The 72,089-nt window shown below is 39.8% G+C and overlaps 1 protein-coding gene and 1 pseudogene across 5 annotated transcripts; one reads left to right on the top strand and one right to left on the bottom strand.

Moving 5' to 3' along the window:
* Positions 1–11,287: 11,287 nt before the first annotated feature.
* Positions 11,288–11,575, bottom strand: LOC118839359 (annotated as a pseudogene).
* A 26,129-nt stretch (positions 11,576–37,704) lies between these two features.
* On the top strand, positions 37,705–71,124 carry MIER3 (MIER family member 3). Of its 5 annotated transcripts, none has more exons than XM_036735380.1 (13): positions 37,705–37,963; positions 39,992–40,270; positions 43,192–43,337; positions 51,446–51,580; positions 53,171–53,291; positions 54,188–54,273; positions 54,458–54,530; positions 58,051–58,202; positions 59,135–59,216; positions 61,324–61,418; positions 66,526–66,653; positions 66,821–66,963; positions 67,080–71,124. In XM_036735380.1, exons 3-13 carry the CDS (start codon positions 43,239–43,241, stop codon positions 67,535–67,537), a joined length of 1,572 nt encoding a protein of 523 aa, XP_036591275.1. In that variant the 5' UTR covers positions 37,705–37,963; positions 39,992–40,270; positions 43,192–43,238; the 3' UTR covers positions 67,538–71,124. The 5 variants fall into 5 exon arrangements, with proteins under 5 accessions (XP_036591275.1, XP_036591295.1, XP_036591264.1 ...); XM_036735400.1 differs by having other exon boundaries at positions 37,838–37,963; positions 39,992–40,016; positions 67,080–67,835; XM_036735369.1 differs by lacking the exon at positions 37,705–37,963 and adding an exon at positions 38,193–38,238.
* Positions 71,125–72,089: the final 965 nt, after the last annotated feature.

Below are 72,089 nucleotides of genomic sequence, written 5' to 3'. Positions count from 1 at the left end.
GATTTATTGAAGGAACTGGGAATACTTAGTGTGGAGAAGAAAGGAGTAAGGAGCACATGATAAACATTCTTTTTTTTTTCAGTTTAATTTATTTAATATATTTAGTTTTCAGCATTGATTTTCACAAAAGTTTGAATTACAAATTTTCTCCCCATTTCTACCCTTCCCCCCACTCCAAGATGGCGTATATTCTGGTTGCCCTGTTTCCCACTCAGCCCTCCCTTCTGTCACCCCGCTCCCCTCCCATCCCCTTTTCCCATCCTTTCTTGTAGGGCAAGATAAATTTCTACGCCCCATTGCCTGTGTATCTTATTTTCTAGTTGCATGCAAAAACTTTATTTTTTTTTTTTGTTTTTGAACATCTGTTTTTAAAACTTTGAGTTCCAAATTCTCTCCCCTCTTCCCTTCCCACCCACCCTCCCCAAGAAGTAAAGCAATTCCACATAGGCCACATGCGTATCATTATGTAAAACCCTTCCACAATACTCATGTTGTGAAAGACTAACTATATTTTGCTCCTTCCCAGCCTATCCCCCTTTATCCAGTTTTCTCCCCTGACCCTGTCCCTTTTCAAAAGTGTTTGTTTTTGATCACCTCCTCCCCCATTTGCCCTCTCTTCTATCATCCACCTTTTTTTATCTTCTTCCTCCTTCTTTCCTGTGGGGTAAGATACCCAATTGAGTGTGTATGGTATTCCCTCCTCAGGTCAAATCTGATGAGAGCAAGATTCACTCATTCCCCCTCACCTGCCTTCTCTTCCCTTCCTACAGAACTGCTTTTTCTTGCCACTTTTATGCGAGATAATTTACCCCATTCTATCTCTCCCTTTCTCCCGCTCTCAACACATTCCTCTCTCATCCCTTAATTTGATTTTATTTCTTTTAGATATCATCCCTTCATATTCAACTCACCCTGTACCCTCTCTCTCTCTCTATATATATATTCTCTCTATATATATACACACACACATATATATACATACATACACATGCACATATATGTATATGTATATATGTGTATGTATATATATGTGTATGTATATATATGTATATGTATATATGTGTGTATATGTATATGTGTATATGTATATGTATATATGTATATGTATATGTATATGCATATTCCCTTCAGCTACCCTAATACTGAGGTCTCATGAATCATATACATCATCTTTCCATGTAGGAATGTAAACAAAACAGTTCAACTTTAGTAAGTCCCTTGCAATTTCTTTTTCTTGTTCTTTTTCTTGATTACCTTTTCATGCTTCTCTTGATTGTTGTGTTTGAAAGTCAAATTTTCTATTCAGCTCTGGTCTTTTCCCTGACAAAGCTTGAAAGTCCTCTATTTTATTGAAAATCCATATTTTGCCTTGGAGCATGATACTCAGTTTTGCTGGGTAGGTGATTCTTGGTTTTAATCCTAGCTCCACTGATCTCTGGAATATCGTATTTCAAGCCCTTCAATCCCTTAATGTAGAAGCTGCTAGATCTTGGATGATTCTAATTATGTTTCCACAATACTCAAATTGTTTCTTTCTGGCTGCTTTCAGTATTTTCTCCTTGATCTGGGAGCTCTGAAATTTGGCGATAATATTCCTAGGAGATTTCTTTTTTTTTTTTTAATTTAAATTTATTTGTTTAACATATTTGGTTTTCAGCATTGATTTTCACAACAGTTTGAATTACAAATTTTCTCCCCATTTCTACCCTCCCCCCCACTCCAAGATGGCTTATATTCTGGTTGCCCTGTTCCCCAGTCAGCCCTCCCCTCTATCACCCCCCTCCCCTCTCATCCCCTTTTCCCTTCCTTTCTTGTAGGGCAAGATAAATTTCTACGCCCCATTGCGTGTCTATCTTATTTTTTAGTTGCATACAAAAACTTTTTTTGTTTTTGAACATCTGATTTTAAAACTTTGAGTTTCAAATTCTCTTCCCTCTTCCCTTCCCACCCACCCTCCCTAAGAAGCCGAGCAATTCAATCTAGGCCACACATGTATTATTATGTATAACCCTTCCACAATACTTATGTTGTGAAAGGCTAACTACATTTTGCTCCTTCCCAACCCATCCCGCTTTATTGAATTTTCTCCCTTGACCCTGTCCCCTTTCCAAAGTGTTTGTTTTGATTACCTCCACCCCCATCTGCCCTCCCCTCCATCATACCCCCCCCCCGCCTTTTATTTTTTTTTTATCTTCCTCCCTCTTCTTTCCTGTGGGGTAAGATACCCAACTGAGTATGTATGGTATTCCCCCTCAGGCCAAATCTGATGAGAGCAAGGTTCACTCATTCCTCCCTCACCTGCCCTCTCCCCTCCTCCCATAGAACTGCTTCCTCTTGCCACCTTTATGCAAGATAATCCACCCCATTCTATCTCTCCCTATCTCCCTCTCTCACTATGTTGCTCTCTCATCCCTTAATTTCATTTTATTTCTTTTAGATATCTTCCCTTCATCTTCAACTCACCCTGTGTCTGCTCTCTCTCTTTTACATGTATATATATAAACACACACATGTATATACACATACATACACATACACATAGATATATACATATATACACATTCACTTATATATATATACATAAACATATATATATATATATATATATATATGCATATTCCCTTCAACTACCCTAATACTGAGGTCTCATGAATCATACTCATCATCTTTCCATGTAGGAATGTAAACAAAACAGTTCAACTTTAGTAAGTCCCTTGCAATTTCCGTTTCTTGATTACCTTTTCATGCTTCTCTTGATTCTTGTGTTTGAAAGTCAAATTTTCTATTCAGTTCTGGTCTTTTCACTGAGAAAGCTTGAAAGTCCTCTATTTTATTGAAACTCCATATTTTGCCTTGGAACATGATACTGAGTTTTGCTGGGTAGGTGATTCTAGGTTTTAATCCTAGATCCATTGACCTCCGGAATATCGTATTTCAAGCCCTTCAATCCCTTAATGTAGAAGCTGCTAGATCTTGGATGATTCTAATTATGTTTCCACAATACTCAAATTGTTTCTTTCTGGCTGCTTGCAGTATTTTCTCCTTGACCTGGGAGCTCTGGAATTTGGCGACAATGTTCCTAGGAGTTTTCTTTTTGGGATCTATTTGAGGAGGCGATCTGTGGATTCTTTCAATTTCTATTTTGCCCTGTGGCTCTAGAATATCAGGGCAGTTTTCCTTGATAATTTCTTGAAAGATGATATCTAGGCTCTTTTTTTCATCATGGCTTTCAGGTAGTCCAATAATTTTTAAATTATCTTTCCTGGATCTATTTTCCAGGTCAGTGGTTTTTCCAACGAGATATTTGACATTGTCTTCCACTTTTTCATTCCTTTGGTTCTGTTTTATAATATCTTGATTTCTCATAAAGTCACTAGCTTCCACTTGCTCCAATCTAATTTTTAATGTAGTATTTTCTTCAGTGGTCTTTTGGACCTCCTTTTCCATTTGGCTAATTGTGCCTCTCCTCATTGGCTTTTTGGAGCTCTTTTGCCATTTGAGTTAGTCTATTTTTTAAGGTGTTGTTTTCTTTAGTATTTTTTTCTGGGGGGGTGGTCTCCTTTAGCAAGTCATTGACTTGTTTTTCATGGTTTTTTCGCATCCTTCTCATTTCTCTTCCCAATTTTTCCTCTACTTCTCTAACTTGCTTTTCCAACTCCTTTTTGAGCTCTTCCATGGCCTGAGACCAGTTCATGTTTTTCTTGGAGGCTTTTGATGTAGGCTCTTTGACTTTGTTGACTTCTTCTGGCTGTATGTTTTGGTCTTCTTTGTCACTAAAGAAAGATTCCAAAGTCTGAGACTGAATCTGGGTGCGTTTTCGCTGCCTGGCCATGTTCCCAGCCAACTTACTTGACCCTTGAGTTTTTCAGTGGGGTATGACTGCTTGTAGAGTAAAGAGTACTTTGTTCCAAGCTTGAGGGGATGCACTGTTGTTTTCAGAGCTATTTCTATAGCTCTGCCACACCAGCACTCCTCCTTCCCCAAGAACCCCCAACACAGACTGGACTCAGATCTTCAGCAGGCTCTGCACTCCTACTCTGATCTGCCGCTTAATTCCTCCCACCAGGTGGGCCTGGGGCCGGAAGCAACTGCAGCTGTACTTCTGTAGCTGCCCCACCTCCGCTGCTCCCAGCGGGGGGCGGAGGTGGGGGATGGGAGGGGTGGTGGCTAAACTGTGAACTCTATCACCCTGTCCCCAGCAGCTTTTCCCACTAACCTTCTCTGTTGTCTTTGGTGTTTGTGGGTTGAGAAGTCTGGTAACTGCTGCAGCTCACTGATTCAGGGCTCTAGGGCCTGCTCCAACCAGCTCCTGGTCTGGTTGGTCCATGCGGCCCATGCTGGGCTCTGCTCCACTCTGCTCCCAGCTCCGTGCCTGATAGACTTCACCCTGCAACTATCCAGGCTGTCCTGGGCTGGAGCCCTGCTTCCCTCTGCTATTTTGTGGGTTCTGCAGTTCTAGAATTGGTTCAGAGCCATTTTTTATGGGTTTTTGGAGGGACTTGGGGAGTTCATGCTAGTCCCTGCTTTCCAGCCACCATCTTGGCTCCGCCCCCAATAAACATTCTTTCCACGCATTTGAATAACTGCATTGGCAAGAATGATTAGTCTTGTTCTGACTCTGTCCACTGGGCAGATTAAAAGCCATTGGTAGAAATTGCAAAGAAGCAAATTTATCCTTGTTTTAAGTCAAGTAAAGGCAATTCAACTTAAGCATTTATTAAGTGCCTACTGTGTATCAGGCACTGTGCTAAGCTGGGGATACAAATAAAGACAAAAACCAGTACCTGCTCTCTAGGAGCTCAGCAAGGGAGAGACAACATGCAGCTAATATGTAGAAAACAAGTTATATACAGGATAAAACAGAGACAATTTTAGTGGGACGGCACTGGCGTTAAGCACGACAAGGAAAGGCTTCTTGAAGAAGGGGGGATTTGAGCTGGGACTTGAAGGAAGCCAGGAGATGAAGATAAGGAGGGAGAGAATTCCAGCGGTGAAGGAAAAGTGAAAAACACAAAAGATGTCCAAAGATGGAGTGTTTTGTGCAACGAACAGCAAGGAGGCCAATGACACAGAATCAGTGTGTGAAGGGAAGTAAGGTATAGGGAGACCGTGGAAAAGTAGAAAGGGGTCAAGTTATGAAGAGCTTTAAGAACCAAACAAAGGATTTTGTATTTGATCCTGGATGTAGTAGGGAGCCATTGGAATTTTTTGAAATAGGGAGGTGGCGTGGTCAGACTAGTCAGCTGTAGGAAGATCATTTTGACAGATCTATGGAGGATGGACTGAAATGGAGAAACACCTGGGAGGGAGATTAACCAAAAGGCTACTACAGTAGTCCAAGTGTAAGGTGATAGGTATTATGTGGGTAGCATTGATAGGACTCAGCAACTGATTGAATGGGATTGGGAGAGGGTACACAGGGAGGAAGGTAAGTAAAAATTGCCTAAACATTCTAGCAGAATGTTCCAGGAGGAAGTCAGTTCCCTTTCATTGGAGGTCATCAAGCAAATCTGGATATCATAGTATATGTTATGGGGTAATTCTCATTCCAAGTATCATAGATTTTGGAGTTGAAAGGAAGCTTCAAAGTCGTCTTGTCCAATTCCTTTATTTCATATATGAAGAATTTGAGGCTTAGAGAGGTGGTTTGATTTGCCCAACATTACACAGGTCATAATAGCTGACTGGCATTTATATAGAAGAGAGACTATGTGGTGTAATGAATAGAGAGCTAACCTCAGAACCAGGAAGATCTAGGTTCAAGCCCTGCCTCATACTACTTGTGTGATCCTGGACAAGTCACTGAATCAGGGTTACTGACTTACTGTTCTAAGAATATAAGTTTCAGATAAGGTGCTGACCTACATCAGTAAAAGGGAGTTTCCCCACCCAGGAGGGAATCGCAAAACCATGTTTACTGGGTCCACTAAAAATTTGTGTAGCATGATCTCATTTGGGCCCTCAGTGAAGCAAGGCAATTCTTTTACACTTCCCTAATTAATTCATTGTCCCTCCACCACGGAGGCTTTTCATATATCCACAAAGCTTTCAAGGCTTCCTACTTCCCTCAGCTGAGAACCTTGCTTCCTATTCTGTTGTTCACCAAGAGCACCCTCTTCTCCCCTCCTCATTTTGCATCACTCAGATGCCTTTTCCCACTATTTCCTCCTTCACCCCATCTCACATAAGAAGTGTTCATTCTCCTTGCCAAGGCAAACCCCTTTACATATTCGAGTAACCCCATTCCATTGCATCTTCCCTAGCAGATTGTTCCCTCTATCATCCCTTCTCTCTCATTAATCTTGTCTTCCCAGCTACTAGCTGCTTTCCTACTGACTACAAACACTCATGTGTCTCCCATCCTCAAGAAAACCCTCACTTGAACTATCCATCCCTGCCAGCCATCATGTGTTATCTCTCCCCTAGTTTGTGGCTAAACTCAAGAAAGTCATGTATATTCAGTGTCTCCACTTTTGCTCTCATTCTCTTCTTAACTCTCTGCAATCTGCCTTCTGACCTCATTATTCAATGGAAACTGCTCTCTCCAAAGTTACCAATAATCCCTTAGCAGCTAGATCTAATGGCCTTTTCTCCATCATCAGCCTCCTTGACCTCTCCGCAGCCTTTAATAGCGTTGACCATCCTCTTCTCCTTGATACTCTCTTCTCTCTGAGTTTCCTCCATGCCTAGACATTTGTGACAACTTTGACTCTTGCTTCTCCCCCTGCCTGTCTGCCTACTTCTCAGTCCCCTCTGCTAGATTTTCTTGCTGGTCACTGCTGCTGGTTGTGAGTTTCTTCCAAGGCTCTCTTGGGCCCTTTTCTCTCTCCATACCATCCCATTTGGTGATCTCATTAATTCAAGTATCACCTCTCTACATATAATTCTCAAATCTACTTATCTAGCCCTGCCTTTGATCCTGACCTTCAGTTTTACATCTCCAACTGCCTATTGGATATCTTGAACTAGTTGTCCCGTATGTATCTTAAACTCAATACATCCCAAACTGAGCTCATCTTTCCTCACCAAGCTTTCTCCTTTCTCTAACTTTTTTATTATTGTCAAGGGTACCACTATCCTCCCAGACACCCAGGCTCCTAAGCTAGGTGTTATCTTTGACTCTTCACTCTTACTCTCAATATCCAGCCAGTTGCCAAATCTACTTTCATAACATCTGTTATATGCCCCCTTCTCTTCTCTGGCACTGCCACTACCCTGGTGGAGGCTCAGGTCTAGACTATTGTAATATCCTGATGGTGGGTCTGCCTGACACAAGTCTCTCCCCACTCTAATCCATCCTCCACTCAGCTCTCAAAATAATCTTCCGGAAAAGCAAATCTGACTACATCACTGTTTTATTCAAAAAATTCCAGTGGCTCCCTACTTACCTCTGGGATCAAATGTAAAATCCTTTGTTTGACTCTTAATGCCTTCCATAACCTGCTTCCTTCCTACCTTTCCAGCCTTGTTATACCTTGTACCCCTTCATTTACTCTACGATTCTGTGACACTGGCCTCCTTGTTGTTCCTTGCATTTTCACTGGCTGTCCCCCATGGCTGAAATGCTCTCCCTTCTCATCTTCATCTCCTGGCTTCTTTCAAGTCCCAGCTCAAATTCTGCCTTCTGCAAGAACCTTTTCCTGGTCCTGCTTAATGCTAATGCCTTCCTTCTCGTGATTATTTCCAATTTATCCTGTACATACATTGATTATGCATAGTTGTCTGCATGTTTTTTGCCTCAATAGATTGTGAGCTCCTTCAGGACAGAGACTGTTCGTTGGTTTTATTGGTTTTTGACTCTCTTTGTATCCCCAGTTTAACACAATACTTGGTACATAGTAAGTGCTTAATAAATTTCTGTTGATTTGACTTGATTTGAATGACATTAGGGACCTAGTTCCTATCCCTATCTATGTATAGCTTTAAAGTTTGTCAAGTACTTTATGTAGATTATCTCATTTGACTATGGCCATGCCTATAGAGGAATGGTCAGATAGAAGGTGGACCAGATGACCTTTGGGATTTCATCCAATTTGGATTCCACAATTCTGAGAGATAAGACATGTATACATGTACATTTGATGCCAATCAAAATATTACAAGTACATATGAAAGGTATAAAATACTTCAAAAGATATGAAGAAGGAGTGACCACTTCTAAAAATAAGAATCAGCGAAAGCTTCATGGAAGAAGTGACACTTGAGCTAGAAAGATTTCTATAGGTATAGATGGAGGACAGGGGATGGAAGCCATTCCAGGTATGAAATCATTGAACCTGGGCTCCTTTCCCAAGTCTACCTGTGGGACAAGCTCTTTGGGTTTTAGTTTCCTCATGTGTAAAATAGGGCACTGGGGGTTAGACCAGATAACCTTCAATCTACGGCCATATGATAGCTCAAGGAGGTATCAAGGCCAAGGGTCAGTTGTTTTGCTTTTCTTTTAGGACAGGAAATCATGTTCATAGTAGAGAAAGAGCGAACAGGGGGTAAGGAGGGTAGATATTGAAGATGCATCAAAGTGGTAGAGGGTTTCAGAGGAGATGAATCAAAAGTATACACAGAGCATTTTTAAAAAAAGTATTTTTTTCCCAATTTTTAGCTTTCATTTTTACAAGATTTTCAGTTTCCCCCCCTTCCTAAAATGGTAGGCAATTTGATACATATTTAAAATATATTCCATATTAGTCATAGTTGTGAAAGAAGAAACAGATCAAAAGGAAAAAAACACAAAAAAGAATAAAGTAAGTGAAAAAAGTATGCTTTGATCTGTATTCAGAGTCCATTAGTTCTTTATCTGGATATGGATAGCATTTTCCTTTGTGAGTCCTTTGTTCTTTCTTGTCTTGGATCATTGTGTTGCTGAGAGAAGCTGAGTCATTCACAGTTGATCATCACACAATGTGGCTGATACTGGGTATTGTATTTTCCTAGTTCTGCTCATTTCATTTTGTATCAGTTTGTCCAAGTCTTTCCAGGTTTTTCTGAAATCTGCATTATTTCTTTTTTTTTAAATTAATTTATTTTTAGTCTTCAACATACACTTTCATAAGATTTGAGTTCTAAATTTTCTTCCTCTCCCCCCCTTTCCCCTCCCCAATATAGCATGCAATCTGATGTAAGCTTTACTTATACATTCATATTAAACATATTTTCACATTAGTCATGTTGTAAAGAAGAATTAGAACCAATGGGAGGAACCACAAGAAAGAAGAAACAATAAAAAGAGAGCAAATCATATGCTTTGATCTGCATTTAGATGCCATAGTTTTGTTTTTTCTGGGTGTGAATAGCATTTTCTATCATGAGTCTTTAGAGTTGTGTTAGATCCTTACATTACTGAGAAGAGCTAAGTCTATCAAAGTTAGTCCTTGCACAATGTTGCTGTTACTGTGTACGATGTTCTCCTGGTTCTGCTCACTTCACTCAGCATCAGTTATAATGCAAGTCTTTCTAGGTTTTTCTGAAATCTGCCTGCTCATCATTTCTTATGGAACAGTAGTATTCCATTACATTCATATACCATAGCTTATTTAGCCATTCCCCAACTGATAGGTATCCCCTTAATTTCCAATATTTTGCCACCACTAAAAGGGCTACTATAAATATTTTTGTACCTGAAGGTCTTTTCCCCTTTTTTATGATCTCTTTGGAATACACACCTAGTAGTTGTGTTGCTGGATCAAAGGGTACAGTTTGGTTGCCCTTTGGGCATAGTTCCAAATTACTCTCTGGAATGGTTGGATCAGTTCACAACTCCACCAACGGTGAATTAGTGTCCTAATTTTCCCACATCTTCTCCAGCATTTATCATTTCCCTTTTCTGTCATATTAGCCAATTTGATAGATGTGAGATGGTAATCAGAGTTGTTATAATTTGCATTTTTCTAATCAAAAATTATTTAGAGCACCTCATTTGTCTGTAGACAGCTTTGATTTCTTCATCTGAAAACTGCCTGTTTGTACCCTTTGACCATTTATCAATTGGGGAATGGGTTGTATTCTTATAAATTTGTCTCAGTTCTCTATATATTTGAGAAATGAGGCCTTTATCAGAGATATTTGCTATAGAGATTGTTTCCCTGCTTTCTGTTCTCTGTTTGTTCAAATGCTCTTTAATTTAATATAGTCAAACTTATCTATTTTATATTTTGTAATACTCCATATCTCTCATTTGCTCATGAAATTGTAACTCAGGTAACTTCTCCTTTAAGAATTTGGATGCTATAACAGTTGTTGCACATATGTTTAGTATAGAGATTACTTCATTGTCTATTGTACTTTTTAGCAAGATGTAGTTTCCTTTTTTCTCTCTTTCAATTAGGTCTATTTTTGCTTTTGCTTTGTCTAAGGTCAGGATTGCTACCCCTGCTTTTTTAACTTCAGCTGAAACATAATAGATTCTGCACCAGCCACTTACCTTTACTTTGTGTGTCTCTCTGCTTCAAGCGTGTTTCTTGTGAACAACATATTGTAGGATTCTGGTTTTTGATCCACTCAGCTGTCTGCTTCTTTTTTATGGAAGAGTTCATCTCATTCACATTCACAGTTATGATTACTATCTCTGTATTTCCCTCCATACTATTTTCCCTCGTATTTGTCCTCTCTCTCCTTTCACCCTTTCCCTCCTCATCAGTATTTTGCTTATGTCTACCACCTCCACCAGTCTGCCCCCTCTTGTGTCAGTTCTCCCCCTTACCCTCTCCCACCCTGGCCCAGCTCTTTAATCTCCTCTCTTCCTACTTTCCTGTTCCATAAGATCAATTTCTATATTCAACTGATTGTGTATATTATTCCTTCTTTGAGACAATACTAGTAAGAGTAAAGTTTAAGCCATGCCCATTGCCCACCCTTCCATCTTCCTCTCCACTGTAAAAGATCTTTCATGCCACTTCATGTGAAATCATTTACCCCATTCTACCTTTCTCTTCCTTCTGTACCCAGTGTACTCCTCTTTCTTATCCTTTAATACTTTTTCAAAGTCATTCCTTCAATTTCACCTTATACCTGTACACTCTGTCTATGTATATTCTTTCTAGCTGTACTATTGGAGGTACAATTTTTGGTGGGGAGGAGTCATATTTATCAAATAAATGATGTAATACAATCTGGAATTCCAAAATTCCAAATAAAAAAATTTCATTTTGAACATCTTTTGTTATTTTTTAAATACTACAGGTTTGGCCACAGCCCAAAGTTGATTTGGTCATACAAAGTTTCTTCACCTGTTCACAAAGACCTCTGCTGTGGTATATAAACTGTCCAGTTACAGATATTTTTGTTCTTCCATTCATTTCCCCCACTTAGGGTAAGGATGAGGCTTAACCAACTGGCTCCCTTTCTGCACAATCTGAGTAAGTCGGCTTGTGATGGTAAGAGTGGTATCAATGAATGGGTCCACACAACTGGTAAGGCAGTTTTCAGTTCGAGAATCAAGATGGCTTCCTGGTTTTTCAATACATTTATCCTAGCACAAATCCATGAAGAGGTGTACCTGTGCCGTGAACTGCGCCTTCTGCTGTTTGGCTGCCACCAGACGCTGCAGTTCGGCCTCATCAGCCTCGGCCAACTCTGCCATGACTGCCCCTCCGGTAGAGGTACAATTTTTAAGAATTAGAACTATCATTTTCCCATGTAGGGATATAAACAGTTCAGCTCCATTGAATCCTTTATGTTTTCTTTTCCCTTTTTACCTATTCATGCTTCTTTTGGGCCTTGATATTGGAGATCAAATTTTTTGTTCAATTCTGGTTTCCTCCTTATGAAAACTTGAAATCCTTCCATTTCATTGATTGAATGACCATCTTTTCCCTAGATGTATTATGCTTAATTTCACCAGGTATGTGATTCTTTGTTGTAGTTCTAGCTCCTTTGCCTTCCAGAATAGCATGTTCCATGACCTCTGATCCTTTAATGTTGCTGCTGCCAAGTCCTATGTAATCCTGATTGCGGCTCCCCAATATCTGAATTGCTTTTTCTGACCACTTGCAGCATTTTTTCCTTGACCTGATAGTTCTGTAATTTGGCTATAATGTTGCTTGGAGTTTTTATTTTGGGATCTCTTTCCTGAGGTGATTGGTGAATTCTTTCAACGCCTATTTTGTCTTCTGGTTCCAGGACATCAGGGCAGTTTTGCTTGAAAATTTCTTGAAAGATGCTGTTCAGGTCCACCTTTTGATTATGGCTTTCTGGTAGTCCAGTGATTCTGACATTGTCTCTCCCAGATCTGTTTTCTAGGTCAGTTGTTTTTCCACTGAGGTATTTTACATTTTCTTCTATTTTTTCATTCTTTAGAATTTGTTTGGTTCTTGACATCTCATAGAGTCGTTAGCTTCCACTTGCCCAATTCTAACTTTTAAGGAGTTTTTTCCCCCCAGTTCGCTTTTGTACTTTCTTTTCCATTTGTCCAATTGTACTTTTTAGGAAGTTGTTTTCTTCAGTGGATTTTTATATCTCCTTTTCCATTTGTCAAATTCTATTTTTTAAGCAGTTGTTTTCTTTTTCCAAGCTGTTGACTTTTTTTCATGATTCTTTTGCAACACTCTCATTTCTTTTCCCAATTTTTCTCCTACCTCTCTTATATGATTTAAAAAAAAAAATCCTTTTTGAGCTCTCCCATAAGTTCTTTCTGGACTCGAGGCCACTTCCCATTTTTCTTTGGGGTTTTGCCCATAAGGTGTTTTGACATTGTTGTCGTCTTCTGAGTTTGTATCTTGGTCTTCCCTGTCACTATCATGACTTTAGTTTTATTTTTTGTTGTCTTTTGTTCATCTTTTTTTTTTCTTTACCTTTTTCCTTTCTTTTAAATTTGATCTCTGCTCCCAGGGTGAAAAGGGCACTGTCTCAGGCTTCTGTGCCAGTGGCTGTAGGCTCTGGCTGTTCATTCGATGTTGTGCTGATATTGCCCTATAGCCCCTAGGGAATCCTCATATCTGGTGCTGTGCTGAGGGAGTGGGATGGGGATAGTTGGCACTGCTGGAGGCTATAGGGGTCTGGCAGTTTATCTCATGCTGAGCTGGGATCCTTGTTGTGGTGTCTGGGGTGTGTTGAGGCTGGGGGGGGGGGTGTTTCTGTATTTCCCCAGGGCTATACTGAAGCACATAGAGGTTTTCTCAGCTGGAGTCTGCCAGTTCCCCTGGCTATGCTAAGGCATATGGAGGGTCTCGGTGTTGCCGTTTGTCTGCTTCATCACACTGAGGCTCAGGATCTCCCACTGGTTTGGTGAGGTGGGGCTTGCTGCTGGCTTGCCAGGATGCTTCCTGTCTTGCATTGAGTTCCTCTTTTACCTGAGTGAGACAGACCTTTCTTGCTGATCTTCTAAGTTTCTTGGGCTAAAAGATTGTTTCACTTCATCTTTTTGCTGGTTCTTCTGTTCCAGAATTTGTTTTGGGGTGCTGTTTTATGGGTGTTTAGAGGTGAACATGAATGAGTTACAGCGATTCACTGCTTACTGCACCATCTTGACTCCCAGAAGTCTCTAGAGCATTTATTTTTGACAAAGAGAATGGACCCCTAATGTGAAACCACAAAGATGACTGAGGTCCCAGAGGTTTTTAAGTGTGGAATTCACATGAGCATGTCATATTTACACGGTATTCTCAGGTTTGTGCAGCTAGGTAAGGCAATGGATAGCGTGTCAGGCCCGGAGACAAGAAGATGAATTTTCCTGAGTTCACATCTAGCTTCAGATATTGACTAGCTGGGTGACCCTGGGCAAGTCACTTAACCTTGTTTGCCTCAGTTTCCTCATTTGTCAAATGAGCTGGAGAAGGAAATGGCATCATTCCAGTATCTTTGCCAAGAAAACCCAAACGAGGTCACAAAGAGCCAGACATGATGGAAAACACCCAAATAACAACAAAATTATGAGGTTTACAGAGCAATTCCCTCACATCAACTCTGTGAGGAAAATGATACAAGTGTTATTAACCTCATTTAGAGATGAGGAGGCTGAGGCTCAGAGATATTCGCCCAAGGCCCTAGAGCTGGTTAAGTATCAGAGCTGGGACTGAAACCCAGGTCTCATGAGTCCAAGTCTAGTGTCATTTTCACTTTACCAGCTGCCTCCTATAGAGGGGAATTCAGGTCCTCAGCCCTTCATCTTAATCAAATAAAAGACAAGGTTGCCTCCTGAGGGTGGGGGTTGGGGGTGGGGGTGGGAGTGGGGGGTTGGAAGTAGATTTGGTGACTTGAGGAGGCTATAAAAAGTCTTGGGACAGCTACTGTGGGGAGTGTGATTTTTGGTCAATAAGTGATGAATATTGCTTGCAATTTTATTGCTTGCAATTTCGAAGTCTCTCTCGAAGTTAGAGAGCAAAGATCTATAGCGAATCCAATCATCTCCGTTTCATGGCTCACTCCAGCAGTGTTTAACGTTTTGGGAATAAGAGTTAAGAAAGTAGACGGTGGGGATTGCCCAGACTTGTAGGTTAGGAGAGCAGTCTAGAGTGAAAGGAGATTCAGGGATAGCAGAGAAACATCATTGCAGTGACTGAACATAGGGTGGAGAATAAGTATGGAGAGAAGTAAAACAGAATAGGGAGAGTGGAGGGGGGCAGTGGAGACCAGGAAGGATTTCCCGAGAGGGAGTGATCCAGAGATCTAAGGACTTGATGTAAGCAGGCAATGACAGCTTCAGGGAGAGAGACTATGGGAGAGGGAAGGACAAGAGGTTGTGGTTGGAGACTGAAATTTCATAGTTAAAGTGTCAGAGATGAAGCGATTTTGGATGGTGGTTAGAGGTCTAAGGTATGACCAGTATCATGTCTAGACCTATCTGAAATAACTTGTTCTCTGTCTATGCTACCTATATTCCCAAGTTCATTGTTTTTCCAACCATCCAACACATAATTGGAATGACTACAGACAATTAAAAGAGATTATTCTTCACACCTGTATGTTATGTTAAAAAGTTTCTGATTTCCTGAATGATAATTCCCCTTGACTTGACTTCAGGATTTCCTGGAAAACTGAGTCATCCTATTATTTAAACCATCTGTGGAAGGCACTAACTTCTCTTAGTAACCTGCTCCAGAATTAGTAACTGTTACATTTTTCTTTTCATTTTCCCTAAATTTCTCCTTGTGCTTTTAAAAAACCAGTTCGCTTATCCTATCATCAGGAAATAGATGGTCATTATCCTCCATGTTACAGCAAATGCTACTTATTCAGTATGGTGGAATAGGGGACCTACCAGATGGATTTCCAGAAGACTTAATATAGTAATACAAACACCAGAGTAAAACCAAACAGCACACTATTTAATTTTTACTTGAAGATAAATGTTTTCCTTATGTTCCTACTAGTGGAATATAAATTCCTTGAAGGTAGGAACAATCCATTTTGTCTTTTTATTCCAAGTACCTAGCACTGCTCCAGGCATAGAGTAGGTGCTTAATAAATGCTTATTAAATTCAATTGAATTCTCAGTTAACATCAATTTTCTTGGTATAGAACTGTAGGCTTAGAAAGCATGGGGGATTTGAACAAACCTATGCTAACTGTAACAAATTCTGAAAGTGGCCCTTTTGAAGAAGCCTTGTTGTCAGTTTGTTTATCATTCCTATTTTGAATAAAAGCAAACAGCTTTGCAGTGGATAAAGCATCTTTGAATCTAGGTAGCTGATGGCCCAGTGGATAGAGTGTTGGGCCTGGAGTCAGGAAGACCTGAGTTCAAATCCTTCCTCCAGGTACTTACTAGCTGAGTGACTGGGTGAATCACTTAAGCTCTGTTTGATTCAATTTCTTCAACTAATGGGGATAATAACAGCACCTGCCTCCCAGGGTTGTTGTAAGGATCAAATGAGAATATTTGCAAAACACTTGCCACAGTACCTGGCACATAGTGGGCACTATATAAATACTAGCTATTATTATCTAGGACAATTCAGGTTCAAACCTTACCTCTGACACAGACCATCTGTTTTGCCCCAGTGCTTTCTGCTGTTCACTAAGTCTCAGAACAGGTGTTGACTTCTGCTCTTGGGGGAATTCCCTATATTGATGAAATTACAGCTCCTGTCCCAATCTAGACTAAAGATCTGGGGAAAAAAAGCGGGGCAGGGCGGGGGGTGGAGGGGGTGGCAGGGCAGGGGAATCTAGTGATTTGAACTTCCTTGTTTTGGAGTCTGGTTAAATGCAACGTTACTCTATCTACTTCCATATTTTTGAAGACTGTCAATGCATCCCTTTTCCTCTTTCTTCTTTAGGATAAACAACTTTGCTTCCTTGATTATTTCTTCATAGATCCTATTTTTCATATTTTAAAGAAAAGATTCTTTGTATCTACTCCTCTATACTCAAAGTTTCCATAATTTTCTTTTAAAAATGATTGTGACTACTGATATGTACGCTGATATGACTAATGCATCACAAATATGGGGAATCTCAAGTTGACATTCTTTGCATGAAAGCCCTGCACTGATGATTCATTTCTGGCCTGCAGTCCACTGCAGTCTCAATCAACAAATATTTATAAGCACCTGTTATGTGCCAGATGCTGTACTAGATACTGAGGACCCAAAGACAAAAACGGACCAACTAGTCCATGTTGTCAGGAACTTACATTCTAGGGGGAAGGGAGAGGGGCAGACAGAAGAAATCAAGGAAATTGCCTCTAAAATACAAAAGTGTTTGGTGGATCCCTGACTGGGGTTATTGTAAGGGTAAAAGACATATGTAGCTACTGGGTGAGGGACCCTTCATCTGGAATATTTGTGTAGGGGGATGATGCCCAGGAGTGGAAGTTATAACAACAAAGTGGTCCTTATGGGATACTAAGGGCAAACGGGATGTGGTAGGAAAAATTACAAGGTGGCTACAGAGAGAACCCATGTGAAATGAAGGATGAGTTAAGAGGAGAAGAGATAGTAAAGCTACAGAGAGAATGAAATATGAAAGATCTGAAAATGTGCTTGAAAAAGAAGTGGGTAAGGTAGGAAGAGAAAGGATAAGGCAATAAAAGCCACAGATACGGGAGTGAGGGTGAGGATGGGGTGGGAGGCTGGAATCCAGAGTTTGGCTTGTAAAGGGAGAAATCTCCTTCCCCAGAACTCATGCCCCAATTCATTATAAACCAACTTTGGCTATTAGAAATACATATCTAAAATAGATGTCAGGCAAAACATTTTGCTAGGGCAGGAGTCACACCCTTTCTCATGCAGACAAACACGCTACCACTCACACAGTCATAAACACACCTACACAAGTGCTTCAGGTGTATTAGTCAATTGAATGCAATATTTATTAAGCACTGGGAAAACATAGACAAAAACAAGAGTCTCTGCCCTCAAAGGGCTTGCATTCTGAAAGGGGGATATGCCAGATATACAGGTAAGTAAGATAATTCAAGGCACAATACCCAGATATGCGAGATAATTTGAGGAAGTTGAAAGTAAAGACAACTATGAGATCAGGAAAGGCTTCAGAGAAGGTGATGCCTCTGATGAAACTAGAAGCCCAGGTGAGAAGGGAGTGCATTCCTGGCATTCCTGGCATAGGGACAGCCAGTGAGAAAGCATGGAGACTGGAAATGGGATGTTGAGTTTGAATAACAAGCACTCTAGATTTTCTGGAATACAGAGTGCATGAAGCAGAGAATGTGAAATAAATCTCAAAAGTAAGGTGAAAGTCAGCTGGTGGAAGGTTTTATTTGCCAGACTGAGAAGTGAGGATTTTATCTTAGTGACAATAGGGAGCCACAGGCTGAGAGAAAGCACAGACTCAGGCTTAAGTTGTTGTGTTTGTTCTTCGTTCTTGAGAAGAGGACCATGGCATCAGGGAAATGATGACATGATTTGCCACCAGCCTCACTTTCTCCTCCAGAGCCATCTGGGTCCAGTGACCAGATATTCATCAGGATGACTGAAGATGGCCCAGGATGCATTGCGACACCCTGGCCCTTTCAGGTTGAGGCCTTTTCAGGTTCTCACTTTGAGTGAGGTAATGGCAATTCAATGAATAGGCCTCTTTAAGAAGTGAATCAAGGGATGGCTCCTTTAATCAAAACTCAAAAAAAAAAAAAATCAAACTGGGAGGGGAAGACCCTCAGGGTTCCTGGCCAAAAGAGAAACAGTTAATGGAGAATTCACCATTTTCTACTGTTTCTGTTGTTCCTCTCTTATTTGGCTATGGTAACCACAAACCTGTTCAACTGAATGTAGTGTTAGTTTTGAAACTCCTGGGAGTTTCTACTTGGTCTTTCTTAAGATGACAGCATCACAACACAGTTTTCCAAGGGCCAATGCACCACAGTTTTATACGAGATACAATGATGTTTTCCATTCCATTTCTATCTGGTTCCACTCACTTCTCCAGTGCCCACTACGTTCCTGAATATCCATCCATTAGCCCCTTCTGTACCCATCTACTGTGCCCCCTGACCCCCCTGTTCTATTCCCATATAGCCATGGGCTGTCCTTCCAGCCTATTCCTTGTTACTGAAGTCACTATGAGATCATTGTTCTGCTAGCATCATTTAACATCTTTTTAAGTTCATAGCATTTGCTGATACAATTCTTCTCATCTTGGTCATGTGATCTCCTGACCTCCAAGACATATTTTCATCTGGTTTACAGTCTTCTCCCTACCTTGGTCTTAAAAGATATGATTTATTCTTCAGTGACTCTCACATCTCACTTTAATGAACTATGTGACAACCTGGCTTTACAGTTCCTCAATCTCCCTAATTCTAATGACCCTTATCTACATTCTTCAGCTACCCAATGACCCTTATCTACACTCTTCAGCTACCGACTGGCATGACCCCAAGTGGATGTCATCATTGCACTGATCTATTCCACATCCACTATAAGATGTTAAACTCTGACCACAACCTCTTTACTACCTGCTTCTCCCATTTCCCCTGAACCTATTTTTGTCTTCACTGTGACCTCTACGTTCTTGAAATGTCCGTATTCTCCTAGAACATCAGCTCTTTTCTGGATGCATTTGCCTTCCTCCCTAAGTTAAATCCAGAACTGTGGCTGGGAATAAGCAAGGCAGGCAGTTAACATAGGCACACCACATAGACAGGGACATTTTAACATTACTTTTTATAAATGAATAATTTTAATGCCAGAAAATTCTCTCAATGGCAAGTATATTTTGTTTGTTTATCAATCTAGATATAGCGTTCATTAGTGTAGGGATTTCCCAGTGCATGGAGGAAAATTCCCTCTACTGATTCATATCAGTTACTCCTGTGTAAATTAGTCTTAAAGAGTTGTTTGAAGGTGCTTAGAGGTTAACTGAATTGCCAACGTCCACATAACTTGAGTGTAGCAGAGGAATAACTTGAATCTAGGTGTTACTGACTCCAAAATCAGTCCCCATCCACTATACCACATTGCCTCTCTTTACATATTTATTTTGTGATAGGTCAAGGCACACGTGTAACAGTAAAGGTAGAACCTTCTGGTGGATAGTTATACACAAATAGACACAAGGGGATCAATTGCTAAGCCTTTTCTGGGGCATAAGGCTTTACCCTGACTGTCTACTGTCCATGGTTAGTTGTTTCAATAATGTCTCTACTCATACCCCAGGATGTCTTCCCCTTCAATTGTCTGCCATGCAAGCCATGACAATCCCTAACCCTGTGTCATTCCACTATCTACTCTTGGGGTTCTGAGTTATGCTGGAGAAGGCTGTTAAACCAAAGAACATATGAAAGATTGCTCCAAGTCACTAACACTGAAAAAGATCCAAAAAATCACCTCACTTCTAGAAAAGTAGCTACGATGACAAAAAATGGAAATAATCAGTGTTGGAGGGGCTGTAGAAAGACAGTCACATCAATATACTTCAGCTGCAATTGTAAATTGGTCCACTCCTGAAAAGCAATTTATTTCCTCTGGAAAGGAATTATTAATAACAACAACAATAATAGCTAGCATTTATATAACTCCTTAAGGCTTGCAAAGTGCTTTATCAAAATCTCATTTTATCCTCATAACAACCATGGGAAGTAGGTGATAAATAATACCAAAAGATGTGTCTAAAATTACCCTTTGATCCCACTGCAAGATATACCTCAGTGAGATCAAAAAGAAACAAACAAAAGGTGCCACGTACACTAAATTATTAACAGCAGCAGCATTTTGTGTGGTCTCAAAGAACTGAAAAAAATAAATGTCCATCAATTAAGTAACAGCTAAACAAATTGTAGTATGTGAATGTAACAGAATATCACCACACAATAAGAAGTAATGAATATGAAGAATTCAGAGAAGCAGGGGAAGATGTATCTGAACTAAATAAAGTAAGCAAGACCAGGAAAATTACACATATGGCGACTACATCAATATGAATAGAGAGAACACCAACAGCAAAAAAAATGGAACTGAATACTCTGGAGTCATAATGTCCTAGCTTGAAATTGGAGAAGAGTTGAGAAAATTATGTCCCTCCTTTCTGTGCAGAAGTAGTGAACTAGAGATATATAGATAAAGAGATATAGATATACATACAGATATATAGACACATACATATACATATTCATACATACATACATATATGTCTCTAGGATACTGTCAGGCAGGGTTGGTGTGTTGGTTGGTTTGGCCAAATTGTTTTTTTTTTTTCTTGTTCTCTGTAAATCTTTGTTACGAGGGAGGGCTCTCTGGGTAAGTGGGAGGTGGGAGGGCTCTATTCAGAAACGAAGGTGATATAAAAATAAAAGATATCATAAAAATTTAGAATTAAAGTCATTAAACAGTGCTGTTTGGATCGAGTACAGATTAATGCTAGCCAACCCTAACCAGGCCTTCACTGCTATCATATATTCCACTTAATGCATCCCTTAGTGGCTGCCTATCTTTCCCCATAATAGCAGTTCCAGATCAGTTCCATACTCCTCAAATCCTATTCCTCTCACTCTCAGAATACTAGCTTGCCAGAGGAATTGTGGGAAGATAGTGGGATAAGGCAAGAAATTACCTAGCTCTCCCAAATCCCCCCCCCACCAAAAAAACTTAAAATAACTTCTCAAAGTGAAATTTAGAGGGGCAGAAATAATTAAAATTTGGGGTAAAGCAGTTGTCCAGTCTAAGACAACTTAGGAGGATATTAAGAAAGATCTGACCTCTCAAGTGGTCATCTGGCCTGAGCAAAGTGCAGATACCAAGGGGTAGATACTGCTGAGTCAACAAACAGCAAGCCCTGGAGGCAGCTGTATTGGCAACAGCTTCACGAACTTTCACCCCACAGATGGTGTGCCCCCCAAAGCTGCTGTGGGGGTCAGGTGGCTGATCAGGGAAGACCAGTGGAGGCGGGGGAGAGGAGGGGAGAACCTCTGTCGGTGCTAAACCAGGCCCAGGCATGCTGAACAAATGAAGTCCCAGGCTGCTGTGGTGAGGAGGAACAAGCACACATCAAGGGGTGGGGGCCCTACTGGTTGTGGTCATTTGCAGGAGAATAGAGTCCCTAGTTTTGGTTCCAAGGAAGAGAAGCAAACTGATGTTTGTGGCAGCTGCTGGAGGGCCACAGGGAGCAAGGTCTTTTGCAGTGGCAGCAGTGCTTGGGGCCCTGGTCTCAGCTTAGAGGCAGAGAAGAGTACCTGAGATCACTCAGAGACCAAGGCATGAGCCAGAGGAGCAGTGACCACATGTAGCCTTGAATTATAGAACATTGAGAGAACCAAAAAGTCAAAGACTCCCAGACAGAGCTCAGAGAACAACACCTCGAAAAACCTGATATCTGAGACATTATCCCCCACAACTTGGGAGCAGAGCCCAACCCTAACATAAAGTTAATAGTCAAGAAATAGGCATTTAAAAAAGTAAACAAAAGAGAAGGAACCCAACCATACATAGCAACTATGGTGATAGAGAAGACCAGGGTTCAAACTCAGGAGGAGACAATGATATCAAAACACCACTTGTAAAGCTTTGTGTGTGTGTGTGTGACAAGACCAAAAAGAGTTCTTAGAAGAGCTTAAAGAGGACTTTAAAAATCAAATAAGAGAGGTTAAGAAAAAAATTGGGAAGAGAAATGAGTAATACTTTTTTTTCAAAATTATGAAAAGAAAGTCAACCAATTGGAAAGAGATCCAAAAACTTATGGAAGAAAACAACTCCTTAAAAATTGGAATTGAGCAAGGGAAGTTAATGACTTCATAAAACATCAAGAAATAAAAAAACAAAATAAAAAGAATTTAAAAATAGGAGAGAATGTGAAATATCTCCTTAGAAAAACAACTGACCTAGAAAACAGTGAGGAAAAATAATATAAGAACTGTAGGACTATCTAAAAGTTAAAATCTAAAAAAGAGTCTAGACACTATACTTCAAGATATTATTATGGAAGATTGCCCTGAAACTTTAGAAGTAGAAAGTAAAATAGAAATTTCATAAATCCACCAATCACTGCCTGAAAGAGATCCCAAAATGAAAACTCACAGGAACATTATAGCTAAATTTCAGAGCCCCCAGATCAGAGAGAAAATATTACAAGGAACTAGAAAGAAACACTTTAAGTATTGTGGAGCTTTCTACTTCTAAAGTTTCAGGGCAATCTTCCATATTAATTTCTTGAAGAGAAAAAAAACCAAATCATTAATATAAAAAATGAAAAGGGTGAATACACCACAAATGAAGATGAAATCAAAACAATCATTAGGAGTTATTTTTGCCCAATTATGTGTCAATAAATTTAGCAATCTAAGTGAAATTGAAGAATATTTACAAAAATATAAACCAACCAGATTGACAGAAGAGAAAATAGAATAACTAAATAAACCTATTTTAGGAAAAAAATTGAACAGATCATAAATGAACTTCCTAAGGAAAAAACATCAGGATCAGATGGGATTTATAAGTGAATTCTACCAAACATTTAAAGATCATCTAATTCCAATATTAAAAGTATCTGAAATAATAGGCAAAGAAGGAGTTCTACCAAACTCCTTTTAGGAAACAAATATGGTGCTGATACCTAAACCAAGAAGAGCAAAAACAGAGAAAGAAAATTAGAGACCAATTTCATTATTGAACATGAATACAAAAATCTTCAACAAAAGACTAGCTAGGATACTACAACACATCACAAAGATTACACATTGTAACCAAGTGGGATTTATACCAGGAACACAGAGATGATTTGACATAAGGAAAACTATTAACATAATTGATTATATCAGTAAAAAAGCAAGAAAAATCACATGATTGTATCAATAGATATAGAAAAAGTATATAACACTCATTCCTATTAAAAACTCCTGAAAGCATAGGTATAAATAGATTTAGCATAGGTATAAATAGATATAGAAAAAGTATACCACACTCATTAATGTAAAGATTTAAGCTTTGGGGATAAGAATTCACTACTGGGCAAAAGTTGTTGAGAAAACTGGAAAGCAATCTGACAGAAACTAGGTATAGACCAATATCTTACATCATTTACCAAGTAAATAGATACATGACCTAGACATAAAGAGATATATAATAAGTAAATTAGAAGAACATGGAATTACCTATCGGATTTATGGGCAGGGAAGAATTTATGAATAAAGAAGAGATAAAGAGCATTGTGAGATATAAAATGGATAATTTTGATTTCATTGAAAAAAGGGTTTGTAGAAATAAAACCAGTGTAGCCAAGATTAGAAGAAAAGCAGAAAATTGGGGGTGGGGTGGGATTTATAGCCAGTTTCTCAGATAAAGGCCTCACATGTCAAATATACAGAGGACATTGTCATGTTTATAAGAATGTGAGTCATTCCCCAATTGATAAATGGCCAAAGGATATGAACAGGCAGTTTTTGGGTAAAAAAATTAAAGTTATATACAGTCATATGAAAAAGTACTCTAAATCATTATTGATTGGAGAAATGCAAATTAAAACAACTTTGACTCCAAAGGACTCATGATGGAGAGAGCTGTCTACATCCAGAGAAAGAACTATGGAGTCTGAATGCAGATTGAGGCAAACTATTTGCTCTCCTTTTTTTCCTCTTTCGTTTTTGGGGGTTTTTTTTGGTTTTGTTTCTTCTTTCTCATGATTCATTCCATTGCTCATAATTCTTCATTACAACTTGACTATTGTGTATATAAGTTTAATGCAAAGTTATATGTAGAAGATATATTGGATTTCATGCTGTCTTGGTGGGGGTGGGGGGAAGAAAATCTGGAACTCAAAATCATGCAGAACTGAATGTTATAAACTAAAAAATAAAAAAAATCTTAATTTAAAAAAAAAAAGCAACTTTGAGATATCCCCTCACATCTATCAGATTGGTTAAAATGATAGAAGGGGAAAGTGACAAATGTTTTAGGGGATGTGGAAAAATTAGAACAACTAATATGCTACTGGTGGAACTATGAACTGATCCAACCATTTTGGAGAGCAATCCAGAATTATGCCCAAAGAGTTATAAAATTGTGTATACCCTTTGACTCAACAATATTACTATTATGGCTATTTCCCAACATGATCAGGGAAAATAGAAAAGAACCAATATATTATAAAATATTTATAACAGCTCTCTTTATGGTGGCAAAGAACTAGAAACTGAGGGGATGCCCATTAACTGGGGAATGGCTGAATAAGTTGTGGTGTACAATTGTGATGGAATACTACTATGCAATAAGAAATGATGAGCAGGATGATTTTGGAAAAATATGGAAAGACTTGCATGAAATAATGAAGAGTGAAATGAGCAGAACCAAGAGAGCACTTGAAGGACTGCTGCCAGAAAAATGGTATAATAGTGTGCTAGCCAGTGGGGCCTAGAGTACCAGGTAGTATCCACCTGGGCAAGAGTCACTTCAGGTTTCTGAGGGGGGCAGAAAATAGCAGTAGATTATGTAGGAGCAACTCAGTGGGATCTTGAAGGGAATCCAAAAGCAGGTAGTTGTTGCCTTTCCCTTTGGGGAAGTCCTTTATTTTAGGACTGGGAGATTGTTGCTGTTACCCAGATAGAGAGAGGGGATTGACATAAGGTGAGAAATTTGGGACTTGATTTCTAGAACTTTAGGTCATGTCATTTGACCTAGTTGTACTGTCCCCCTCCAGAGAGTCCCAGAATGTTGTGGGTGTCTTGCGTTACCTGGTCAGGAATAGCACACCTGTTTCAAGAGAATAAGGATTAAAACAAAAACAAAGAAAACTTGTTGGACTCAGTCTCCAGGGGGCAGAACAGAGAGCTTTGAGTAAAAGGTGCAAAGAGGCAAATTTTGGTTTCATTTAAGTAAAAACTTCCTGACAAGAAGAATGATCTAGAAGTGGAAGGAGGATAACCACTTGGGTGTGTTGTATGTAGGATTCTTGATAGCTATGGATTGGACCAGATAGACTCAAGGGTCCCTTCTAACACTGAGGCTCAGATACGCCCTACCAGAACTAAAACTTAGAAAATTTAAAACTAGATCCATCATTCCCCCTCTCAAAACTGAATTCTTCTGTCTCGGTTACTTCTGTTTATAGTATCATCATTTTTGTGGAACCCTGGCTAGAAGTCTCTCTCTCTCACTCCCTCTCTGGCCCCTTTCACACCTATTTGTCAATTCATCCTATCATTTTTTTCCTTTAAAACTTGTCATATAAATCCTTTTCTTTTCATTCCCATTGTTGCTATGTTTGTTCAGGCACCTACTATCGTTTTGTTGTTGTTCAGTCATGTCCAACTATTCATGACCCCATCTGGGGTTTTCTTGGCAAAAGTACTGGAGTGGTTTGTTGTTTCCTTCTGCAGTTCTTTTTACAGATGAGGAAACTGAGGCAAACAGGGTTAAGCAACTTACCTAGGGTCACACAACTAGTGTCTGAGGCAGGATTTGAATTTGGGTCTTCCTGGCTCCCAGCCTGGCACTTTATCCATTGTGCCACCTAGCTGTCCTCTCTTATCTTTGGGTTGGACAATTGCAATAGCCTACAAATTGCTGTCTCTGGCTCCTGTGTCTTACTTATTTGATCCTTCTTATTTACCAGAAAAATTTTCTCAAAGCAAAATTTAGACCCTATTATTCTCCTGCTGAAAAACTTTTATTGGCTCCCCTAATAGATACTAAATATATCTCTTTATTCTAGCATTCAAAGTCTTTCATGATTGAGAGGACGGCCCAGAACTATATTTCTAGCCTTATCTGTCCCCCACTATTATCCTACTCTGTACTCCCTCCAAAATGAGCTATTTAATGTTCTTCAAACATTTCTTCATTCCTTCCCTCACTGTGGCGGAGCAATCCTCACATTTAAACCTTGTTTCATCTTGTACCAGTTCACTCTCACATTTCCCATAGCTACTCTATAGCTACTATTTCAAATCTTCTTCTCCTCACAACCCCAAACCCATATCACAATGTACTCTCGCAATGATTATAGGGTTCTGGAATCAAAGTCAGGTTAGAGACCATCCGAATCCCTCATTTTACAGACAGTGAAATTGAGGCCCAGAGAGAGGGGAAGGGATGTTCCCAAGAACACAAAAGTCCTAAGCAGTAACAGGGCTGAGACTTGACTTTGTTTCCTACCTTATGGAGACAAGCCAGGAGGCAATGTGGTACAGGGTAAAGACTACCAGATTTAGAGCCAAAAGACCTGAGATTCACATCCCAGTTCAACTACTTATTACCTGTCTGATTGGGGCGGAGGGGTGGGAGGTGGGGGTGTTTCACCTCCTCTGGTGAGACAGATGCCTTAGATGCCTCTTCTATAACACGAGGGGTTTAGACCAGGTACCCTCTAAGATCTTTTCCAGCTCTAAATCTTAGATCCCACGGATCCTGGTTGTTAGCCTGTCCCTCATTTTTATACATCAAAGCTCCTGTTTGGCTTTATTGAGCCTTTCTTTTTCTTACCAAACATCTTGAAAGCTTGCTGGTTTTAGAATGGGAGTCTGAGTCTGAAACCTGGTTCTGCCATGTCACCTCACTTTCCTGGGACTCAGTTTCCTCACCTGAAAAATGAGGGAATTGGAAGATTATGGTCTCTATATCCTAAATTGAAGGATCCCTTAATGTACTAATGGTTCTGTCCTCGACCCTCTTTTCTTTTCTATCTTCTCCCTCCCTTGCAGATCTCAACCTCTTCCTTGGCTTCAGTTGACACCTCTATGCAAATGATTCTTATTCCTAGACCTGATCTCCATGCTAACTAAGCACTAGGCCTCCACATCTAATTGCCTATTTTTGTTAGTCAAACAAGCATTTATTAAGTACCTCCTAAGTGCTGAGGGCACCAAGAAAGGCAAAAGACAGTCCCTGCTCTCAAGGAGTCTAATGGGGGAAATGACATGAAAACAACTTTGTACAAACAAGCTATATGGAGGATAAATTGGAGATAATTAATAGAGTGAAGGCATTAGCAAGAAGAGGCATCAGGAAAGGCTTCTTGTAGACGGTAGCTTTTCTCTGGGACTTGAAGGGAGCCAGAGAAGCCAGCAGGCAGAGATGAGGAGAGAATTCCAGGCAAAAGGGGCAGCCAGGGAAAATGCCCCAAACAGGGAGATGAGTGTTTTGTCTGAGGAAGTGCAAGGAGGCCAATGTCACTGGATCATGTAGGGCTGAGTAAGGGGTAAGAAGACTAGACAGGTAGGAGGGGCTCCACATGATTTCCCAAGATAGGAACATAGGATCGATCATAAATCATATATTTCAAACTTCAAGGGATTCTTTTATTTCACAGATAAAGAATTCAGGCCGAGATATACTAAGCCTAAAGTCACACAGGTAGTATGTGGCAGAGAAGGACTGGAAAAGAGAGAACAAATTCAGTGCTACAGAACCATTCAAGTTATCTGTTTGTGTTCCCTTTTTGTGACTTCCACTAGACCACAGGCAGTGGTTTTTCTAATCATCTTTATCCTCCTTTTCCTCCCCTCCACCCCCACCCCAGCAACTTTCACAGTGTTTTGCACACATTAAGTGCTGAATAAATGTTTGTTGAAAGAACTGTGGATTATGCATGATAAATGACTGGTCCTAGGCAGGGTTTTCACTTATTACAAAATCACAGAATCTCTGAGTTGGGAGGAACATGATTCACTATCACGTTATTTTCTTTTCCTTAAAACCTGTTCTCCTTATTTCTTTTAATGATATTGCCATTTATTCAGTCACTCTGATTTAAACCTCAGATTCATCTCTGCCTCCTTCCTTTTCCTCACCCTCCCACATCCCATTAGTTGCCAGTTCCAGCCCATTCTACCTCTTCATTATCTCCTGAATCTGTTCTTCCTTTCTATTCCCACTGCAGCCTCTTTCCCTCTCTTCTAGGCCACTGAAATATCTACCTGATCATCCTCCTAGACTAGGGATGGGAAACCTGTGGCCTTCAGGTTACATGTGGCCTTCTAGGTCCTTGGGTGTGGCCTTTTGACAGTCCAAATTTTACAGAACAAATCCTTTTATTACGGACCTAGACTCTAAAGGTTGGTGGTTTGCATATCATTTACATTATATAATTCAACGTAATTCAACTCGATATTTATTAAATGCCTTCTATGTTCAAGAAACTAAGCTAGGCTTTGGAGATACAGATAACACCCCCGCCCCAAACTATTTATATTCTACTGTAAAGATACAACACACAGATAAGAACAAGGGAATTTAAGGAAATAAAAAGTATTAACAATTGAGGGGCTGAACAAATTGTGGTATATGAATGAAATGGAAAATTATTGTGCCATAAGAAATGATAAGAGGTAAGGTTTTAGAAAAACCTGATTAGACATATACATTGATACAGAGTGAACAGAATCAGGAAAACAACTTATACAGTAACAATAACAATGCCAAGACGAGCTTTGAAAGGTTTGAGAACTCTGATCAATGCAATGACCCGTCACAATACCAGAGATAAGTGGTGAAGCATACTATTCATGTCCTGACAGAAATGATGGACACAGGGTACAGAATAAGACATACATTTTTCGTACATGACCACTCTGGGAATTTGTTTTGTTTGACTGTGCATATCCATTACAAGGGTTTTGGTTTTATTTCTTTATTCCTCTCTCTCTCCCCACCGTCCCCCCAAAAAGGAAAGGAAAAGTGAAAGAAAAATAGATTTTTGTTTACTGAAAAATTAAGTTTAAAATTTTAAAATGGTGAGGACTGGGGAGCCGTAGCTGAGGAGGTAACATCTGAGCTCAGTCTCAAAGGAAGAGAAGGATTCTGAGAGGTGGAGATGAGGAGGGTGTACTGTCCAGAAATGGGAGACAGGTTATACAAAAACTTGGAGGTAAGAGATAGAATATCTTCTTCAGGGAATAAGCAGTAGTCTAGTTTTGCTAAAAAGTATGTGCATAAAGGGGAATAGTGTGAGATTAAGTAAATCAGAGTATAATGTATAGCAGAGTATAATATACCATATTATACTGTAGTAATAGTATAATGGTCTTAAACATGAGGCTCAGGAGTTTGCATTTTGCCCTAGAATCAATTGAGACTTAAAGCTTTTGAACTAGAGTGACATGGTCTAACCTGTACCTTAAGAAAATTATTTTGGATGATAGGTTGGAGAGGGGAGAGACAGGAAGCTGAAAGACCAGTTAGCAGGCTATTACAATAGTTTAAGCAAGAGAGCATGAACTAGGGTATTGGTAAGTCTCAGTGAAGAGAGGGTGATAGATACTAGAGATGCTTCAGAGGCAAAATCAACAAGACTTGGGAACTGAATGAATGTACTGACTATAGGAGAGTGAAAAGTCAAGAGTGACTCAAAGGTTTTGAGCTTGGGTGAGTTGGAGGGTGGTAGGGCACTTAATAAAAATAGAGACCTTCGGAGGATTAATTAGGAAATTCGATGAGTTTGTTTGTTTGTTTACATATTGAGCTTGGGATGCTGTCAGGACATCCAAGTGGAGATGTCCACCAAGAAATTGATGATGTGGGAATGGCATTCAGAGTGATTAAGGTTGCATTTATAGGTGTTGGAAAATAGTATTTGTCAGACTTATGGATAGGTGAACAATTTATGAATAAATAAGAGATAGAAAGCAAAGTTAGGTGTGAAACAGTGTTAGAGTCATCTTATAGAAATGATCATCCAACCTGTGGGAGCAAAGAGATGACCAAAGGAGAAAGTACAAAGTGAGAAGAAAAGGAGGTCTAGGACAGAGCCTTGAGGGATATTCATGCTGAAACATGGATAATAAACCCTCAAAGGAGAATGAAAAAAAAAATGACCCTAGAAGGAGAATCAAGAGAGACCAGTGGCATGGAAGGCAAATGAGGAGTTTCCAGGAGGAGGGATAGTCAACAGGGCCAAAAGCTCTAGTGAAGTCAAAGAGGTAAAAGGCTAAGGAAAGACCATTGGTTTCACTAGTTAAGAGATTTTTGGCAACTTTTGAGAGTAATTTCAGAAAAGAGGTGTGGGTGATGAGAAAGAGGAGACAGTGAGTAGAACACTGTTTCTATGAACTCAGTGATGAAAGGAATGCGATATGCTGGGCAATAGCAAGAGGAGATGGAAAAGTCAAGTGAAAAATTTTTAAGGATGGTGGAGATCTGAGCATGTGTGCAGACAGTAGGGAAGAAACTAACTGAAAGGCAGAAGATTGAAAGTGAGAGGAAGACAGTGATTGTAAAGTCAAGGTCCCAGAGCAGACAGGAGGAAATGAGATTAAGGGTACAATTAGAGGCTTGACTTTCACAAGAAAAAGGATCACTTTTTCAGAGACTGGAATGGTGCTTTGATGGGGAGAGAGTAAAAGAGATGAATGATCTCATGACAGACATACCCAATTTTCTTTTTTTTTTATTATTTTACTTTTCCTCCGTTACATGTAAAAACAATTTTTAACATTCATTTTAAACCTTTGAGTTCCAAATTCTCTCTCTTCCTCCCTTCTCACCCTCACTGAGAAGACAAGCAATTTGATATAGGTTATACATATGTGGTCATGCAAAACACTTCCATAAGTCATGTTGTGAAAGACTAACTGAATTTCCCTCCATCCTATTCCCCCTTTTGTTTATTCTATTTCTCTCCTGTCATCCTGTCGCTCTTCAAAAGTGTTTTACTTCTGACTACCCCTCCCCAAATCTGCCTTCCCTTCTATCACCCCCCTTTCTTTTATTCTCTTCCCCCCTGCTTTCCTGTAGGGTAAGATAGATTTCTATACTATATTATTCCCTCTTTGAGCCAATTCTGATGAAAGTAAGGTTCACTCACTCCCCCTTATCTTCCCCTCTACTATAAAAGCTTTATCTTGCCTCTTTTATGAGTTAATTTACCCCATTCTACCTCTCCCTTCCTCTTTCTCCCAGTACTTTCCTCTCTCACTCCTTAGTTTTATTTTTTTGATATCACCCCTTCATAGTCAACCCATACCTGTGCCCTCTATCTATATATACACCTTCTAACTACCCTAATAATGAGAAAGGTCTTATGAGTTACAGATATCTTTCCATGTAAGCATGTAAATAGTTTAACTTTAATAAGTCCCTTATGATTTCTCTTTCCTGTTTACCTTTTCATGATTCTCTTGAGTCATATTTGAAAGTTGAATTTTCTTTTTAGTTCTGGTCTTTTCTCAGGAATGCTTGAAATTCCTCTATCTCATTGAATATCCATTTTCCCTCCTCATGGATTATACTCACTTTTGCTGGGTAGGTGATCCTTTGCCTCTGGAATATCATATTCTAATCCCTCTGATCCTCTAATGCAGAAGCTGCTAAATATTGTGTTGTTCTGATTGTGGCTCCATGATACTTGAAATGTTTCTTTCTGCTTGCTTGCAATATTTTCTTCTTGACCCAGGAACTCTGGAATTTGACTATAATATTCCTGGGAGTTTTCATCTTGGGATCTCTTCAGGAGGTGATTGGTGGAGTCTTTTGAATTTCTATTTTACCTTCTGGTTCCAGAATATCAGGGCAGTTTTCCTTGATAAGCTCTTGAAAGATGATGTCTAGGCTCTTTTTTTGATCATGGCTTTCAAGTAATCCAATAATTTAAAAATTATCTCTCTTGGATCTATTTTCCAGGTCAGTTGTTTTTCTAATGAGATAATTCACATTGTCTTCTATTTTTTCATTCTCATGGTTTTGTTTAATGATTTTTTTTTATTTCTCATCAATTCATTAGCTTCCATTAGCTCCATTCTAATTTTTAAGGAATTATTTTCTTCAGTGAGCTTTTGGACCTCTTTTTCCATTTGGCCAATTCTGCTTTTTAAGACATTCTTCTCCTCATTGACTTTTTGGACCTCTTTTATCATTTGGCCTAGTCTGTTTTTTAAGGTGTTATTTTCTTCAGCAGTTTTTATGTCTCCTTTACCAAGCTGTTGACTCATTTTTCATGATTTTCTTGCATCAGTCTCATTTCTATTCCCAATTTTTCCCCTACTTTTCTTACTTATAAAATATTTTTTGAGCTCTCCCCTGGCCTGAGACCAATTCACATTTTTCTTGGAGGCTTTGGATGTAGAAGCTTTGGCTCTGTTTTCTTCTGAGTCTGTTTTGATCTTCCTTGTCACCAAAGTAAGTTTCCATAGTCAGAGGTTTTGTTTTTTTTTTTCAGTTGTTGCTCATTTCCCCAGCCTATTTATCACTTGATTTCTTAACTCTGTTAAAATAGGGCTCTGCTTCCAGGGTAGGGGCACACTGTCCCAAGTTTCAGGGGTTTTATGCAGCTATTTTTAGAGATACTTCTAAAGACCTGTAAGTTCTCAGTTCTTCCAAGGTAGTATGATCTATGGAGAGGGGTTTACTTCTCTTCTGGCCTGTGCTCTGGTCTGTGAGCAACCATAAGCACTCTTTTCTGCCCTGGAACTGTGAGGAGGGTCCCACCTCCATTGCTCTGCAAGCATGTTTAAACTGGTCTAGCATAGAGTTGGGTCTGAAGAATGTAAAGTGAAGCCTGAGTAGGAATTAGAAAGGAATGGAGGATCTGGAAATCATGGTCAAGATGAAAACTAGGCTCAAAACGAGTAAGGTAAAGTTAGATTTGGTAGAATGGGAAATTATGTTCAGAAAGGAGAATTCAAGAGTTTAAGATAATGGGGGAGGCACAGTTGTGGTCAGATGGTAAAATTTAAGGCATGACCATTCCTATTACTGATGGAACAAAGATGGAGGTCATAGGAGTTGAGTTGATGAACTGAAAGCCAGCATATCAAGGGAACAGCTGCATGTATATTAAAGAGGAAATAAGTTTTGCATGAATGTATATGTATAATGGGTATCAGATTTCTTGCCTTCTCAATGGGAGAGGGAGTTGCAGGAGGAGCAGAAGAAGGGAGAGAATGTGGAATTAAAAATAAAATTTAAAAATGTATATTGAAGTCCTCAAGTATGAGGGGTAGGGATACTTTTAACCAGGCACTGAACTCCTTGAAAACAGATGAAAATTGACCTGAAGGCCAGTATATTACAAGGATGTGGATTTGTGTAACAACAATGCTACTCTCTGCTACTGTGGCTGTGTAAGACCAACACCACTAGCACATAGGGGGGCTGCTAGCACAGTTCTTTGATCTGCTTTTCTAAGGAAAGCAACTTTAAAGAGTTTACAATCTTACTTTAATTAAACATGCATATATCATTCACTTAGTTCAGGGGGAAAAGCCACCACCCTGAACCTCAGAGAGTATACAAACAGAAATTACAAGCATACATTATATAAACAGAGCAAATAAACACAAACCAGTAGCCAGGATTCTAACTGTCTAACTATAGTAATACATACAGTTATCAGAGAGAGAAGCATCAACACCTGGGTTTTCAAAGTGGGGGATGCTCCTTGACTGATACCCAGAGTCTCCACGCAACACTTCCAATGAGTCTTCCCTCAAAAGTAAAATGCCAACCTCAGAGCTCATATACCCTGTTCAGGGCCCTGAGGGCTCAGAGCCCACTAAGCAAAAAGGGTGTGGGGCATGGGGCTTTCTTGTTTTTTAAGCAGGTCATCAAAGATTCTTGATTCAATCAAAGACTCCCCATTGAAACAAAGGCAAGACTCCTTAAAAGCACTTGATTATCTCAGTGCTGAGAAGCACTCAAACAAAAACCAGAAAAAAGTCCCACCCTGATTACCTAACAACTTGGTGATAAAAGATGATTGGAGTAACCTCAAAAGATAAGAAATTGCTAAGTGAGGGTGAAAAGGGATCATCTGAAAGTGGCATCATGGAACAAGAAGTATGACTACTTCTCCTCCTGGCCTAGTGTGTCAAGTTTCCTGGGAGAAAGAGCAGCCAGTAGTATCGGAAAGTGTAACCAGGGATTTTTTTTTTCCCAGACAGATTCGGGTTTCCATTAGCACCAAAGGATAGAAAGAATGTGAGGTAAAGAACTCTAGGATAAATGGCAGTTTGCTTACAATAGAGCAGAAATTCCAAAGGGCAAATGGAAGGAATGGAAGGCCAGGGGAAGAATTTTGGATTGCTAGGCGGGTTGGATAGGGATGACAGTGCATAGGGAGGCAGAAGAGGAAAGGGATTTTTCATATCAGCAATGCATGTCTTAGTCTTCAGATGAGGAAACTGAGGTCTTGAGTGATTAAGTGACTAGTCCAAGGTCATAAGACTAGTAAATAACAGAGTCAGAATTTAAACCCAGTAATTCTAAGTCGTGTTCTTTCCTTGATAAAACTTCTAAATTGAATTTTTACTTTCTATGTGTACACTTTAATCACCTAATGTTCTATAGTGGGTTTTTTTTTTTCCATTGAGAAGTTAGCAATTTATCAGCAGCAATATTTTTGTTAAAGCCACTTAGGACTGTTAGGCTTTCTATCTCCACCTGACTCCAAGCAATCTTGCTCTTAAGAGACGGAAAACTGTTCTTTCTCCTCCCAGACTTTATGCAGTTTAATCAGAAAAGGAATCTGTCTTGTAAGACTAGATAGTAAAAGGTTCCTGTCTTCAGTGATCCCATCTGAACTACTTACTGTCATGTCATCCTGATTAAATCACTTAACCTCTTAGTCCCCCAGTTTCCTCATATATTAAATGAGAGGAATGGACAAGGTGATTTCTAATGATTCCTCTCACTCTCACTTATGACCCTGTGATAGCTCCAGTGGACAAGAAATCAAAAAGTATCTTCCCCCCCCACCTTTATACCAACTAATATCACCACATTTAGCTTCCCGAGAACATTTATGCAGCACCCAGCAAATATATATCATTAAGATATGCATAATAATGGACAGCAAGTCAAAATCATAAATGTACGAATCCTTTTACAACCTAGCAAAAAGAATTAGCAGAGATATTCCAAGTACATCTGGCTGCGTAACTCTGGAGAAGTCATTTAGCCTGAGCCTCGGAGTCTCATCTGTAAAATGGGGTTAATATCACCTGCCTCACAGCGTTGTGAGGAGCCAATGAGATCTTGCATGTAAAGTCTTTTCATACCCGACATGCTCTATCAATGCCAGCTATTCTTCATATAGCCAAGATTTTATGCATTTCTGAAACATGGCTAAAGTGGCTGAAGTGAATCCTAAAGCATATTCAGATTTTGAGTCGAAAAAGTTTTTGTAGGAAGGAAATATTTTTTCCTTGTGAAAATTATGAGTCAGATTGTTGAGGACATTTTCTATGCTCCCTTTAAGCTCTAGAGTGATGTAACTGTGATCCTACTTTGAGCCTCAGGGTTCCCTCTGTGTGGTCATGCTTCCCCATGTAAACTTTTAATGGCCCTGTCCACGGCGTGTGCCCAAGGCCACATTTTCTAAAGCTAATCCCTTGCACTTAATTTCAAACCATTTTTTACTTTGAAAAGTCTGAATGCCTCATTGAGGGTTGCACATGTAGTATGTGCCAAGACTGGAGTTTCAAAGTTCAGCTGTTTTTGAGTTATTTGACTGGACAAAAGGTCGCAAGATATCTTTCACAGCAGGGAAAGTGTATTTTTCCACATGTTTATAGTGTTTTGAAATGGCCAAAGTAATTTTCCTTAAAATTTCCATAAATAACTAACTTTCACCCATGGCATGAGTTGCAAAGACTGGCTAGCACAGTGTAGCAGAGAGAACACTGGACTTGGAGTCAGGTCTTCGGTGAAGTCCAGACTCTTGACATTCAATAGCTATATGACTTTGGACAAGTCACATGGCCTCTAAGCCTCAGTATCCTTATCTGTATAAAAGAGTGCAACATATTTATATTATCTATTTCATGAGGTAGTTGGAAGAAAAACACTTCATAAATCTTAAAGAGCCATATAAATGTAGGTTATAAATTTCAGGCCCTCAAGTAAAACTTTTGTCACTGTCAAAGATATCAACACATGCTGGAGTGAAGGGGTCCCCTTCGTGAAGCTGCTAGTACTTTATGGTTAAGCCTATAAATTCCACCTTTGAACTAAAAGAAAGGTTTCACCTCTAGAGATTTACTTAGTGAGATTACGATGATAATCTCAGCTCTAACACCTAGAAGCTTGATCATTTTGCAGAAGGATTTAATCTAGGAGCCCAGCCCTTCCTTAGGCCTCCAGAGTTTGCCTCTTTGCCTTCCTAGGAGGCTGCAGCTCTATATGCCTCCCCAGAGCTATCTGATTGTTTCACCCTTTCCTGATGCCTTCCTAATATGCCTTCTTTCTTGTACCCCTTTCTGAAAATGATAGTTTTCCCAATTCCCTTTTCAGGATGACTTTCTGTTTTTCAGCTCTGCCAAAGTGCAATCGTGGACAAGTCCCTTAGTCTTCCTAAACCTCAGTTTCCCCAACAGTAAAATGAAGAGGTTGTACTACTAGAGGGCCTCTGAGATCTCTTGCAGGTCTGAGTCCTTCTATACCAAGCTGATTTGGAGTGTAGGATCTTTGCCTTGCCAAACTACTATTCCTGGGGGGAGGAGAGGGGAGCATGACAGAGGAGCAGGGAAGAAGCCTCTTAGTACTTGTGACTTAGTGTAAGACTCTTGGTATATGTGACTTTCCAAGCTGCCGGATTCAACCTTCCCGGTTAGGGTTAGAATACTTCCACAAAGAACAGTGAAATTTCCATGGTATAAGGAGGAATAGGCAGTTTTCCGGATCAACAGGTCATTCATTGTTGCTTCTCTCTTCTTTCTCCCACCTCTCCCTCCCCCTGTACAAAATGTACAGTTAAACTACCATGAAAATCCCCACCTCCAGCACTGTGCCTCTGTCTGGATCCATAGGTATACTCTCCTCACCTTCTCAACAGGTCTTTTTAGTTCACCTGACCCTGTCTCACCCCTAAAGTACTAGTGCCCGGTGCCTGGCTAGTCCTATCACACCCAACCCCTAGTTGTATTCTTCCTTTTTTAAAAACCGATGACCAGTTTTCACCATATGACCAACCTTTCTCTCTTTCTCTGAAACTAAGTCAGCATCGTTCTCCCCAAACTCGCATGCTGGCATTGGTGTGGTATGGGCATCTCTTCTCCCTGCTTCTCTGTTCATTCCCCTCCTTGGCACTGCCCCCTCCCTGGCATCAGTCCGTGTCCACCCCGCTCTGCAACATCCAGTGGCCATCCAGTCCTGCCTTTCCAGCTCCTCTAGGACTCTCCAGCCCGCCACTCCCCCCCCCCCCGCCCCGTCCCGGCCAAAGGCACTGGTAACTGGCGCGGGTCTGTCCGTGCGTCTGTCAGTCCGTCCTCGCACCCTCGGACGCCTTGGCTCCCAGGGTCTCTCCCCGCCTACTCCCCTGCCCCAGCTCTAGGGATCTGGAGGGTCCGTAGGTCCGCCCCACCTCCGCGCAGGGAGGGGTCTCTCCCTCCGCAGTCTTCTCCTCCCCCATCCCCCCACCCCCGGGGCCGCGCAGTCCCAAGTCTCCTCCCCCGGAGCAGGAACTGTCCCGCCCGCTCAGAGCCCGCAGACCCCGTCCACCGCCTGGAGGGATCTGGGTGGGGAGCCTCTGCCATCCCGAGAGCAGTGCCGGCGCGGTCCCTCCAGCGCCCCGGGGGCTGCGGCGGCCTGGCCGTGCTTGCGTGCGCCCAGCGCCTCGACCCTCGGCTCCCGAACCCCCGGGACCTCCCGGGACCGTCAGTGTGGCCACTTGCGTCCCCCCAACGAGGCTGCGGGAACTTTGCCGGAGCCCGAAGCCCGGGCGGGTGAGTGGGGGGCCCGGTTGGGCCCGGGCAGAGCGGCGGGGGGCTGGGGGCTCCGCGGGGCAGGAGGGGGCAGCTGGGGCGGGGTGGGTGTGCTCGGCCGGGCTGGGGGTGTCGCCCTGCCCCGCTCCCTGCCCTATGGGGGCCGAGCCGCCTCCGCCGCCGGGCGGGTGCGCCGGGCCGACCGCGGCGGCGGCGGCTGCGATTGGCTCAGCGGCCCCATCCGGGGACTGGGCGCAGCGCTGCTCGTTCGCCCTAAAGGTACCAATATGGCGGAGGTGAGCAGGGAAACCGGGCAGGAGCGGCGGGGTTGGACCGGGCGCCCGCCGGGCTCGGGAAGCTGCCCTGCCGGCCCAAGGGACCGTGGCTGCCCTTCGCGGCCGCTCCTTGGGCCGGGTGGTCGGCGCCGGGGCCCTCCGGGAGGCTACCGGGCCGGTGGCGGGGCTGGCTGGGGGGGCGGGAGCGGGCTCGGGCTCCTCCGGGACTAGGCCGCGGCGACGGCGGCGGCAGCGGCCGCTCCGGCTCGGCGCTGGCCCCGGCCGGGCTGGGGGATGGAGAGGGGACCGAGGCGCCCGGCCGGGGCCAGGCTCGGCCCGGGGATAGTCGCAGAGCCCGGCCCGGGGATAGTCGCAGAGCCCGGCCCCGGGGATCCCGCCCGCCAGAGGTGACGCGGGGTACTGGCGGTACCCTCTCCCTGCTCTGGGCTGGAGGTAGGTGGGCAGAAACCGGCAGAGCCTCCTTCGACACCCCCCACCCCCAACCTCCCGGGGCCGGATTGCACGGCGGGCTGCGCCACGGCCACCGCTCCGGGGCCGGGGAGGCGGAGGGAGCCGAGGCTGCCCCCTCACCCCGCGGAGCGAGCGGGCGCGGGGGGGACCTTCGGCCCAGAGCTGGAGCTGCGCAGCCCCGGGGTTTGGGACGGCACTTTCCTCCAAGCAGTGGGATGCGCCCCTTCTGCGGAAGACGTGCAAGCGGAGCTGGGGGAGCCTGGGGTCGGAGGGCGCCCCAGGGGAGCAGGTTGGGACCCTTCCCCACTTTGTCCCGCACCCCGAGCTGCACCCCCCAGCTCTCCGGCCCACTTTGAAACATTTGGACGCGGGGCTGGTGGGGGGGCCGCTGCCTGGGGTCCCCGGGGATGATGGCCCGAGGCGAGGGGACGGAGCTGTCCCTGCGCGGAGTTGGCGATGGAGAGGGCGGCCCCCCCACCCCAGTCCGGGGCTCGCCGGCAGGCCCGGGAAGGGGAGCTGACTTGTGCGGCGGCGGAGCGGGACGGGCCGACGGAGGGAGGGGCGGGCGGCGGGCGGGAGGGTTCGCAGGCCGGGAAGGGGTCGGCCCGGGAGCCGCGCTCGCTCTCGGGCAGCCCGGGGGAAGCCAGCGGCAGCATCCCCGGGACGGAGCCCGGGCAGAGAGAGGGAGCAGCTGCATCCCGGGGCCCGGGACGGGGACGGGGAGGTTGCACCCCGGGCCCGGCCTCCCGCGCCCGCCCGGGAGTCGGCTGGAGGGAGAGCGGCGGGGCCGGGCCGGGAGGGCAGGGGAGAGGTGTGGCGTCGTTACAATGGGGGGTCGGAGGCTTGCTCGCTCCCGCCGCGGCGGCGGGGCCGGAGGGAGGCGGGGATGCCCGGGAGGGGATGGCGGGGGAGCGGCGGCGCTTCCAGCCCTTTGCGCCGCTTTCGCTTCTCCGAAGCTTGGTAACTTCCTGAGCGAAAAGGGCGGCTGGAAGTTGCCGGTTCGCGCCGGGCTCCTTCCCACCCCCCCACCCCCCCGCCGGGCCCGCCGAGTCTGGGGCGCGGGGGACCTGGGGAGGAAGAGGAGGTGGCCGGGAGGGGCCGGGGGCGGGGGGAGTGGGCCGGGACGGCGGGGCCGGGCTGCGGCTCTGGTGCGGGCTGCGGCCGCAGCCGCCGGGCTGCCTCCGGCCCCGCCTCCGCCGTCCCGGAGCCCGCCGCGCGCCGCTCCTCCCGGGGCTCGGCGCCGTCCGTCCCCCGGCCGGGCCGCCCTAACCCCGCTTCTCTTCTTCTTCTCTCTCCTCTCCAGGCTTCCTTTGGAAGTTCGAGCCCAGGTTTGTCCCGTTTCCTTCCCCCTTCCGTGGTCCCAGCGGGCGGCGAGTGGTAACGGGGCTCGGAAAAGCCCTGGCCCGAGGCTTCCCCCCCAACTGCAAACTCTAGATGCTCTCAGCGCTCCCTCCGTTTGATTTGTATCCTATGAGTTAATTGTTCGAGGAACAAAACAGTCGTAGTCTTTTTCATATGACTTTTTTTTAACGGGACCAGTTGGGAAAATTCACCTTTAGTTCCACAGAAGTTAAGCGTATAGGTAACAAAAATGAATGTTTGCTTTTTAAATAGTATGTGTCTTGACTCTTAGCCATCAAGTTTGGGGCAGGCCTGGAAAACACTCCTTTAGAAACTTTTCTTGGAATACTGTTCAGTCTACTAATTTCAGATTCTGCTTTGAGATTTTGGAAGAGATTGACTCAGCACTTAAATTGGACAGTTCTTTCTAAACTGGGGACCACATAATACTGCCCCCACCCCAATTTATTTTGACTCTTACATAGATTAAAATTTTTTGCAGATTCTGTGTTGGAAATCCAAGTTGGCTGTTGTCTTAATTATCATCTATAAAATGAGAAGGTTAGACTAGAAGATCTCTAAAGTCCCTTCCAGTTCTGTTTATGACCGGGATTGTAAAGGAAAAGTAAAGGAAAAATTAAGAGGGAACAGGGAAGGTGACTCTTTAAGATGCTCTCAATAGAATCAAACTATTGTCATTTACTGAGTATCATCCTTTAAACAGATTTCTTTAAATAGCATTAAGTAATTTATCTCAATTACTTAATATTTGAGGTTAGTAGAATTGATATCATTAACTCTTAAGTAAGTCCCTTTTAGTATGATATAAAGGGATTTAAAGATAATTGTCAACTAGAATACATTCTGGAAAGTGTTTTTAAAAACTTAATCCAGCAGAGGGTAATTCCTGTTCATTGACTAAATTTTTTTTAGCGTTAATTGATAAAAACAAAGCAACAGCACTCAGCACATTTCCCCTTCATGTGGAATTGAGACGTGGAATTCTAGATGAAGTCTAAAATTTTTTTTAAAAGACATTTAAACTGAGGATATCATTTCATGAGCCTAGAAAAGTTATTCATTAAAGAATGAAGTGCTCCAGGTTGACAAATTTTTCTTATAAGTGGTTTTTAAAAATATTCTAATTGTGAACTAAAACATTACTATCCCAATCTTGTGCTTTGTACATTTCTTTGTGATCATTTGTGTTGAGGAAAAGAAAGCAAAACTAAGACCACTGTCATAATTCCAACCACCTTAGATGATGATGAAGTTATTTTGAGGATTTTTTTAAACTCAGCCATCTGCTGTTGTATAGCTGTACCTAAGTGAAAAGAAAAGGTAACCAAATAGAATACAGCTTGTTTTAAATCAATGAACTAATACATATTAATGCACATTGTGCCAGGTTGTGGGGCTACCAGAGAACTTTAGGATCATAATATCATATAATTTTGCAATTAAAAAGACATATAGAATCTATGCCCTTAAAGTACCATGCAGTCTATTTGGGAGGACACAATGTAATTAAACCTCAGAACTCTGGAATATGGGAGACAGTCCCAGGAGTTACTCAAAAAACAAAATTTAGTGGCATGTATTTTGGTTTAGAGCCTTTCAAATTCGTACTTCTCTCTGGAAAAACAGTCACTTTATGATTCCCAAAACTTTAATGTTCTGGTACATATAGCCATCTCATCAGTAAGTTTTTTTGTAGTTTATCATTCCAGAAATATACTTAAATTACATTCTATAGCAGTTGTATTAACTTTTAGGAATGTTGGTTGAGGTTTTGTGAAGTCAGAAGAAGCACTGAAATGGTTATGGGATTTTTCAGTAGTGAAAAATATTTGGTCTAGTTGAATGAGATACCAGTGTGAAACAAATGGAAAGCCATTTTTTCTTAAATTTAGTAACATAGGGCTCCTGGGATTTTGTCACCAGTTTTCTTTTTTTTCCTTCTGTTTTGTTTTCTTGTTGAAGAATACTCTTGCCTCTGAGTTTAATTCTGACTTAGAATAGAGATATGAGCAAATCAATGAGAGCTGAAAGATACAGTATTATACGTGAAAATGTTTCAGTAACATGCCTTTCCTCCAAATAATCCTTAAGAACTTTAAAATTTTTTATCTTTTAACTTCCAAGATATAACACAAAATAAGATGTATAATAAGTTTTATTTTACCATAACAATGGGGCTCTACAGAAATGAAAAATGACAACCCTTTCAAAGAAAGAATTGCTTTGGCTATAGCTGTTTTAAAGAAAATATACACAGATATCCCAGAACTAACCAGGTTTTAAGAAATTGGGTTTATTTTCATATTTGAGAAATGTTTTCCTACTGTATGAAGTAAATCACCTTTTAAAAGGCAGTGGATTTTAATGATACATCTTGATTCATCCCTTAAACACCTATTTTAAATACAAAGAAATTTGGGAATATACAGAGATAATTAGGACTCAACTTCTGCGCTCTGGAAACTTAGAATCTGTCAGCTGAAAAGAATAAATCTCTTTTTGCCTGTGGGCTATATTCTAATTTTGATTTTATTTGTTCAGACTTTTAAGTAAGTTTGACTTGGTCAAGTCAAAAAAGAAAATCCCTTATTGGGGCTACCACCATCCTAGCTCTAGAGCAACCTGCACCCTGCCCCCCACCCCTCCTCTCCCTGGGCTGCTTATGGCCCGTCAAAGGATTTCAGATGTCTGTTGAAAAATGTAGAGGAAATCCTTTGGCAGGCCAAAGGTTCAGGCCTGCTCTAGAGCTAGTTTAAGAGGCCTTTACCAAGTTGTCCAACCTTCTCATGACACAGAAGAGGAAGCCAAGTTCCAGAAAATTTAAATGACTTGCCTCAGGCTCCTCAGTTAGTAAAGTCTGTGTCAGAGCCAGGTCCACCAACTCTTCAGAGTCAAGTGTTGTTTCAGGCCCATGCACCACCATGCTTCTGAACCATGTCAAATGGCTCTTCTTTGAAGAAGCTGAAGAGGTAGTATGCCTTTTCTCTAGGTGGTAAGGCTAAAGTAGTATTAATGGAATATTATGTTACTCTGCTACAAGTAAATGAATTTAATGAAACACATAGACCTATAGTTTAGAGAATGCAATTTTACTTTGTACTTTGTAGATATGTCAAGTAATTTGGATTATTTTTATTGTAGTTGGGTCTTTGTCTTCTGAGGATCATGATTTTGACCCCACTGCTGAAATGTTGGTACATGACTATGATGACGAAAGAACTCTTGAAGAAGAAGAAATGATGGAAGAGGGCAAAAACTTCAGTTCTGAAATAGAAGATTTAGAAAAGGTAGGAAAGATTATCTTACGGTACTATTCAACATCGCAAGGTTAAAAATGTTAGCAAAGCTTAATATGGAAAAATAGAAAGGATTTTTGCCCAATGGTTGGATATATTGCAATAGCCTGATACTTTACATTTTTAGAGCACAGTTAGTTGTTTCTACTTTATTAATTCATTTTATCCTCACGCTACCTATGTGAGCTAAGTATGGTGACTGCTATTATTAACATTGTACAGTTGAAGAAACCAAGGCACTGTCATGTAGTGACTTATCTAAGGCCATAAATTAGTTATTTGCAGATCGAATTAGAATGTAGGTCTCTTGAATCCCAGCCCAGCATTCTTTCTAGAAGACCACACTGCCTTGCCAGTTTATTCCTGAATTTATGCCAAATAGAGAATACTTCTAAAATATTTAAAGAGGATACATTGTATTTCACTTTTAAATGTTAATCAGTAAAAAACTTCCTAAAATCATCTTTTAAAAATCAAACATAGTCAGTGCCCTATTTTCATATCTCTTTCAAAATCAGTAGATATTTGCCATAAAAAGAAACTTTTAAGCATTCATATGAAACAACTATTTAAAAGGAGAAGGACTCCTAGGGTGCTAGTTTCTGGAGCCTAGCCACATTAATGAAAAAGTTTTATCAAGTATTACAAATGAGTGGTGTTCAGTAAGGAACTGAATTACATATGTTACATATCCATTATATTTATTTCTAAATTAACAAGAGAAAAATGTGTAAATGGATAGGGAATACACTAATTTTCTAGAAGGTAGCTTCACCTTGGTTTAAGATGATCTATATGCAAAGGATATTTTCTTTTTGAAAATTCCATTTTATTTCACTTTTTTATGTATATATGTATTATGGGGATGGGAGGAGAGAAGGTAGAACTATAGTTTTTCTTTCTGATTGTAAGCACCTGGTTGACATGACCCTTACCTGCTTTTTTGTATCTCAGTGTCATGTTTCTTTCCTATTTGTATATTTCTACCTAGAATAGAGCGAAGGTTATTTTCTTAGTAACCCTTACTTGTAGTAACGATAATACTCAGGATTTATATAACACCTTTCTCCTGGAGAATTCAAAGGACTTCATATCCTCAAAACATCTCCGTGGCCTGAGATAGGTAGAGAAACAGAAAGGTCTCTTAACCTGTCTGAGATCATTTGTGGGGCGGATACTAGAAGCTCAGGTTATGTCTATTGCTGTTGAGTATTCATCTCTTCCTTTTTCTGTCCTGCACAGATGTAGTTAGATGTATTTAGTTTCTATATTTTATCGATCACCTGAAGTTTGAGCAGATATTCAAAGATGTATACCCTTTGGTCATTTCCCATGAAAGCAAAGCAAATTGGAAATTTAGGGATATAACTATTAGGAAATTCTCTGACATGAGAAGAAAATTATCCCTTATTTACCCCCATTGGGAGGCGGATAGAATGACCACAAAATTTTATTTGGTGATGTTGACAAAAGCAAATGTTCGACTACCTGTTGAACATCTTTACTGCAATTCAGCTTTGGACCTTGCCTAGGCTAGCTTCTCTCCGTATTCAAAAGTGTGTCCTTTCTATCTTCAAGTGCAGAAGAGTTTGTGAGCCGTGTTTATTAGGTAGCTCTGACCCGTAGTGGCAGAGCTATAGTATAGAGCTGAAAATTCAGGCCACCAGGGTAGTGGTTTAACTTTCACATATTATGCGAGACTTAGAAAGAAGCATGCTTTCCCTGATAAATAAGGGAGAGAGGTTGAAGAGAGTAGGGGAAATGTAAATCTCCCCTTCACATGTTCAGTCAGGCAATACTCTCCCAGATTTGAAAGTTTGACTTGTGATCTTTTGAGTTCTGTCTTGAATGTACTTGTGTGTGTCCTTTAGGACAATCCATTCCTCCCAGACAGAAGAGAGTGGAGGCAAATTTCTTATATTTGAGTTTTAAATCACAAAATAGTATTAATTTAAATTTGATTGGAATTCTTTTCTGTGAGTTTGAGTATTTTTTTAACAATGACTCTCATTTTTCAGTGTTGTATTATGTAAATTTATTATGCTCATTGTGCATCTTTTCTTTAGAAGATTATATTGGAATTTGGGGGGAGGGGTTGTTTTATTTCACCTAAAAACTTATGTATAAGTTGGTATAAGATTTTGGAATGCTTGATTTAGAAAGGCGGTTAATACCCACAATGTAGAAGCCCACATTTTTTTTAACCAGTTTGACCATCTTCCTATAGATTACATGTGCCATGAGGTAGTCGATAATTCACTGAACTTGCAGTCAGGAAGACTGAAGTTTAAATTCCGTCTCTGTCTATGAGCAACTTACTTTACCTCTCTGAGCATCAGAAAACATCTCAAACTCTGTCTGGGATGCCTTGTTGGCTCTGTGTTGGTGTAGGGAGTTCCCACATCATGTTATTTCATATTACTAGGTGGGAAGGTAGGGGGAGATCTTTTTTCTGAAGAGTCCGCTAGTTTGACCTATATTTTAATGAACTTTTTACAAAGTTAAAGAAAAAAATATTTAAAGAGTTAAAGCAATTATTGAGTTCTCAGTATGTGCTAGGCTGGAGATCTAAAGAGGTATAGGACATAATCTCTGACCTGAAATAGTGCTTATTCTAACTGCTCTATTTTCATTTACTTATTCACAGAGTAAAATATGTTATAGCCATGGTTTTCATTTTATTTGGAAATTCCCACTAATAAATTATCCACTCTTTGTTGATATGCACCATGAGCTTTGTAGATCAAAAAACCCCAAACTGGAAGCCTACAGAGATACTTATCTTTCTATGCCCAATTGGTTCTGCTTCTGACCTTTAAAAAGCATTTTAAAGCTTTACCTTCATTATTGCCATCTCTCTACTGGAAATTGATGGTAGCAGAAAGCAGATAGAAAGATTTATTGGCTAGAGCTAAGGTGGGCACACAGTGCCAGATCAGCAGGACTTTTCGCAAGCTCGGGTACTTTTTAAGGATACTCGATTATTTTATATAGGATTAGTGGGTTTTTAATCCACAATATTAAATAAAGATAAGGAGAGTAGATGATTCAAGAATCTTTCCTTTCACTGGTGTGGGTACTACCTCCATTAACACAGATTGCAGTGCCTCTGTAAGTAAGTAGATGGTCTTTAGAGTTGCTGTGGATTAAAAAAACATCACTTCACTTCGAGTCTGGTGGTAAAGGTATGAGTTTAGGTAAACTAGTCCTCTGACAACAGATAATAGCGAATCACCAAGCCAGTAGGTAATGCCTTCTCCTCCTACTCTCTCACCCCTTCCATCTTAGGCTGGACCTTCCAGAACTTGAGCTCTGTTAGGCACCTTCAAGCCATGAAGAGGCATTGCAGTAGGACTTTAGTGGGAGAAATAGAGTATGTAGAGAGAGAGGCATAAAAATGATAGGAAAGTACCATATTTATACTTTGATTAGTGGCTCTAGAGGCATGACACTTTTATCAGTTTGTCCTAACTCTATTTTTTAACGTGAACATTTTTATAACCAGTGACAAGTTTAATACATTTTTGATCATTTATGGATGTGTAATTACTACTTGTCACTTTTTTCGAAGCATCAATTTTAGTGTCTCTAGTAGATAACAAGAAGCCAGAAAGAAGTTATCTTATCAGGAGAGCCAACAGTTAAACCTCTTAATGGCTCTTGTAAAGGTTTGGTGAAAGAAGAGTTTAAGCTCACTAAACTAATATATGTTGCTTCAGTGTGGTCCCTTTCTTTTGATAACTTTCATTTTAAAGCATGAATTTAAAAGGTTCTTAATTTCTACCATTAAAGTCTTCAGGGGAGGTTTTCATTTTTAAAAATCTACACTTATCACCATTAAATTCCAGCCGAAGAAAAATTCTTCAAAGCTTTTAAGATCATTGAAAATCAGTAAATTATAAAATTAGGAAATACTTAGAGTTAATAAAATGCCTACAGAAAGGCATTTGAGTCCTTGGAAAAGGACACTGTTAAAATTTTTTGTTTCTGCTGCTCATTCACTGTGGATAAATTCATTCAGTTTTTAAGTACCTAATTGCTTCAGCTCTAAACTGTTTTGTAAAATTTATATATGGAGTACTCTAACTCTGACCATTGGTCAGATTAAAGCAGCTTTTCTACTTCAGACTTCTGTAGTGCTTAACAGGGTTTTTTTTTTTTTGAGCATCTTCTTTTAAAACTTTGAATTCAAATTCTCTTCCCTCTTCCCTCCCCTCTCCCTAAGAAGGCAAGCAATTCAACACAGGCCACACATGTATCATTATGCAAAACACTCCCATAAATAGTTATGTTGTGAAAGACTAACTATATTTTCCTCCATCCTATCCTGTCCTCTCTTATTCAAATTTCTCCCCTGACCCTGTCCCTTTTCAAAAGTGTTTGCTTTTGATTACTTTTTCCTAGTATCTGCACTCCCTTCTATTGTCCCCCCTTTCCTACCCCCTTCCCCCTACTTTCATGTGGGGTAAGATATCCAATTGAATGTGTATGTTATTCCCTCAAGTCAAATCTGATGAGAGCAAGATTCACTCATTCCACCTCACCTGCCCCCTCTTCCCTTCCAATGAACTGCTTTTTGTTGCCATTTTATGTGAGATAATTTACCCCATTCTATCTCTCTCTTTCTCCCTCTCTCAATATATTCCTCTCTCATCCCTTAATTTGATTTTTTTTTAGATGCCATCCCTTAATATTGAACTCACCCTGTACCCTCTGTCTATATATGTGTATATTCCCTTCAACTACCCTAATACTGAGAAAGGTCTCATGAATTAGACACATCATCTTTCTATGTAGGAATGTAAACAAAACAGTTCCACTTTAGTAAGTCCCTTATGATTTCTCTTTCTTGTTTACCTTTTCATGTTTCTCTTGATTCTTGTGTTTGAAAGTCAGATTTTATATTCAGCTCTGGTCTTTTCACTGAGAAAGCTTGAAAGTCCTCAATTTTATTGAAAGTCTATATTTTGCCTTGGAGCATGGTACTCAGTTTTGCTGGGTAGGTGATTCTTGGTTTTAGTTAAGAGAGGATCATCAGTTTAGAACTGGAAGGGACCTTAGAGGCAATGTAGTCATCCTGCTCAATTTGCAGATGAGGGGACTAAGGGTCAGTGAGGAAGTGACTTGCCCAAGGTCACACAGGCATACATAGCAGCAACAAGATTTAGAGCCAGGTCCTTTGACTCCAAAGTGAGAGTTTATACTTTTCCTAACCCATGGACCCTCTCTCTATATATGTTTGAATTAAAATAGTAGTAAAGGGAATATAACAAATATAAGTTCAGTTGATAATGCATTTAAACTTTAATAAATAGTCTACAATAAGATGATAGTTTTCAAAATTATTTCTGCCTATAGTAAAACATGACAGTTTCAAGATAATTTATACATAGAAGACTGTGACTTAGTGACTGAAGAACAGCAATAACTGAGATTGACAGTGTCAGAATTAAAGCTGATTTTATGACCTCAAACAAGTGACTTCTCTTTTCTGTGCTAAAATGATCATCTTTAAATGATCATAGTAAATTCATTTCAGTTCATGTGTTGGCTAAGCACCTCAACATTAAAGATACAAAGAAGATACAGCTTCTTCAAGAAGCTGAAGATCTGGCAGGGAGGGGAGATACAAAGAACTGATACCGGTTAGGATAAAATGAATGCATAGAGAGAGGAGAGATGTGGAGGGAAGGGGTGATCATTGCCTTTGGAGGTTATCGGGGAAGGCTTCACAGAGGAGAGGTGGCACTTAAGTTAGGCCTTGGGACAGAAAAGTCTAGGAAACATTTTTCAAGCTTAGGAGACATTACTGTCCAAACGCACAAGAGGCAGAGAGCACAGTGTGAGGTTGAGGAACAGTGAGTAAGCCAGTTGTTTACATTGTGAGCCTGGAAAGGAGAATCGTGTGCCATAAGGCTGGGAAATAGTTTGTCACCAGATGATGGGGACCTTTAAGTAGCAGGGCAAGAAGTTTGTATTTTAGCCTAGAGACAGTGAGGAAACACTTAACAGTTTTTGAGCCATTCAGTAATGTGATCAGATCATTGTATTAGTAAGATGACTTTGGAATGAGTGTGAAGGTTGCACTGGGGGGGAGGATCCTCCAAAGGCAGAAAAAGCTTGTAGAATTCTGTTACAACTTTGAGGCAGAAATAATGAAAACCTGAGGTAGGATGTTGGTGTAGTGGCTAGAATGGAGGAGACAGATATTTGCAGATATGGTATTAGAAACTGATTAGATAGGGGTTGGGGGGAGGAAAGGTGGTGTGGTTAGGGAAAAGAACAGGTCAGATGTGATTGGCAGGAAGCAGGTCCAGCTGAGAGCAACAAAATGACATAAGGAGAAATGGTTTACAGAAACAAAGTATATGTGAAGCGTTATGTATTGTATGAGGCTTGAGTTTTTAAAGCATGGACTGTCATGCTTTTGATTACATTTTAATTTTTGATCAGAAGATTCAAAAATTAACAGAAGCTCAGTAAAATTGTACAGTCACAAATGGCATGCAGTAATCATGAATGTTTTCAACAAATAATACTTGGCATATAATCAAACACATTTGACAACATTTAGATCAGAGCTCAAGTCTTATATAACAAAAGACTATAGACTTTGTACCATACCTATTAATGTTATTTAAGAGCCATATTTGCTTATTGGCCCATAGGTGAGAGTCACTTCTTGAGTACATCCAATGTGCACATGTCCATCTGCCGCATTTGTAACAGAATACAACCTTGCTTCAGTCTTTCCTCTCTTGGTAGTAGATTAGCATCTGGCTGCCTTGATCCCTGGTCCCGCAGTCCTTTGTCTTTTGGGGTGGAGCAGTACTGACCAATGTTCTATTTGCCATGAGCTTCATCCTTCACGTCTGGTCAGCCAGGTGGTCTCCCGAGAGAAGGTGTTTTGGAAGGCATTTTTCTCAGTCACAGACCTCTCGCTCTGCAGTCAAGTCTTTCCTCAAATAGTGTCACTGTCTGCAGCAACTCCTTATATCCAATTCCCTCTTTCCAGTTGACTTCAAGGTTTTGAACCTCAGTGACTGGGAGGATGGTGGTGGTCCTCTCAAGAGAACTATGGAAGCTAGGAGAGGGAAGGTTCTGGAGGAGGATAATGAGTTAAGTTTTGAACATGTTGAGTTTAAGGTGTGGTGGCACATGCAGGTGGAGAGTCCAGCAAGCAGTTGGAAATGAGGGAATAGAATCCTGGGGAGAAGTTAGGACTGATGTGTAGATATTTAAGAGTCTTCTACATGGTGATAATAATTTAGGCCATGAAGGTAGTTGAAATGGTTAAGGGAGGAAGAATGGAAGAGGGCCAAGGACAGGGCATTGAAGGACTTTCATGCCAGTAACACAGAAGAGAAACAAGCAAAGAAGACCAAGAAGGAACAGTCAAAGAGAGGAGGAGAATTAGGAAGAGAAAAGGAGAAAGAGAGAGACTTAAGAAAGAGGGTGGAGTCAATAGTCAACCGCTGGGAATGATAAAGGAGAATTCAGTATCAGACAACTGTAGCTTGACATCGGTAACATGAAAATATTATCGTTATATAATAGCCAGGGCCAGATATGTTAGTAAACTTTGAGCAGCAATTTCCAGCTGCATATTTTCTAATTGGAGTGAAGCATAAGCTGATGGATGAAGAAAAGCTCCATTCTTTCTGGGGGTGTGTAGGGACATATCAGTTAACATAGTAGCAGTAAATCAGAGAGTAGGAGAAATTCAAAAGCAGCCTGAGCCAGCGGCACCTAAAGCACCTGGTTCAGCGGAAGGTTTAATAAGAGTCATCTTTGAACTGAGATAGATAGAAAATGAAAAGCATCTGCACGAAAAACAGCTATTTGAGGACTTTCGGTTTATTGTGATCTTCTCTGTAGTAGGATACTGAACTCATCAAAATCCAATTTTATTGAAGTTGTGATATTTCCACCTCAACTGTAATTAATTACTTTGTTCTCTTGATGCATTCTAAATAGCTTAGTTTCTTCTATGCTTTTTAGAATGTGCTGAATAGTAAAGATATTTTGTTTGCTTGTAATTCAATAATGGGCCTTCTTTGCAGAGTACATATATGTTGTTTATATTTTTGTTTGACAAGGAAGGAAATATGCCTTTGGAAGATTTGCTGGCATTCTATGGCTATGAAACGACAATTCCAGGAATAGCAGGTTCTAGCGCAAATAGCTCCCCAAGTGAACTTGCAGATGAGTTACCAGATATGACTCTGGACAAGGTAAGTTGGCACTAATTATGTTAATCATCATTTAAACTTTTTTTAAAACTTGTCCTCTTTGGCCGTTGGATGTTTTTTATTTTTGTATGGATATGAGCTGTTGTCCAGTTCAGTCCAGTCACGCGGCACTAAGTTAGATGCTGAGGCTATAAGACAAAAGTGAAACTGCCCTTACCCTCAAGGAGCTTACATTCTGGTGTTGCCTTTCCTGTTTTCCTCTTGCCCATGGCTTCATCTTAAATAAGAATGTAAGCTCTTTGAGGGTAGGAAGTTTCGTTTTTGTCTTTATATCCCTTGACTCCTGGCACAATGCCTGCAGCATAGTTGGTACTTCTTGGGGCTTTGGGGGTTCTTTTTTTGTTACAAATAATTTATAAGTAATAATTATTTATAATTCTACATGAGCTTGTGAATTCACCCATGGCTTTGGGCTTTATTATGATGGATACAATGTATCTAAACTTAGATACACCTGTAATCTATGATCCTGAAGAAACATTAAGTATACTTTAACATCTCCTCTAGGAATAGAACTCCTTTTAACCAAGTTTAAGATCCAGTATGTTCAACTTTGGATCGGTGGTGTCATAGGCCCGGAAGTGGGAGGTTTTGGTGTTCTCTCAAATTCAGGTCCCTCTTAGGTGTTGTCAGCAGGCTCAGCTGACATAATAGCCACTACCTAGACTGACTGCTGTGGTGCACAAGGGACGTTCTAAAGAGAGGCTGAAGTCTCACACACACCACTTCCCCTTCTCAGATTACCAGAATACAAGAAGTGTAATCTGTCCAGGGAAAAAGAAGGAGAATTGTGAAGCGAACTCACATCCCAAGTCTCTTGGGTTATTTCTACCTTATTAATGAAGCTTCTAACAATAATGTTCATCATTTAAATATATCATATCCATTAATAAAGTTATTACTTCATAATCCAATGTTTTTTAGGTATAGATTATTTATGTTGTACTTATAAAGAAATGAAATGTCATATGGTGACATATTAAAATGTTTAATTAGATGCAGATACAATTAATGATAATTGATAGAAATTCATCAGGTTTTTAATGTCCAACAAGATTGAGATTGGGCCTCAGATAGATAGGATTTGCTAGGTACTTTTCTGTAGTCTGTTAAAATTTCACACCACAGTATAAGTCATGTCATGAGCTTGAAGAATAATTTTAACTACTGTATTTCATTTTTTAAAAATATATGTATGTATATATCACAGGACTCTTTTTTTCCAGTAGTTTATCATCTTTTGGTGGTTTTTGGCAAGGTTTGTTTGTGGTTTACTGCTTCAGGCATACCTTCAGTGTTTTCACAGATTAAGTAGAGTAAGCGTGTTAATGTTCAGAGTTTTCAAGAATTAGAGATAAGCATAGTAGTTGGTAAAGTATAGCTAATTGAGGTCATTTATAAATAACTCTTGGACCAAGATTACAGGAGAATTTGTAATCTACTTCTTTCAAAGCCTAGGTGGTTTCAAGCAATTCTTAATTTATTCAGAGTATGATATGGTATAAAGGGTGATTTTAAAAATTCTAATGAAATTTGCTTACCTGACTATAGCCTGCCTCCTTTTTCATATAGGAGGAAATTGCAAAAGACCTCTTGTCAGGTGATGATGAAGAAACGCAGTCTTCTGCTGATGATCTAACACCATCCGTGACTTCACATGAAGCTACAGATTTCTTCCCTCGACCTTTAAGATGTAGGAAAACTAATAATTATTGGTTAATTATAGCTTTATTGCTGTAGGTTCACGACATTTTCTTGGGTTTAATAGCTTTATATTCAGAATGTTTTTAAATGACTACCCAAGTTCCATCCAATTCAAATCCATTACCTTTTGTTAAGGCATAGGAAAACAGTGATGCCTTTTTAAATAAATAAGTTAACCTAGTCTTGCTGAATTATCTGTTTTCTTTCATCAGACTCATCCGTTGCTATGGTAACTAGTCTTAGTTCAGCCATGAAATTTCACAGAAGTTTTTTGTTGGTACAGAAAAGTCCTCTTGCTACCTTGGTTTTGAAAATTCATTAGTATTCAAAAAGACATTTTTATTATTGTTGGCATTTTATTTGACTCTCTTGTCCTTCAGTCCTGAGAGTGTATGTCAGTTGGAGTATATCAAAACTCAATCACTGAGTAAGCTAATGAATAGAAATAGCACCACTATGCCTTATATCTTTCCTCTTACACAGTTTAAAACTATCTGACTTGCCTTATATCAAAATATAAAAAAACAATTTGAGTTATCTAGCTATTTTTGTAAAGAGTTATAGATAACATTCTGAGGGTGGCTCTAATACGTGTGTCAGTTTCTGGGTTATGGTAACCAGAACTTACAGTACTTTAAATTTGAAATAAACATTGTTATGCAGTCTTGCTAGGTTTTATTTTACAAATAAAAATGTATATAGTTGCACACCATTTACATGCATATTATTATTAAGAACATAATATATATTCTGTTTTGACTAATGTATAAAGACATACTTTTAGTCTACTAGATTCAGAATGTTTTGTGCATTTATGTTATTGTTGTTAAGCTCCTAAACAGATAAAATTAATTTTTTTCCCTCTTTTTTGGCGTATGTGTAAAGCTAACACTACTTACGATGGAGATAAGGAATCAGAGGGTGAGGATGTTGAAGCAGATACTGGTAATTCATCTGAAGATTTAAGGAAGGTAAATGGAATGACTAATAATCCCCTCAGACCATTTGACTGAGAGTATCTTTTTTAACTAGTTCTAAAACAAAAAAGATTCTTTTTTTTGAACTGTGTAAAATTGTATTTCTTAAATTGCTTGGTAATGAATATGTTTTCAGCGTAACACTAAGCTCTTTTTTTCCTCCTAAACTTTCTTTTAGGAAATAATGGTGGGTTTACAATATCAAGCTGAAATTCCACCTTATCTTGGAAAGTACAGTGGTAACGAAAAGGGTAAGATTCTGGATTTTGATGGCTTTTGCTTGATGAATTGACCCCTGTGAAATTATACAACAAAAAGCAGCCCAGCTCTCATAGGATTATTCATACAGATGCTAGATAACCAGTTCAGTGGTATCAGGCTCTGTCAAGATAGTCAGAGAATTGAGGGATAGCAGACCTCAGAGGCCATCAAGTCTTACCTGCCAAGAATTCCATCTTCATCATTTCCTCAAATAGGCTTTGCTTGTTAATTTCCAGAGATGGGGAACTCATTACTTCTTCAGGCAGTCCCATTTCACTTTTGGAAAGCTCTGATTATTAGGAAACTTTTCTTTGTACCGGGCCTAGATTTGTCCTGACATTATGGGAAGCGTACAAACTGAACTTTTTTCTTTTTTCCTTTTTTTTTTTTGAGGGGGGAAGGCAGGGCAATTGGGGTTAAGTGATTTGCCCAAGGTCACACAGCTAGTGTGTCAAGTGTCTGAGGCTGTTTTTGAACTCAGGTCCTCCTGACTCTAAGGCCGGTGCTCTACTCACTGTGCCACCTAGCTGCCCCTGAACTTTTTTCTAAACTCAAAAAGCTGATTATCTGAGTGCTACCTCCCTGCAGCTCTGCTATTGCACCCGTACAGTCCCATAAATAGCAGATCGGCGCAACAGAAGCTTCTCCATAGCAGTACTCTAATAGAAAATGGTAGATTTGAATCATCTTTAAGGTCATGAGAATGTCATAGTTATGACCTTTTCAGAGGATTCTGAGTATTTACCAAGGAAAAGTCACTTGCAGAATAGGAAAGAATAGGGGAATAAGAAAGAATAGGGGAAATCTACTAGCAGCCCCATAGCAGAGCATGGAAGAAACTAAGCAGGCAAATGCTTGGGGTTTAATGGCTCAGAGTTTAATCATCTCTTTAGGAATAACATTGACAAGCTGGAGTATGAGGGCATCCACATTGGTAAAGGGCTTCAAAACCAGGCCATACAAGGATCACTTGAAGGAATTAAGAAAGATTTCACCTGGAGAAGAGAAGGCTTGGGGGATAATAAATGGGGCAGCAAGAAATTGAATCACTGCTTAGAGATATTAGAAGAATTGTCATGTAAAATTAGACATCCTTTTCTTGGCCACAAGGGATAGAACTAAGAACATTGATTGTGTGAAAATTTCTGAAAGGCAGATTTCCACCCAAGAGTAAGAAATTTTTATTTTCCTAACTGGGAAAATTGTTGAAGAGTGGAAGGGCCTGCCTTGGGACATAGGGAAGGCCATGTGCTTCTCGGCTGAGAGAGTGGCAGGAGAGATGCCAGCTTAAGTATGGATTGGATTTGATAACCTTTATTGCTTATTGTTCTGACATGCTCCAATTCTGATTGGGGCAGTTAAGTCTGTTATTCAGACTTAGTGACTAAAAGTCGAGCACAGCTTGAACACAGCCATGCTGTCTCTCAAGCACAGATACTATAGTTGTTTCTTTTTCTTTCCCTTGGAAACATAGCAGCTACTCCTAGACCAGACATCAGTGCTGTTCAGTACAGAAGCTTTAACCTCCCTTTTTTCTGACCTATATGGGTTGATCCCTCCTTAGGCAGCTTGGTAGCCCTCAGGGAGGCTTACCACATTAGTGAAGACACCCAACCAGCTTTAGCTCTTGTGAAGCACAGAGCTCCCTAACTCAAACAATCCACTAACCTCAGGGGTCCCCTGGGTGTAGTAATTACAGATGCGTGCCACCACACTTGGCTAATCAACTCCTACACTCCTTAAGGAAAGGGAAGTTGAGCATCTCCATTAGATTCAGCTCTCATCCTGTCCCCAGTGGAGTGGAAGCCTTTTGATGGCAGAGGCTGCCTTCATCTTTAGAAGCCCTGCATCTAGCATAGTACTTTAATAAATGCTCATTTCATCTAGTCTAATTTTTATTCAGGCTGTCACTGGACTTCAAGATTGGGGAAGTATTCTTTCTCCCCATTTCCCTGCTCAATTTGAAATTTTTCTACTCTTTGTATCTGTTCACATCAGAACAGATACACATTGCAAGCTTGTTTAAATATGGCACAACAATGCATGGGAGGGATAAGTGATTTTAATTTGGGGGTGAGATAGTGGGAAATAAAGATATATTTCTATATCTTATTTAGTACTTGTTTCATCAACTTGATTTGTTTTTCCCCTTTGAACTTAGGAAAACAAAAATCCCATACAATACTGAGCACAGAAGTTGGGAGGATGGGGAAGAAGAGGAAAACCTTCCTTCTTTACCCTTCCTGCTAGAGCCTAGCCTCAGATCAAAGGAAACTTTGCTATCTTAGAACCAGAATCTTTAGCAGTGGCCACCTCTGATATGCTTTTCTTCTCATGCTTCAGGGTGGTTAAAGAAAGCTGCCTTGACAGAAGTTGTAACGTGGCTTTTGTTTCAGATTCCAGATATCCTCTGTAGGTTCACTATATTGTGATTTTATGTCCAAAAGCCTTAAGTGACATTCTTCCTACTTTCTTTGAATTCATAGGATGTTTGACCGTGTTGATACTTACTAATTATATATGAAAACTCTATGAGGCATTCTATAAGCCACACGTGAAAATCAGTCAACTTACTTTACTCTCCTTAACCTTGCTATCCTGAAACTTCTATTCTAGCTACATTTTGAATTTACTGGGCACTTTTTAAAAGTCTTATCATTGATGCATGAGGGGGAGCTGAATCGTCTTCCTACAAATAGAGCGTAGTCACTGTGCAATGCAGAGCACCAGTTGATAACTTTCCAGAGCAGGGTCAACTGCATATGAGCCAATGGACAGTGATAGTCCTTAGATTCTTGACCTGTACCTAAAGAATTATATGCTAATGTTTCCTTTTTCTAAAATACAAGAAAGTGTGGTGATTACTATTTTTTTATAGTTGTGATCTGACAGTTTTGAGTTTGTTGGCCTAACTTTTCTCAGGGAGGTCCAAGAAAAGTAATACTTAATCACATCTTCATTTCAAAGACATTTTTAGGTCTTTTGGGGAAAACTCAGTGACAGACAAATGTACTTTCCTTGGGTATGTCAACACTGATAGATTTATTAGGATCTCCGATCATGTTAATTAATTCTTATTTTCCCAATGATTTCACAAGACAAAAATTTCTAGATAATTCAACATAGAGTTCCAGTGGGGTGACATTTTCACAGCTTATTTTGATTACATCATTGTCTTTATGAAGGTCCTACTATTGAGATTTGTATAAAGTCTGTTAGGTATTCCCCTTCCTCTTGTGAATGGGATAAGAAACCTTCCTGTTATCTCTCCGCACCTTCCCATTCCCACCCCCCCCCCCAAAAAAAAACCCTTTATTCTGATTAGCCATTGGCAATCTTAGCCTCATGATGAGTAAAACCTTTTCAATGAGTGACAGGCCCTGCAGTGAGCAGACCAACTTACTGGGATCAGAAATCCATCCATTTCCTATTGAATAAATCAAAGAATAGTCTGCAGGTATCATAAATGGATTCATTGTTTTTATAAATCGATGGAACTTTCTTTACCAGTATATGAAAATGAAGACCAGTTACTGTGGAGTCCTGATGTGGTTCTGGAGAGCAAAGTTAAAGAGTACCTTGTGGAGACCTCTTTAAGAACTGGAAATGAAAAAACCATGGCTAGAGCTTCTGAGGGAACACACACAAGGGATAATGAACAGGTATGTGTTTGGTTGTTTTCTATTGAAACATCATCTCCAGATAAACTTCTTTAAAGAATTTTTGAGTAGTGACTATGCTTTATATTGAACTCGTCTGTTTGGAGAAAATGCTGTCAATAAGTATACGATAGCTTTGAACAACTGTTGAGCTCCCACAGCATACTGAACACTATAGAGTGCTCAGGGCCTCTTCCTTTTAAACCACCTTTGCAGACATACCCACCACTTATTTTTATTTCTGTGTCGCCAGCTAGAGGGAACATAAAAAGATGTCTTTAGACAGATTCACATATAAATTCCCAGCAGTAAACGTGAAAATTTTCACAACTGGTGCATTTCACATTTATTTACGTAAATAGTTGGTGTGACCTGAGACCTCTGCCAGTGATGTCTTTAGGAGCTAATTTGTAGTTCAGTCCTGCTTATTATTTCCTCCTAGGGCTACGGTATAAGTAAAGATAGGCTGGTGGTAGCCAGGAGCTACAGTTATCACCTTCCCTCATTCTGCAGAGACACTCTGGCACCATCACAGCTCTCACTTTGACCTGGTGTTCATCCCTCAGAAGAGGTAGCTCTGAAGGAGCCCTTTGGCATCGGCAGAGCACCTAAGAGGAGCAGCAGGGATACTCTTCCCAGAATGGCAATGGAAGAGGACAAGAGTAGTTTAGGAGCTTCAGCCAACTCTGGCTCCCTGCACCTGGGTGAGCAAGATCCCAGCTGGCTCCATTTGCCTTCTCAAACTGCAAAACAGAAAAAGAGATGAAAGCCCAGGGCAAAGAGTAGCTAGAGTAAAGAGATACAAAGTTCAAGCTCATTTTCTTCAGCCTAATTTTCTAAAAGTTGGTTCAAACGTATGCTCATTTTCTTAATTGCAGAATTAAGTATAAACTTCAGATGATTGACTTCAGTATTTTTTTCTCTCTATGGCATAGGCACTATATGAACTTCTCAAATGTAATCACAACATAAAGGAAGCAATTGAGAGATACTGCAGCAATGGAAAAGCATCTCAAGGTAAGAAGCATTGGAAAAGAGGGTGATGGGAGGAGTGGAGGCCCTTCTTAAGAATTCTTCGTATACTGTTGGTCCAGCTAAACAGTGTAGATCAGATCCAGTAAAATTTTTAATGGTTGATCCTTGTAGCATTACTTTTTATCTTTTTAATCTGTTTATCTGTTTTATCTGTTTAATCTGTTCTCTGTTTTTATTTACATCAGAAATTTTCAAAAGAATTTTTTGTGTCCTGGTCACTACAACTTTCTTGAAGAATTCTTTACAGATGTTGGAAATGACAGTTTTTCACAAGTATTTAAAAGAGTAATTATTTTTTGCCATATTATGAACCAAAAAAAGCCAAATCATGGCACTGTAATATGATGACCACTATTCCTTAGTTTTGTTTTATACGTACTCGGAAAGTGGCTTTACGTTGTATGTTTTAAATTGTTTCAGAATTTGCTTCCCTTTTATAAATGGAATGCATGTGCCTTCAGTGCCATTAGAAATGTGTGATGTCACAGTAATGCTAAGCAATATATCATGTTTGGGAAAATTATAAAGACCAGCTATTAAAACTCTAGCTATTAGAGGTAGTCCATTGAATTGTTTCATCCTGTACCAACCTGTCTTTGAAAGAGCTTCAAATAATTTTTGACTCACAGAATCAGCCATCAGTTGCTCATCTTCTAAGCCCAAGCAGAGCAGCACGTGCTGGATTTAGTGGCTGGTCCTCGGGGTAGAGGTGATGTCCTGAGGGAGCTAGTGCAGTGCCTCTGCAACTTGATTTTTTAATTTTAGACAGAAACTATATCTTATTTAAACTTTGTCTTCAACAGAACAGTGCATTTAAGTAAGCACCTAGTAAGTGTGAGTGTGAATCAAATCATGTCTCTGTGACGATACTAACTAAAATTCAAGGGGAAAATGTGAGGCAGTAGATAAGAAAGTGAGTATATTCTGTCTCCCAGACAGAACAGAGAATTTAATTCAAGTATATATTGAGCTTTCTATATACAAGGCATCATTCTGTGTACTATTCACACAAACCAAAAAACAGCCCCTGCTCTGAAGAAGCTTAGTCTGAAACACCCCTTGTACCTCCACTCCCTTTTTTCAATCTGCCATCATAAATAGCCATTGGAAAGTAGAACTTAATTCAGTCAGTATTTCTATATGATTGTTTTTTCTGTCTTCCTGACCTGCCAGATTTGTTTCTCTGTCTCTATCTGTCTCTGTCTCTCTCTCTCTCTTTGTGTCTGTTATGTGCTATGTATTTTTATATGATTATGAGATTCATTCCTCAGGCCTCATTTCTTTTTTTTCTGCTTTTTTTTTTAGTTCTTAGTTCTGTGCCTGGCATTTAGAAGGCACTTAAATGTTTGATTGATTGATAAGATTACAGATCTGTGAGGACATAAATGTGGAGTTTAGGAGATTATAGATTCTGTAACTCCCTCTCATACTTTGTGTTTAAGCCTTTTAATTATCTCATACTGTAAAATTGGTGACCACCTTGTTTGGATAGTGTCCTGACTCCTGTTGAACACTGGTAATGATTTGTGTTTCAAGTCCTTTGGGATCAGGAACCATGTTTTTAAACTTCAGTCTTATCATGGTGCCTCACTTAGGGTCACTAAATTTGATGCTAATGACTATGTTTTATTCCGTATAGATAGAGATGACATAGAATCCCTAATCAGAATCTTACCATTTGTATCAGAGCAGTAAGACACGTCGTCCCTTCATCTCACCCACACATACACTTCAATTGTTGTAATGTTTGTTCATTGATTGAAGTCCACAAAGTGAGAGTTATAAAAATAAATGAAAGCAAAATTTGGCAAAATAATTTGGTTTACTGAGATATTCTCTCCTACTTTCAGTTAACGTTACATAAGGAAGTAATGGTAAGTGTGTATGCCCAGAATTAAACATTAACACCTTTCATGACTTTTTCGGCTATAAAGATCCTCAATTAAAATATGCTAAAAGATAGGATTTCTCTTTTGGGAATTTGGATTTTATAACTTTTTATAGTAAAAACATTCTGAGAATCAGTAATTCACACAAAGTAACATAACGTATATTATAAATACTTTTTTTTGTTTTGATCATTCTCCAGAAGAGATGACAGCATGGACAGAAGAAGAATGCAGAAACTTTGAACATGCCCTTCTGATTTATGGGAAAGATTTTCATCTTATACAGAAGAATAAGGTAAATATTATGCAAATTGGACCAGAGAGGGAGTTTAGTAATATAAAATCTATGCAAGCAACTCGTTTATCAAGAAGTGCCAAGAACAGAAAAAAAGGAACAACTGATTATTGTTTCCTTATCATTTACATCTGATTTTTCTTTAAACATCCCCAAGAGAACTCACCTGTAGGTGTCACAACCTGTTCACCCTTAAAATCATCAGAAGCATGAATGTTGTTTTCACGTATCCTTCCATATATGCATTCACAGTAAAATAAACTTTAATATTCAGAACTTGTTCTGTATTTCCAGGAGGTATACCTGATTTTTTAGTCCTTATTTCCTTAATCAGCCAAGGACTTTAGGCCACGTACAAGTCTCAAATGATCTTCAACAGTGAGCTCTTTATTTCCTGAAAGACTGATAATTAAACTTTCCAGAGCCATTTCCTAGTAAGTTGGGATTTATTTCATTTTTTAAAATTTTCAGTTCCAAATTCCCTCCCCTCTGTTACCTCCCCCACTTACTGAGGAGGCAAGAAATATGATACCTTTTATACATATTAAGTCATATAAAACATTTCTGCATTAGCCATGTTCTAAGGAAAAAAGTATGTTTCAGTCTGCATACAGTTCATCCATTCTGTCTAGAGGGAGATAGCATTTTATATCATGAGTCCTTTGGAGTTGTGGTGGATCATTGTACTGGTCAGAGTTCCTAAGTCTTTGCAGTTGATTATCTTTACAGTATTGCTATTATGATGTAGCTTGTTCTCCTGGTTCTTCTCACTTACTCTGCAGCAGGGTCATGCAAGTCCTTCCATGTCTGTCTGAAACAATCCCCTTCATCATTTCCTGCAATAATGTTCCACCACATTGTTCCCCAGTTGATGGGCAACCATCCTTTCAGTTTCCAACTCTGCCACCACAAAAGGCTGCTATAAATATATTTGTATATATTATACTAGTGATTTGTAAAGGAAATACCACATAAAGTAAAACCCAATCTGTGTTTAAGTCTTCCCCTTCTATTGGAATTACAGAAAAGATACTTGCCAACCAGATTGTAAAGAATTTAGTTAAGTTAAATCCTTGTGCTTTCCGTAGGAAGGACAAGCTTCTAAATGGGCCGGTTTTGTACTTGAATAGTTTTGAACTTGACTGTTGACTTGAAGAATATAATACTGAATTTCCAACAAGATGGCTGCATGAAAAGGGTGCCGAAGCAGCTTCTATACATCATCTCAGAACAGTGAAAAGTATGCTAAAAAGAGCAAAGGAATAATAAACAACAAAAGAGGAAACGGGAGAACTCATGTAGGAAAGGTGTCACAGAAAAACCTGTAGAGAGACTGAAAAAATATAGGAAGATCAGGTCATCTGTCAGTATGTGTGTATATCTGTAGTATCTGTACCTAGAAAAATGCATGCATATATACATACGTACATAGGTACATACGTACACGTGCAATCTTCAACACCGCAAATTGATTAAGTTGGGTCCAGAATGGGACAGACTGCCTTTGTGTCATTTGTTTAATTACCTTTACCTCAAGCTCCTCTGAAACAGAGGCCCATCTTTTAAAACAAATATCATTCCAATGATGTTTAATGACTAGTTGTGGAATAACATGACTTTTAAAGGATTGAAAGTCAAGACTACCCAAAGGGCAGCAGAAGGATGTATGGTAGTAGTAAATACACAGTAGTACCATTACAGATAAAGAACTGCACAGGAGAGAGGACATGTGAAAGAAGATATCAGAGAAATGGATAAGCAGGAAAAAAAAAATTAGTTGGTCACATAATGTGATTGAGGAATAAATAGATATTCCTCATGGCCCATTGGTAGCCACACAATTCAGGAGAAAGGGTTGTAACTCACTAGATAAATGTCTCATATCAGATTTATGAGAGAACTTGGACAAGGGTCCCACAGAATAGATATGTATAAATGGTTTGCAGTCTGCGTTGTTGGAGAGAATACCCACATCTGTGAGATCACAGATCTACTAACAAATACTTCGGGAATTCATACCACAAAATTGACCAGGAGTATTGAAGCACTGACAACAGGATGAAGTATAGAGTGATAGCATCTATAAGACATCAAAAGAAAGAAGAACTCAATTTCTTTTGTTACATTCAGTCCACAGTGATTTTAAACAAAGGAAACCTAAGAAGGAAAATCTAGGAAAAATAACAAGAAAAGATTTAAAAGTGAAATTAATGCTTACATACATGTTCCTCGAGGATAGGGCCTGTCCTTTGCCTTTCTTTGTATCCCCAGAGGTTAGCACATTGGCTGGCAGATAGAAGGTGTTTAACAAAGGCTTGTTGCCTTGGCTTTTCATGATTGACGTAACGTCCTGATGCCCAGTGTGGAAAAGGATAAAAAAGAAAGAGAATTATAGGCCAATACCATAAAATAGTAATTGACAATAACATTTTTGCCAAAAGATTACAGCAATATACAGAAAACAACTATTCATTATAATCAGATTGGATTTATATTAGGAATGAAAGGATGGTTCAACATTAGGGAAATTCTTAAGAAGCTGGCATGGTTCATTGGAAAGAATGCTGGATTTGGAGTCAGGATCTGGGTTTGAATCCCAGCTCTACCACTCAATAATTATGTGACCTTGGACAAATCACTAAAACTTTATGGACTTCAATTTTCCTAAGTAAAATGAGAGTGCTGGGCCAGATGACTTCTAAGGTCTCTTGTAACTCTAAATCTATGATTCCACGATCTACATTAGGCTAAATGGATCATATAGAATCCAGTATTCATTTATGTTAAAAACCCTAAAAAACATGGACTTGAAAGAGCCCTTTAATACAAAAACATATACTGAAAGCCAGGATCTAGCATTATTTTCAATGAAGAAACAGTGGAAACTTTCCCAGGAGGTTTATGGCAAAAGCAAAAACGTTCCTTTCTCCACTATCATTTGACGTAGTACTAGAAAAGATAGCTTTAACAAGATAAAAGAAATTAAAGGAATAAACATCAGCAAAGAGGAGGAAAAAGTAACCCCATTTTCAGACAGTATGATCCTTTACTTATAAAAGGCTAAGGATATCCACAAAACAACTAACAGATGATTAAAAGTTCCAATAAAATTAGGATAAAAAGCAAGAACACAAATCATCACCATTTTTGTATAATACTAACAAAACCAAGAAAGAATTGGTAAATCTCTTGAGAAGTAAACACAAAATGCATCAAACATCTGAAAGTTAGTCTGGGCAGATACCCAGGACATAGATAAGTAGGACTATAAAATGCTTTAGAAATAAAGGAATACCGAAATAATTGAAACCGTATTCAGTATTCATGGCTAGGTTCTGCCAACATAAAAAAATGGTATCTAAGCTAATCCACAGATGTAATGTTATTCCAAGTTGATGAGGAGGGAAGAGAATGAAGCACTCACATTATCGGATCTCAAATTATAGAACAGGAATTATCAAAGCTATGTGTTACTAGTTAAGAAATGAAAAAGTGGATCACTGGAACAGACTAGATAAGAATGCCTTGAAGCAGAGTACAACAGCCTCATATACCATAAACCTAAGAGAACAAACTGTTTGGAGGGTAGGATCAGGCTCCTGGGAGAAGAACTGCTGGGAAAACCAGGAAGCACTTTGACAGAAACAGTAGGATTAGATGGTACTATTTACCATATATCACAGTGAGCTTTAAATGGATGTGATTTAAGTCTAAAATTAAAGAAAAGAAAAAACTAGAGCAGAATGGAACAAGATGATAATGATGAGGTTGGGAGAGAATTCTTCACCAAACAAGTGAAGGAGGTGACTGAAAAAGACAAAATAGATAATGTTGATTATGCTTAAAAAAAAAAAACTTTTCCATGAATAGAATCGATACGCTAGAATGGAGGGAGAAGCCATTATAAGTCGGATATCCAAGATATATAGGGATTTGACACTAATATGTAAGGCAGTGGAGACAGCCATTTAAAAAAAAAAAGTAATGCCAACTATCAACAACCATGCCAAATCCTTCTGGAACAGTAGATAGAGCTGGCCCTGAAGCCAGAAAAAAAAATGGGTGCAAGCCGTCCCTGTGTTTGACACCTACCTGCTTTGTGACCCTGGGCAGATCACTTAGCTCTAGTTGTTCTTGGCAGCTTTCTAAGCCTTTAGGTTGCACTGAAGGTACTAACCTGCATTGGTGAATAGTTCCTCACCTGGGAGTTCTCTGCATGATTGAAATCACAGGTCTCCAGTCTAGCCAACAACTGTATTTCTAAGTGCTCCAAATTGTTAATAAGAGAAATGAGTTTTTTCCAGTTTGAAGTCTAAACATTTAAAGATACAGTTGTTGGTAGAGACTGGAAACCTGTTATGTCATTCCTATAGGAAACACCTAGGTGAGGAAACTCTCTTGACCAAAGTAGGTTAGCATGTGAGGTGTTAAATGGCATTAGTACAGATACATGTTTGCACTGACAATATAAAAAAAAGCTCTAACCGAAATTCTGTTTTAATATCTTAAATGATGACTTGGTTGATGATAGCATGCTTATTAAGTATTGAATATTGTAGGGAGCTGGGAGGGCCAAGCAACATGTTGGATGACTAAATTAAAGATCTCAGCAGTCTGGGATAATGGGCCAGATTCAGCAAGGTGATGAAGTGTAATTGGGATAAATCCTGTGGGTAGGTTCAGAAAATCAAGGACACCAGTAGGGAAGAAGACATCCAGAACAGCGAGGGGATTGTTAGTCTAGGGGGCTAAAGTCTTAACGGTCATGTGGTAGCTGATTTCAAATGTTCCTGGAACTCTTCTGGGGGAAAAGGATTAGATTTGCTCTGGTAGCTGTAGAGGAGAGAGTTTAGACCAGCGCATGGAAGTTACAGGGAAGCCGTTTCCGGTTTTTACATAAGAACTCATGGATAGAGCTGTTGAGGTAATGGTTCCATGTCACTGTAAGGGCTTCAGACAGAGACTTAGCATGTATTTGTTGGGGATGATCAAGGGATTCCTTCCTTTTATCAAGTAGAGAGTTGGACTGCAGTCCTGACATTGGAGGGAATTTCCAGTTAAGGTAGCAAGATTCCCAAAGATTAACATTTTCTAATGCATTTTTTAGGTGAGAACTAGAACCGTTGCCGAATGTGTAGCATTTTACTATATGTGGAAGAAATCAGAACGTTATGATTACTTTGCTCAGCAAACAAAATTCGGGAAAAAGCGATATAACCATCATCCTGGAGTCACGTAAGTGTTTGAGATGTGCAGTTCTTCCTCAGCCTTCACATGATGTAGCTATACCTTATCTGTGTGAATGTATGTAATTTCATGTTTAAATTCTACCGTGATAACCATGATAAGTGATACCATGTGATAACCAGGATAAGTCATGGAATATGAATGTGCATTTCTAGGGACTACATGGATCGTTTGGTAGATGAAACAGAAGCTCTGGGAGGAGCAGTAAATTCTTCAGCCTTAACGTCTAACCGGACTGAGCCTCTTCCTGACCAGCAGTTAAGCATTCTGAACTCCTTCACTGCCAGCGACTTGACAGGTACAGTCAGCATTTGAATTTATCTTCTTAGACACACTTTTGGATAATCAAAATTTTGTGATGGTTCTTTTATGAGAAAGATGAACTAGAATCATTTCTCTCTATCTCTCTTTCAGCATTGACCAATAGTGTTGCTACAGTCTGCAACTCTACAGACGTGAATTGCCTCGATGACAGCTTTCCTCCACTGGGCAGTTTGCCCCGGGGACAAGTAAATCATGTGCCTGTTGTAACAGAAGAGTTACTTAACCTGCCTAGCAATGGTGAAAGTGATTGTTTTAATTTATTCGAGACTGGATTTTATCACTCAGAGCTAAACCCTATGAACATCTGTGGTGAAGAGTCAGAAAGACCAGCAAAGAGATTAAAAATGGGCATTTCTGTCCCTGAATCTTTTATAAATGATGTTTCTGTAAATAATCTGGCTGTGGACTTCGAAAATCACACGCATCATATCACCAGTGCCAAAATGGCTGTCTCAGTGGCTGACTTCAGCAGTCTATCTGCAAATGAGACAAATGGTTTCATCAGCTCCCACACTCTACATCAACACACTGCCCTTCACTCGGAGTGATTCCAACAGCAAACTCCAAAAACAGTGGGTCTGCAGTACCAGTAAACTTGATGGGAGCTATCAGGTTTGCTTAGTCTTTCACTGGAAGTTTGAACCTTTTTCACTATGACATCAGTGATGTCTTTGTATGTATAGAACTATATCTTGATTTATCAAGAGTAATTTCATTTTTCAATCCATAAATGTGGAAATGAACTTTGATGTTCAGCAGAGTTTGGGACTAAGAATGAACTCTGTGGCGCAGCTTTAAGCTCTGCTTTTCTCTCTCCTTTTTTTTTTTCCTTTCGTGTTTTGTTTTGTGTTTTCTATTTTAAAACCTGTAGACAGGGGCCACCATCTCAAAACCAGCACCGAAGTTCTGAGTTGAATGGGGTGGCTTCTTTTAGAGTCGATTCCTTTTGCCGTAATGGATGCAGTGGAATAACAATGTTTACAGGTACTGATCCTGATCCCTGTGTGATGTAGCATTTTTTGTTTTGTTGTTTTATTTTTTAATTAAATAAAAGCAGGGGCAGGTTTCTTTAATTTAAACTGCACAAACATGCAAGGATGTTTTTTAAGTGGAAACTTCTCTCATGTGATACTAAACTAGAGCACTTGGGTTTACAAAACAGCAAGTCCATCTTTGTGGAAGCCAGCACAAGGGGCTGTGTGTGAGACATATGAAGACCCCTGCTCAGATGAGACTGTGAAGTTCTAGGCCCTGGCTACCTTACACACAACAAGCCATGCCAGGAGGTTCTGTGTACTAAACTTACAGGCTAAAATTGGAAGCTTCAAGAGAATTGTGTTTGATGGTGTTTTGTCCAAAATTTCCATAATTGTAATATAACAGATTACATGGGTTATTGTGTAACTTTAACCATCCTGAGGCACAGTCTGCAGAGCCTAGGATATTACTCGGACATGGTTTACATTTGGGGACACCTCATACGTTGTTTGGAGTACTGCAGTTCAAAGTGTTACGTGTAGGAGGGACCGTCTAGATTTTACACATAATGCAGTAGAACCTTGAAGTATATTTAAGCTTCTCAGGGGCTTAAATTACATCTGGAAAATGAAATAAGTTACTCCCAAATCTGGTACTTTGCCACTTTAATTATTGGAAAATGATAGATGTCCAAATGCATCTTAGAGTCAATTTTACCTTTACTTTATTCCAAATGCATTGTAAACGAAAAGTCGTCTTCAGAAACTTTGTCTTTGGCGATTTTGTTTTTTACACATGCATACCCATTAAATTACGGGGCAGATTAAAACAAGGTGTAGTACAGTATGAGTACATAATAAACATCACGAATTTCACACATTAGACAAAAATTTCTTTAGTTGAGATAGATGCAGTAGAATTCCTTCACTTTTTTTCTTTGCACTGTCTTAGTAACAGCATTTTTATTGCTACTAGTTGTGTTGCGTATAAAACCTTAAAAGTTTGGCTTCATTAGCAATATTTATAAGTATAGGGCGCTTCAAGGTTGTGCTGAGTTAGTAGAATTTAGTGACCTTATACAACAGTGTTGCAAAGGGAGGGTATTTATTATACAAACTGTAAACTGCATTGACATCCTTAATTTTGGATGAAGCACAGTCCTGTTTTTCTTTACAGCATTTGAAATGAAGATTGCTTTTTGAAGTGCTTACGCAGTAGTTAGCACATCTACCGTAAACAGCATTAGTTTAGCACAGTGGACAAAAGTAGTTAAAATGATAACTTCTTTAGAATCGGTTCACTCACATCCATCTGAAGTATATAATTTTTGTAAGTACACAGTGATAACGGGTAGCCTGGGCCCTGTGTCGTACTCTGTGACATTTTTAGCCAAGTTGTCAGCTTCTTGTTGCTGTGTTTTTGTGCTAAACTTTGTACCTTGTTTCTTTTGTTAAAAATCAACACATTTTATGTGATTTAGTAAAATGCTGGCCATAATCTTCCATTGTTATGCATTTGAGTTTAACTCTGGGTTTACAGTGGCTGGTCTGTATAAAATCATTTACACAAAGATGACTGAATGCTAATACCAGTTGCACTTAAATGAACATGCCCATTCTCAGTAGCTGATGCAGTAATATATTCAGTTTATCTATGCATTGCTGGGATCTTGATGTAGATGGAGACGGTCTAGTTTCTTATCTAAAGTTTGGATTGTCAGCAAGTTGAATGGACACTTTAGTTATTTAATAAAGATTTTTGACCAAAATCCAGAAAATGGTATGAGAGAAAAATGAATTCCGGCTAGTATAATAGATTTTTAAATGCCAATCTGATTTTAGCCTCTTGGGGAGTGCTAGCTAGCTGGTAACGTTTACTTTTAATTCCTTGTTAAAATGAGGCAATAATTTGCAAGATTTTGTATATACATGTAAATTCTGCATATCTTTTTAGATATCTAATTCAATATTTTCTGACTACTTCTGCCATGTATAGTACCATTTTTGTGCATGCTTGATGTGACATTCATAAATTGTACCACTATGACTTTATCCATGTAAAATAGCTATTTATTGAATTTTCCTTTTAAAGCTGGACTTATCTATTTTTCTCTCAGTTTTTAAGCATCTTAATGGAGAATTTGTTACTGTTTATTAAAAGAATTGCGTTTAAGAATTAGCATGAAGAAAACTGAGCTGCAATCATATGAAGAAACTCTATTGCCTTTATTCTTACTTGTTGAAGCACAATTCTTATAACAAACTGTGATGAATTCTTTTTTTTTTCTTTGCCGCATTTTTTTTTCATATGAACAAACCAAAAATCCATGCTGAGCAGTTGCAGTGTTGGTGGATATCTTTGTGTACAGGGAATCTGACGAGGACAGCTGATTCATTTAGAAGTGTAACTGGTGCTGTGATGATAGCAATACTTTTCTTTTGTTAGTCATATTTCATCTTTTCCATGCTAGCTTTTTAAATGTTTAGTTTTCCTCTTGTCATGGTCAACTGCTGAATTTACTTGAAGGATGTACAATACTGTTTGCTGAAGAATACAGAAGTGTGTACAATTAGGTCAAAGAATTGTGCAATTGTTTCCTTTCTGTTTTTAATTTTTAAAATTGAGGGTCATAAATGTGTGAGAACTTCAGATCTAGTAGAGCATAGTGATACTATTTAATTTAACCAAAGTCTCTAGTAAATATCTCAACTTTGAATGTAAACTAACGAATAAGCCTGACCAACGAGGAGATTGTTTGCCCAGAGTTACAAGCACATTGTCTACAAATGGGAATTGAAGATAATTTATAAAAATATTGACACGGTTACTATGTTTTTTAAAAAGTTCCTAATTTTTCACTAAAAGGAGGAGACTCTTAGCAGTTATATTGTTAAAATATGGTAGGTATTAATATTCCTTTTAGATGACCAGTGATTCCAATTGTCCCAGTTTGAAATAAGTACCCTGTGAGTATGAGATAAATTAGTGACAATCAGAACAAGTTTTAGTATCAGATGTTCAAGAGGAAGTTGCTATTGTTGCATCGACTTTAATATTTGTACATAAACACTGATTTTTTTGAGCATTATTTTGTATTTGTTGTACTTTAATACCTGGTGTACAGTTCCAGAAATAAACATCTGGAAATCTTTTTTTCCTTGGTCTATCTGTGTATTTGCAATGGGTGACTTTTCAGTTAAAGGGGCCAGAAATCCTTAATGTGCCAGTGGACTAAGTTAATGCTCTTTGAATTTTATAGCCACCTCAGAAATATAATTTTCTTAGAGGAAATTAGATTGAGGGTGAATGAGCCATGATTTTGGTTTTAAGATGTTTAAGGAGGGGTTTTTTGGAGGCCAAGGCCAGGGGTGGGGGTGGGGATCGGCTATGATTTCATTGGTGTGGTGATTTCCCGGTGTGGCCTCTCCTTCCATCTGTGGAGATGGGCAACTCCTGGAATTTAGCATCTTAGATAATTACCTGAGGGGAATGAGACATTAACTAGCTTGCCTGTGGTTACACAGTCAGTCTGTGTCAAGAGGCAGAACTCAAATCCAGGTCTGACTGACTTCAAAGCTAGCCCTCTAGTCACTGTGCCAAGCTGCCACACCTTAAGCTTCTAAATCATTTAAAAACTCAAGATTCCCTAAACAATTGTCTTCAGTCTAAAAATTTAAAATTATCATAGAATAAAGCTTTTTTTTAAAAAAAAATTTATTTAAAGCTTTGAGTTCCAAATTCTATCTATCCCTCCCTCCCTGAGATGGTAAGCAATCAGATACAGGTTATACAATTATATAAAACATTTCCATATTAGTCATTTTGCATGAGAAGACTCAAAAAAAAAAGGGAAGTAAAAACCAGCCTGCCTCAGTGTGTATTCAAACAATATCCGTCCTTTCTCTGGAGGCAGATAGCATGCTTCATCACTAGTCCTTTGGGATTCTCTTGGATATTGTACTGCTGAGAATAGCCGAATTATTCACAACTCTACATCAAACAATACTTCTGTTATCTTGCACAATGTTATCCTGGTTCTGTTCACTCAGCATCAGTTCATGTAAGTCTTCGCAGGCTTTTCTCAGTCTCTGTTCCTCACCTATCCGCAGCCCTTGACAATGC

The sequence above is a fragment of the Trichosurus vulpecula genome, chromosome 1 (genome assembly GCF_011100635.1).
Source record: "Trichosurus vulpecula isolate mTriVul1 chromosome 1, mTriVul1.pri, whole genome shotgun sequence".
Taxonomy (NCBI): domain Eukaryota; kingdom Metazoa; phylum Chordata; class Mammalia; order Diprotodontia; family Phalangeridae; genus Trichosurus; species Trichosurus vulpecula.
This window is presented reverse-complemented; position numbering and strand designations above follow the sequence as displayed.

Excerpts from the sequence above, each read along its gene's own strand:
- MIER3 (XM_036735358.1), top strand. Across the intron at positions 58,203-59,134 it reads ACACAAGGGATAATGAACAG|GCACTATATGAACTTCTCAA; the intron begins GTATGTGTTTGG and ends TCTATGGCATAG. Across the intron at positions 66,964-67,079 it reads CACTGCCAGCGACTTGACAG|CATTGACCAATAGTGTTGCT; the intron begins GTACAGTCAGCA and ends TCTCTCTTTCAG.